Source organism: Vigna unguiculata, chromosome 8 (assembly GCF_004118075.2).
Source record: "Vigna unguiculata cultivar IT97K-499-35 chromosome 8, ASM411807v1, whole genome shotgun sequence".
Taxonomy (NCBI): domain Eukaryota; kingdom Viridiplantae; phylum Streptophyta; class Magnoliopsida; order Fabales; family Fabaceae; genus Vigna; species Vigna unguiculata.
This window is the reverse complement of record NC_040286.1, coordinates 33,067,037-33,139,125: the sequence shown is the minus strand read 5'-3', so window position 1 is coordinate 33,139,125 and position 72,089 is coordinate 33,067,037. Positions and strand designations below refer to the sequence as shown.

The following is a 72,089-nucleotide window of genomic DNA, read 5'->3' as shown; positions in this document are numbered from 1 at the left end:
GCTCATATTCGTAGTACCCTTAAAGTAACGAAATATATGTTTTACTCCAAACCATTTTCTTCTTGTAGTTGAAAAATTATATCTTGCTTAACAAATTTATAGCAAATACAATATTAGATCGAGTATAATTAGTAAGATACATCAGTGTTTCTATGACACTAAGATATGGTGCTTCTGCACCAAGAAGATCTTAATCATTTTCTTGGGGTCTAAGAAGAGTCTTTATCAACATCTAACGACCTCATAACTATTGGAGTGCATAATGGACATGACTTGTCCATTTAGAACATTTTAAGCACCTTAAGTATATAAGTCTCTTGACGTATAAAAACACATTTATTTAAATACTCAATTTCTAATTTCAAATAAGACTTTTGCCCTTCAAAGATCATTCATCTCAAATTATTTCTTTGAGTAATCAATTGCCTTTGTGATGTTTATGTCATCTACATAAACAATAATTATGGCAAATTTATTTTTGGATATTTTCATATAAATACAAGAACAAATAGGATAATTTCTATATCCTTCTTTTAATAAGTACTCAATAAGACGGTTATCTCACACACGTCCTGATTGCTTTAATCAATAAAAGAGCATGTTCAATTTTATTGAATAACCCTCTTTAGAATTTGTCTTGTTGAGCAAATAAAATCCTTCAGGGATTTTCATATAAATATGATTCTCATTCTCAAAAGAACCGTACGAATAGGTTGTAACATCATCCATAAGATGTAAACGCAAACCTTGTTGTGCAACCAGGATAATCGAATATTGCAATGTTGTTGCATCCAATACTAGTGAATATGTTTTTTTTTTCACAAATCAATACAAGGTTTTGTGAACAACCTTGAGCAACCAATTGTGCTTTGTATCTAACAACTTCATCATTCTTAATTTGATTTTTGCGCAAAAATCCATATGTACCCAACGAGTTTCATAACTTCAGGTGTGCAAACTATATGTCCAAAAATCTTTCGTTTAGCAAGCAAATATAATTATGTTTTTTTGCATATTTTCATTTTGGCCAATCTTTTCTTTGCCGACAATCTTCAATGATCATTGCTTATTGATCCTCATTGTCATTCATAACATTCATCGTTATGTTATAAGTAAAAGTTTTGTCAATGTTAACTTCATTTTGGTTCCATATTATATGATTCATGACATAATTTATTGAGATCTCATCATTTTCAACCATTTCAGGTACCTGAGGTTCTTCTGGAACTGAACAATTAATTATGTCAAATGAATCTTTTTGGGATTTCAACCTTTTCGATTAGGTCATTTTGCATATCAGCTCCTTTTCACATTCAAGAGTTTTTATCTTTGGAACCAATAGGTCTACCACGCTTCAAACGTGTCCACATGAGTTTTTCAACCTTTTTTTTTGCATCATAATAACTGATCATGTCAAGCAAGACAATCATTTTGATTTGTAAACTTCTGGTTTACCATGACATGCATTTCAATTGTACTAATAAACTTGTAGTACAAATTATAAGAGAATGTTGATAATTTCTCCAATACACATTCTTTTTCAACTCAATCATAGAGATATAAAAATATTTCGTATCTTTTTCATTGTTTGTCTCAATTTAATATCCATTTAGACAAATATCATTGAAACTTAATAAGTTTCTATTCAACTTCTTAGTAGAAGTATAATAGCTCTTCTAGAGTCTTCAAATATATTTGTAGTACTATAAATAATACTAACATCGATGTCTCACATTATCAAACGAGAGAAAAATTTATTACTCTTGAGAATTGTATAAGTTGTTGCACTATCAATAAGACACATATCTTTTGGTACTGGTGCAAACATTCGTTTTTCATATAAACGTAAATATCAATATGAGATTTTTTTTAACACTCTCATAATCAATGAGGTGATCAATGCTTCCATTTGCTTTAGGAAAGAAAATAACAATATCAAGATGAGTAGCATCCATATGGCCATAATCAGAATCACCATCTTCATAAGCAAAGTGTGTTTTCTATGTTCTTCTCATTATTTGTAAGATGCTTTGGTGTACAATAAGTACAACTCAAATGGCCTTTACCACCGTAATGATAATATATACTTTCATCTTTTTGTCAATATTTTCACATTTTCCTTTTCCTTTTTTTTCACATTATTATGCCACTTCTGGTGACAAAATGTGTCTTTGAAATTTTCTTTATAACCATGTCCATAATCAAAATCACGATCACGATCATGAAAATATAAATCAAATGTTGATGCATTTATTTCTAGGAATAGAGCATAACCAATTTGGACAAGTTTCATGATTTTCTATCAAAAGCTCATTGCTTGTTCAGCCATACAAATGCATGAAATAAATTCATAATATTGATTGCTGCATTCACTTTTGGGAATGGAGCTGATTAGGCGGATCTCATGATTTTTCATCAAAAGCTTTATTGCTTTGTCCAACCAGCCATACATAGGCATAGAATAAATTCCATAATATTTGTGAATCCTTTTTCACAATATTTTTGTCGCATGAACAAATTAGTTGCTTAGATGCTTTATTTCTTTATTTAATGGTATCCCAATATCCATTGCATCTAAATGTATTTCAACATTTAAAATTCAATATAAGGAATTCTTCCTTGCAATATCAAGGGTCACAAATCCAAATTTTGCAACGTTTCGCGTGTTTAGAACTAACACATAAAATAATAATATTAATAATAATAATAATCATCATCAAAATAATAATATTAACAATAATCACCGTCATAATAAAAATAAATAATAAGACGGAGATGAAAATTGATAAAGTCAAACAATTCTTATCACAAGAGAAAAAATATAAGGTAAAATTATAATTTGTGAAAGGATTTGAAAGATCCTGGATTGAGACACGCAGAGCACTGTCGTTAGAGAGAAACAACTTCCACTAGTCCTCAATTGGTTGGAACATCTTGCTGATAACGTGTTATGAAATAAAGCGAATAACAGAGAGAATATTAGATAATAGAGAAAAGAAGAAACAATAGAGAATAGAGGATGAGAGAATATGAAGCAACTCATCTGTGTATTATTATTATTGATAGGAAGAGTCCTATTTATAGATACAACATGTAATCTATAAAGGAAACAAATCAACTTAGTTAATACAAATATTTACATAAAGAATAATCAATCATATGAGTAAATAGATTAAATCAATAGACAATCATTAATTCATAATAAAAAGTTATTAATTATTACTTTGCCAACTTAATGGTTTTAAGAAGGAATTATCTATGCATTTTTAGAATTATAATAATAACTTAACACTAGAATTTTTTGATGGAGCTAAAGTTGAACGGTTCTTTGTTTTTACTAATTTAGAAATTTTTTATCTAGATAACGTTGTAGGATTCTATTAATTTTTTATTTATCGGAAACCTTTTTCGGTTGAAATGATGAATAAAACAATTGTTATAGTACACGAATAAGATATTATATCGATACATTTATTTTAAAAATAATAACATATCATATGTGATATATATTATTATTATTATTATTATTATTATTATTAGATATCTGTATAAGAAAAAGTATATAATTTTTTTAAAAAAATATGATAAATATATGTTTATTAATTTAGACAATTGACAAAAATTCTGTTATCCAAAATATGTAAAAAGTGATTTCTTTTTCCCTAACATCAATAGTCTTTTATTCAAGTTTTCTCCTTATCTTTATTATTTCCTAGCGTCCTATTTAATTCCATTACGCACTTTTAAAGACTATTCTTTATTATTCATTTCTCATAAATGCTTACCAAATCAGTATTTTACCAATCTGAACTCTAATGAAATTGGACATTATAAAGGTAAAATACTGATATGATATGTATTCATAAGGTGTTACGGTAGAAATATGAAAGTTGAATAATAAAATACTCATATTATTCATTATTATTTTTATGAATTTCTTGTGTAAATTCATTTCTTTTTTCTTTATTAATTTATTATTGTCCTTTAAGAATCACATTTATGATGTGTTTGATTTTGCATATGAAAAGTTTGTAAGCGCAGGAATGTAAAAAAAAAAAATTGAGTTAATAAATTACGGAAAAAATAAGATAAAATTCTTCATTCAACTCTCATAGGAAGATTTGAGGGGAAAATGGTTTTTTTTTTCTAACTTTTATATTAAAAACCAATTTTATAATAGTTAAATAAATAAATCTAATTGATTAAAATCAAATAGATTATACTAAATGAAATAATAATAATGTAATAATAATTAAATAATTATAAAAAATAGAAAAAGTATTTTTTTAGTCTCTCAGGTTTGACCTAAATTTAGAAATAGTCCCTTGATAAAAATATAATAAATAATATAATAATAATAATAAAATAAATATAAATAATAATTTTTATTTTTATGATTAAAATATTTATTAAATTTATTAAATTTATCACATAATTTACTAATTTTTATGAATTTTTATTCTAAATCTCTTAATCCAAATAACTTCATTCGCACCCCTTCTTCTCAGTGATGAATCTTGATCAAAATTTTTGGGAGCCAAAATAATATATTTAACATTTTTGTCACTAATTCAGTGAAAATTAATACACAATTTAGTATAACTATATAAAAGAAATTACAGATATCTAAATGATTGTCATTCTTTTTTCATATTCTTGAACTTATCAAATAATTGAATCATAATTAAATTTTTCAGATTTTTTTTTTCAATGTAAATAACCAAAATATTAATTTTCCATTTTACTAATGTACACATATTGATTCAAAAGTCATCACAAGCTTTCATTTAATCATCCTTATGCTTATGCGATGAGTAACCTTATCGTCTTGTATTCATATTCCCTTTTTTTTTATCAATTTCAAAAAATGAATTTATTCTTTTGTTTTTTTATCAATATACGTATCTATCAAACAAGTTTAAGACTAAAATATAATTTATCATAATCTAATAAAAAATTGAGAGACATAATTACTAAAAAAAGTATGATAATCAAATCACAATTAAAAATCCTATATAAAAAATCACATAATACATTACTTGCTTTTCTATATTCATAAAAAATGAATATACAAAAAGGTAATGAGATAAAAAAAACATGGCTAAATATTAAACAAGAATTTCATTATCAAATGAGACAAGAAAACATTATTTTTTTTTCCTTTAAGAGCAGAAAAGAAGATATGAAAAAATGAGGACAAAAATAATAAGTTTATGTTTAATTTTATTTTTCAGTAACAAAAGAGATAAGATAAGGACAAGAGATGAATACAATACCTGAAAAACTGAAAAAACAATGAAAAGAAAAAATAAAAATTATTTTAACAATTTTTTTCTTTATAAAATTTAATTTTATATTATACTATTTATTAACATTAAATTTTGCGTTTTATAAAAGAAATAAAAAAATATCTAATTTAATTTTCGGTATATTACTATCTAATTTAAAATAATACAAATAATTTTAAAATTTTAAAATTAAATATAATTTAAAATGTTTTAAATACATATAATTTTGAAAAAGCTGAAAAAGTGGGGACCGTGTCCCCCGCTCCTCTGTAGCTCCGCCACTGCTTCTTCTCATGAAATTCACTCTTCTATCAACACAAACTTATTATTTGATCGTTCTTGTTGTTTTAATAATTTAGCATTCCTTTTACATAAATTTATTTTACAAAACTTCAAAAGTTTTTCCGTTTTTCATAGTTTATTACTTTACTTTCCCTTAACTATTTTTCAATTGTTGTCCTTTTAATGTAATATATATGACTATTAGATTCTACATTTTATGCATTTAAAGAATGAGTTATATTGTATACAAAAATATAAGAATGTTTTCATGAGTGTAGCATTATAATTTTTTTTTTTTTGTTTTTGATATATAACTTTGAATCAATGTGTAACATCCAATTTTAACAACTTAAAACTAATAAAATAGGATATTCCACCTGCGTTCAAAATAGATAAACAAATGTATAAAGTATATTAATACAGTCTTACAAATGATCGGACTATATAAATATATTAATTATATATACCAAACATTTTTAACTCTAAACACAAGCTAATCACTTACAACAACTTTCCATGGAAACTTCCTTCCGACCTAAAATATGGCTCCTCAACTTTCAGAGGTGTCTCTAAAACTGTAACCACCACTGTTCCCACTGAATAGGTGATCATCGCAAAAGGAAAACATACAACACAAGACAGAAACACAGAAGAAGGGTAAGCTAATGACTTTTAAAGAATTTTCTTAAACTATATAATATTGATATATCTAACAACTACATACAAGCAGATATTCACATACATATATATTTATAAACTACGACTCAACTAATCCGGATACATGCATTGAGGTCGGATCCAGTCAATTATGCACTTGTAGTGGCATCTCATGCTCTATAGAGGGATAGATTAAGACTAAAAACTCTATCACATACAAGGTAAGTCCGTTAATACCTATGGTCAAGAAAAAAACTCCTAGGCTAGGACCTCCTGCTCCTCTCACCACATACCCCCATTCCTCTCTACTTGAGAATTTGAATGGTTATTAGAGCGTCAGGATAACTGCCAAGACAATCCCTACCTCAATGCATACACTACCACAACCACTGTTAATCCTCCTTGGGGTAGCGCCAACTAATATCAACTCAGTCTCATATAAACAATCTCATATCATATACTCATCATTCATAATAATTACAAAGCTTCTATGATAACTAAAATACCACCCAATTTAACTCAAAAATACAAGTTTCAAGCTCTGACTCACTCGCCCAGCTAGTAGCACTCGCCCAGCCACTAGCCCATGCTCGCCTAACTAGTACTACTCGCCCAACCACTGGTCCAGATCTAGAAGTTCCTCACTTGAAAATTATTTATTGGAAAATACTAGTTGTTGTACATTAATATTATGATCCAAATAACATTATTATGATCCATTATAAAATTTGTTTTGATTCTTTATCCATTATAAATTTATTATGATCCAAATTATAGTTTGTTTAATGAATCTTTACTATATATAAGATACTTTTTTAAGGAAAAAAACATACATCCAATATCATGAGTAATGCATGTGTTGTTTTTCAATCATATTTGAAATTTCACTAAAGTAAGACTCTAAAATTGGTTTGTTCTCTTTTTCTTTTAGCTCTTTATGTTTAGTGAATACAGTTATATTATTCACTTATATTTATAATATACACATTTAATTATTTTCTTTGTAATTTTTTAATAAACTTTTAGGGTATAATTGACATTCTTGGGTCCATTTTAACACCCCGTCTTCCACTGCCTCCAATCCCCACTCAAGAGATAATGAATCATTCAAGTTGGCACTTTCCATAAGGCAGGGCAATGCCAATATGAATGTCAAAAGATTGATGTCAAACAATAGAATAAAGACATGTTGTACATTAACGGGACAAAATTCATCAATTTTTTTTTTGGTGTTTCTCACTATGACAGAATCCACTTAGAAATTTTTTAGTCTAGTTACAAATACAAATTCTATATCATCTTCAATTACACCTTTTAACACAAGTAAAACTAAAACATTTCTTCATGCGTCTTTTAATTATTTGTAAACATAGCTGCATTGAATTTGAATTTGTCGGGAATAGTCAAAGTGTGAGCCAAAGTCTCACACTAGATAGAATAGACAAAGTTAAACACTATATAAAAATAAAGATTCATACTACCGTTGTCTTAACTCAACAGTCCATTATCTTAAGGTTTTGGGGTTAAAACCATGTCAAAGACTTTATATGTGTAAGACTATAATGTCATACACAATCTTTCAATCTTTCAATGACTATAATTTCAATGACTACAAACCTATAACCCATGTCACATCAATATATAAACCCAACAGAATTTACTGACATGGCATCTTAAAAATAATGATGGAACTGAATTTACTTAAGTAATTCGACATGAGTCATCTCAAAAGTCAAAGTAAACTTAGCAAATCTACCGTTAAGTTTCTACAATTACAGTCATTGATTGTCCAGGGGAGACAAATTCAACCAATGTGTAAGTCTTAAGTCCAGGTTATGTGTAATGGCTGACTGATTTGAAGGGTGGTTTTGGAAGCACGCCCAGTACTATAAGAAACCGCGTCCATCTTTTGGATGATGCAAAAGCAATGGTCCCCCAGTAGCTTTCATCCAAACATTACTACTACTTCAACATCCAACGTAAGACCACATCCTAATTTGTGCAAAACAATGGCTGTTATTCTATTAATGTTTCTTCTCAGTGTTGTTTCACACAACTTAGTGCACATGATGCCACGTACACTTGCTCTCTCTTTGAGTTCAGAGAGTGACAAACAGGCTTTACTTGCTTTGAAGCTTAAGCTTACCAATGGAGTCGCCAATGCTCTTCCATCATGGAACAGCTCTTTGCATGTCTGTGAATGGAAGGGTGTTGCATGCGGACAACGCCACATAAGAGTCTCCGTCTTGCACTTGGAAAATCAAACATGGGGTGGCACTCTTGGACCATCTTTGGGAAATCTAAGCTTCCTCACAACCCTCATTCTTTACAACATCAACTTGTATGGGGAAATTCCCACACAAATTGGACAACTAAAGAGGTTGCAGCTTCTTGATTTGAGCCTCAACAACCTAAATGGTCAGATTCCTATACACCTTACCAACTGCTCTAAACTTGAGGTCATTAGCTTGTTGGAAAATAAACTCACTGGAAAAGTTCCCTCCTGGTTTGGAAGTGGATCCATGACACGGCTAAAAACGTTGTTTCTTGGTGCCAATGATCTAGTTGGTACCATCCCACCTTCCTTGGGGAATCTTTCATCCCTTCAATATATCTCAGTTAAAGGAAATCATTTGGTGGGAAGTATACCACATGTTTTGGGTCAATTATCAAATTTGAAAAGACTGGATCTTGGTTTAAACAGTTTGTCAGGAGTAGTCCCTTATTCTCTTTATAATCTTTCCAGTATTCAAAGTTTTGCTCTCGATGCAAACCAGTTATCTGGGACTTTTCCGTCAAAAATGCAACTTGTTTTTCCAAACCTTAGAGCATTCTTGGTTGGAGGGAACCAGTTCAATGGAACTTTCCCGTCTTCAGTATTCAACATCACTGGATTGGAAAGGTTTGATATCTCCTCGAATGGTTTTAGTGGGTCAATTCCTCCCACTCTGGGAACCTTAAATAAACTTCAGGTGTTTCACATTGCTTACAATAGTTTTGGAAGTGGGAGAGCTCGTGATTTGGATTTCCTTTCATCATTAACAAATTGTACTCATTTGCGCATACTTATTTTGGATGGCAATGGATTTGGTGGTGAGGTGCCACGTCTTATCGGCAATTTTTCTACCAACCTGAATATTCTTAGTATGGGGTTGAATCAAATATCTGGAACGATACCTGAAGGAATTTGGCAGCTAATCGGTTTGGCCGATATCAGCATGCAAACTAATTATCTAGTGGGAACTGTTCCAGATTCAATTGTAAGGCTTAAAAATCTAGTACGATTAAACCTAGGAGAAAACAAATTGTCTGGTAATATTCCTACTGCCATTGGCAATCTTACTATGTTGTCTGAACTTTATCTGTACAGAAACAGATTCGTTGGAGACATTCCATTAAGCCTTAAATACTGCATGCGAATGCAGTCAATTGGTGTTTCCACCAACAACTTGAATGGGGATATCCCTAATCAAACCTTTGGCAATTTGGAAGGTTTGGTAAATCTTGACTTATCATACAATTCTTTCACTGGTTCCATCCCTTCAGAGTTTGGAAACTTGAAGCACCTTTCCGTATTATATCTTCAAGGAAACAAATTTTCTGGTGAAATGCCCAAAGAGCTTGGCGCATGTTCCGGGTTAACAGAGCTTGTGTTGCAGAGTAACTTCTTCTGCGGAAGCATTCCTTCGTTCTTGGGCTCTTTAGGATCCCTTGAATTCCTAGATCTTTCTAACAACAACTTCTCAAGCACAATCCCTGTTGAACTACAAAAGTTGAGTTATTTGAATACTTTGAACTTGTCTTTTAACCATCTTTATGGTGAGGTTCCCACCGAAGGTGTCTTTAATAATGTTACAGCAATTTCACTCATCGGAAATAAGGATCTCTGTGGCGGAATACCTCAACTGAAGCTTCCTGAATGTTCTCAGTTGTCCTCAAAGAAACACAAGTGGTCTTTTAGAAAGAAACTCATCCTCATCACTGCAATTGTCGTTGGAGTGGGTTTGGTTTCTTCAACACTGTTTATCAGCATCTATTTGTTCAGGAAAAGGCCCAAAACACCATCGACCTCATGGTCTCCTAAAAACAAGTACGTGAAGGTTTCATATGGAGAGCTGCATAAAGCAACCAATGGATTTTCTTCATCCAATTTGGTAGGGTCTGGAGGCTTTGGTTCTGTATATAGTGGATCTCTTCTCCCTTTCAAGACACCTATAGCTGTGAAAGTATTGAATCTTGAGACAGGAGGGGAATCAAAGAGTTTCGCAGCTGAGTGCAAGGCTCTAGGAAGGATCGTGCATCGGAATCTTCTCAACATCTTGACTTGTTGTTCAAGTATTGATTATAACGGTAAAGATTTCAAGGCTATAGTTTTCGAGTTCATGCCTAATGGCAGTCTAGAAAGTTTGCTGCACGACAACGTTGAGCCCGAGTCGAGAAATTTCAGTCTCAACCTTCATGTTGTGGTAAATATTGCTCTTGATGTTGCCAATGCGTTGGATTATCTTCATCATGGTTCTGAGGAAGCTGTGGTTCACTGTGATATTAAGCCGAGCAACGTTCTTCTTGATGATGACATGGTTGCTCACTTGGGTGATTTTGGGTTAGCAAGACTCGTTCATGTGGCAACGGGACATTCCAGCAGAGATCAAGTTAGTTCCTCTGCAATTAGAGGAACCCTTGGATATGTTCCACCAGGTACAGTTGTTCTCTATCCTTTAAAATGACTACCTCTGCTTTTTGAATTACCCGGAGGCAGCATCAGTATATATGTATTTTAATTTGTTGTGATAAAAATGGTGGTGGAAACAGAGTACGGAACAGGTTGTGGAGTATCAACTAAAGGAGATATGTACAGCTACGGAATTCTTGTGTTAGAGATGGTGACAGGGAGGAGACCAACAGATGCAATGTTTTGGTGAAGGTGTAAGTCTACACAAATTCTGCCAAATGGCAATTCCAGAAGGGATCACTGAGATAGCAGATTCACGTTTGCTTGTACCAGTTGTTGAAGAAGGAAGAAGGATGATGGAAATAAAAATTAGGGAGTGTTTGGTGGGCTTAGCAAGGATTGGAGTTGAATGTTCTGCTGAATTACCTGTTGATCGAATGGACATAAAAGATGTGGTACTGGAGCTGCACTCAATCAAACAGAGGCTCTGTAACTGAGTATCTTTTCTAGACTGCCATTAGGCATGAACTCGAGAACTATAGCCTTGAAATCTTTACCGTTATAATCAATGCTTGAACAACAAGTCAAGATGTTGACAAGATTCCGATGCATGATCCTTCCTAGAGCCTTGCACTCAGCTGCGAAGCTCTTTGACGCCCCAACTGTTTCAAGATTCAATACCTTCACAGCAACAGGTGTTTCGAAAGGGAGAAGATATCCATTATATACAGAACCAAAGCCTCCAGACCCTACCAAATTGGATGAAGAAAATCCATTGGTTGCTTTATGCAGATCTCCATAAGAAACCTTTACGTACTCATTTTTAGGAGAACATGAAGTCGATGGTGTTTTGGGCCTTTTCCTGAACAAATAGATGCTGATAAACACTGTCAAAGCAACCAAATACACTCCAACTTCAATTGCAATGATGAGGATGAGTTTCTTTCTACACGTCCACTTGCGTTTCTTTGAGGGCAACTTAGAGCATGCAGGAAGGTTCAATTGAGGTATCCCACCACAGAGATCCTTATTTCCAATGAGTGAAATTACTGTAACATTATTAAAGACTCCTCCTATAGGAACCTCACCATAAAGATGGTTAAAAGACAAGTTCAAAGTATACAAAAAAGTCAGATTTTGTAGTTCAGCAGGGATTACACTTGAGAAGTTGTTGTTAGAAAGGTCTAGGATTTCCAGGGATCCTAAAGAGCCAAAGAACGAAGGTATGCTTCCTCGGAAAAAGTTTATCTGCAACATGAGTTCTGTTAATGCGGAACAAGCAGCAAGTTTGGCAGGAATTTCACCAGACAACTTGTTTTCGTTTAGATATAGTACGGAAAGGTGCGTCAAGTTTCCAATCTCTAAAGGAATGGAACCGGTGAAAGAGTTGTTTGATAAGTCAAGATTTATCAAACCTTTTAGATTGCCAAATATTTGATCAGGGATATCTCCACTCAAGTTGTTGGTGGAAACACCAAATGACTGCATGCGTGTGCAGTGTTTGAGGCTTAATGGAATGCTTCCTTCGAATTTATTGGTGTGCAGATAAAGTTCAGACAACATAGTAAGATTGCCAATGGCGGTAGGAATATGACCAGACAGTTTATTGTTTTGCAGGGCCAATCGTACTAGAATTTTAAGCGTTCCAATCGAATCTGGAACGCTCCCCTCAAGATAATTATTAATCAGGACGAGGTTAGTTAAACCGATTAGCCGTCCAATTCCTTCAGGTATCATTCCAGTTATTTGATTACACTCCATACTGAGCGAAGTGAGATTGGTAGAAAAATTGCCAATAAGATCTGGCAACACACCGCCAAATTCATTCCAACCCAAAAGAAGTATCTTCAATTGAGTACAATTGGTTAAAGAGGAAAGGAAATCTAAATCTTGAGCGCTCCCACTTCCAAATCTATTATCAAAAATGCTAAACGTCTCGAGTTTGTTTAAGCTTCCCAAAGTGGGAGGAATTGGCCCACTGAAACCATTTAAGGAGATATCAAACGCTTGCAATCCGGTGATGTTGGATATTGAAGACGGGAAAGCTCCATTCAACTGGTTATCTCCAACAAAGAATGCTCTAAGGTTTGGAAAAGCAAGTTGCATTTTTGATGGAAGAGTACCAGATAACCGGTTTACCCCGAGAACAAAAGTTTGAATATTGGAAAGGTTATAAAGAGAATCAGGCACTACTCCTGACAAATTATTTAAACCAAGATTCAGCTCCTTCAAATTTGATAATCGGCCCAAAACATGTGGTATACTTCCCACCAAATGATTTCTTGCCACTGTGATATTTTGGAGCGATGAAAGATTTCCCAAGGAAGGTGGGACAGTACCGACTAGATCATTGGCACCAAGAAGCAACTTATTAAGCCGTGTCATGGATCCAAGTCCGAACCAGGAGGGAAGTTTTCCATTGAGTTTGTTGTACAACAAGTTAATGACCTCAAGTTTAGAGCAGTTAGAAAGGTGTACAGGAATCTGACCATTTAGACTGTTGTGGCTCAAGTCAAGAACCTGCAACCTCTTTAATCGACCAATTTGTGCGGGAATTTCCCCATACAAGTTGATGTTGGAAAGAATGAGGGTTGTGAGGAAGGTTAGATTTCCCAAAGATGGTCCAAGAGTGCCACCCCAGTTTTGATTTTGCAAGTGCAAGACAGAGACTCTCATATGGCGATGTCCGCATGTAACACCCTGCCACTCACAGAAATGCAGAGAGTTGTTCCATGATGGAAGAGCATTGGCGACTCCATTGGTAAGCTTATGCTTCAAAGCAAGTAAAGCCAGCTTGTCACTCTCTGAACTCAAAGAGAGACCAACTGTAGGTGGCATCATGTACACTAAGCTCTGTGAAACAACACTGAGAAGAAACATGAATAGAATTACAGCCATTGTTTTGCATAAAGGATTACGTTTTTTATCTGCATCGTTAAAATCATGTTTAAGAAATCTATAGCGTATGTTGGATGTTGAAGCACTTGTAATTTTATATGAAAGCTACTTGGGATACAATTGATTTTGCATCTTCCAAAAGATGGACGCGGTTTCCTATATTATTGGGTGTGCTTCCAGAAGCAATGTTCAAATCAGTCGCAGTCACTACATAACTTGAACTATAGACTTATTGAAACTTAACGGTAGATTTGCTAAATTTACTTTGACTTTTGAGATGACTGATGTCGAACTACTTAAGTAAATTCAATTCCATTATTGTTTTTAAGATGCCATGTAAGTAAATTCAATGTAGCTATGTTTACAAATAATGAAAAGACGCAGAAAGAAATGTTTTAGTTTTACTTGCGTTAAAAGGTGTAATTGAAGATGAAATAGAATTTGTATTTGTAACTAGACTCAAAAATTTCTAAGTGGATTCTGTCATAGTGAGAAACACCAAAGAAAAATTGATGCATTTTGTCCCGTTAATGTAAAATATGGCTTTATTCTATTGTTCGACATCAATCTTTGTCGTTCATATTGACATTGCCCTGCCTTATGGAAAGTGCCAACTTGAATGATTCTTTATCTCTTGAGTGGGGATTGGAGGCAGTGGAAGACGGGGTGATATAATGGACCCAGGAATGTCAATTATACCCTAAAAGTTTATTAGAAAATTACACAGAAAAGAGTTAAATGTGTATATTATAAATATAAGTGAATGATAACTGTATTCACTAAACATAAAGAGCTAAAAGAAAAAGAGAACAAAACAATTTTAGTTTTACTTCAGTGAAATTTCAAATATGATTGAAAAACAATACATGCATTAGTCATGATATTGAATGCATTTTTTTTTCCTAAAATGGTATCTTATATATAGTAAAGATTCATTAAACAAACTATTATTTGGATCATAATAATTTTATAACGGATAAAGAATCAAAACAAATTTTATAACGGATCATAATATTACTGTACAACAACTAGTATTTTTCAATAAATAATTTTAATCACAAAATAATATTATATTTAAATATATAAATTTATGTTAATTAAAGTTTACTATGATAAATATTTTTAATATGCGATTTTGTTTTCAATGAAAATATTTATGATTGATGTATAATATTTTAAATAAAACAAATAAATTTATTTGTAGTGTTTTTTATTTAGGTTAGGGTTTATGATTTTTCAGTTTAAATGCATTGATTCAAAGTTATATATAAAAAACAAAAACATTTGTAATGCTACACTCATTACAAATTAGGTGAGTGTATGAGATTTAAACGAAAATTCTATTAACTTTATTAAATAATAATCCTCTAACATTACAATTTAAATATAATGAATAGTAGATTTGAGGAAGTGAAAATGAGTGGATTGGAGAAGAAAAAAAAATGTAAGAATAAAGTTGTTTAGATTAAAAGATTTGGAATGAAAGTAAGATTATAGAAGTTACCGAATGTGATAGATTTAATAAATTAAAAAATATATTTTAATTGATAAAAATAAAATTATTATTATTTATATATACTATTATTATATTTTATTTAATTATTACATTTTATTTATTATGGCTACTATTATTTATTTTTTCAATATTATTATTATTATTATTATTATTTGATTTAGTATGTTTTATTTGATTTTAATATTTTACCAATCTTTATCACAAGGTGTTACTCCCAATTTCATTGAGGTCCATATTCATGAAATATATTTGCATGTCGATGCATAATAAAATCGGGTCTGATAATAGAAAATATTCTCTTCAATTAAAATCAGCATACCCTCTTCTCTGTAAGAGTCTTGCTTAATTGTTGAAAAAAAGAAACATTTAATTATAAATTATAATATGACAGTTAAAATAAAGTCATATATCTGCATGCCAAATAAAAACTTCAAGTCACATGCTCCCATAATCCATTTTTTTATGGAGAATTCCCTTAAACTATTTATGGTAGGCACTTATGAGGTGTTATAATGGAGAGATAAGGGGTTGAATAATAAAGAAGGAAAATCATATTTTGGCTCACATTTTGTATCATGTGATTTAGTGTGGAACATTGATTAATGTAAATACTAAGTCACCTCAAGAATTACAGAATGAGAGTCAGAATATCATTATCCAATTAAGAATAAACTTTAAAGGCGAATAACAAAATTAGATAGAACGTTAGGAAACAATAAAAATAAAGAAGAAACTTAGATGTTAGAAAAAAAAAACAAGGATAAAGGAGCTACTAATGTTAAGAGAAGGAAAATGACTGATGTTTTGGTTAATAATCATAAATTTATCATGTTTTTAAGAGTTTTTATATATTTTTTCTTATATAAATATCACGAATAGTATACTATTATTTATAAAATAAATATATAAATGTAACATATACATATCTTATTTGATCTACATATCCTATCCATACAACATAACAATTATTTTATTCATCATTTCAACTCAAAAAGATATCCTATCATTAAGAAAGTAAGTTAAATAAAAAAAATTAAATTAGTAAAAAGAAGGAACCCTTCAACTTTAGCTTCATCAAAAAATTCTAGTGTTAAGTTATTATAATTTAAAAAATGCATGATGATTCCTTCTTAAAACCAACTAAGTTAGCTAATAATAATTAACAATTTTCTTGTTTAATTTAAAAATAGAATTGTTCTTCTTTTGTTTTAGTTATTTCTAAACATTTATTATCTATTTATATATATATATATATATATATATATATATATATATATATAAATAAATAAATAAAGAAGATTTCCTCTTTTCTTATAATTAGACATAAAGATGATTCATTTTTTGTCCACAATTACTTATTTCTAATTTATCATTTACAATATAATTATTTATTTATTTTTTAAAAATTAACAATTATTTTTACATATTTTCTACAAAACTATTCTAACAGTTATATTTTATTTTTTACCTTCATTAACAGTTAATTTCATTTTTTTTCTCTATTATTTCACTTTATTATTAATAAATATAAATTTATTAATATAATATTATATATATATATATATATATATATAGGATAATAATATTTTAACCTTTTTTTTTATTCACTCTTAATACATTACTTCAATCATCATTAAATAATCTATTTTTGATTCTTTTTAGTGATTTTTAATGATGTAATATGATGATATAATGGTGATTAAAGTACTGAGCTAGAAGTGGTAAAAATAATTGATTAAAGTATCACTATCCATATATATTTAAAAAAGGTGTAACCAGTGGCAGAACTTTGACAAAAAATGTAGGGGAGCCAAATAGATTTGTTATATATAATTTTTTTTAGTTAGAAAAAAAATTCTTCATCTTTTCTCTTCATTTTCTCTGCTTAAAATAAGCACACATAATAGTAGAATTCAAAAAAAAAATTATTATCATTCACTATTATATCATGCTATTATTTTATGATACCAAACCATGAATACCATTTTAGATAAACCATTCGTACCTTATCAATTTGATTTTGTGGTATTGTCAAATTTGAGACCGTTTTTCTCGCGTTGTAATGAATTTTTAAATTCATTATATTATAACTCTAAGAACTTTAGATATTTATTTTTTATTGTCTTGAATTCTTGGTTCTCATAAAATTTCTCCTCAAGTTTAGTCAACGTAAATGCATCTTTTTCATCTTTATCACAAACCTACCTCTTAAAAAAAGAATCAATTTTTTTACTTTTTATCATAATCTTTCTAATATAAATTTATCATCTCTCGCCTATCTGAAAAAAATAAAATTTATATTCACAAATCACAATCATCACAATACAAAACATAACAAAACTCATACCACTTTAATTAAATAAGCAACACCGTATGAATTCAAAACTTTTAAAAAAAATTACCATAGGCAGCAAAAAACACAAAATCCCTAAATTTCACAATTAAGGATTATAATAATATGGGGAAAATTATAACTAGGGTTCATACCAATTTCATAAAAGAATCCCTAAAATCATAATTAGGGTTTTATTAATTTGGGATCAACTTAATTTGGGATAAACATTCTAAAAAAAAATCATAAATTTAACATAGATAAATCATAATAAAATATTAACCTTGATATGAGAGATCATGCAATAATGTATACTTCAATATCAATTTATGTGTTTTTCAACATCTATTTCCCAATCTATCTCTTTGTATTTATTTCTCTTCACACACTTTCATCATAATTTACATGGTGAAAAGATCTTATGACGAAAAAAAAATCCTAATCTCTTTTATAAATCAATGTCTCCATTAAATTTTTTTATTTTGTCTTTTATTATAATTTTTCATAATATAAACTTAATATAAATAATATATAAATATAATTAAAAATATATATAAATATATATTAAAAAAATCAAAAAAAAAAATGGGGGAGCCATGGCTCCCCTGTCGCCACATAGGTCCGCCGGTGGGTGTAACCCGTGTTTACCTAGTTTACATAATGTTGATGATAATAATCCCCATGTTCCTTTGGTGTTCAGGATTGAGCTCTCATAGACCGACCATACCTATTATTGGTAACTTTATCTCACATATTTTTCTTTATGATCTTTTATTTGTTGAGTTACATTGATATTCAACCGTTATATTATTCCATTTTCAAATAGATCAAATCAAGATATGAGAAGTTGCACACTCTTATTTCTTTTATCTTCATCGAGTAACAAATGTCCTTAAAATTAAAAGGATTTACATTTTATTTTCTTTAATATTAAATAAAAATGTGCACATTATAATTATATCATTTCAAAATAAAATAACAAATAAACCGTGTTTGAATAATTCAAAATTCAACCATGGCAAATAAAAATATATAAATACAAATATAGGGCAGATACAAATTGAAAATAAATTGGACCATGGGCAACAAAATGAATTTGAAAGCATAGATTTCTTAGCTTTTAGGAAATACGTATAAATATGTTATATCTCAAGGTCTTTCTTTCAAAGCCTTTCTCATTATTGAACAACAAATTACACCACCAAGCAGAAGAGGAAGTTGCAAGGACATTAACATGTGGAAGAGAAAAGATACAAGTGATGGAGGTAAGACTTCAAAAAAAAATGTAACTAGTGACTCAGTGACAGAGCCTCTGTTTGATTGAGTGCAGCTCCAGTACCACATCTTTTATGTCCATTCGATCCACAGCTCCAGTACCACATCCTTCTTCCCTCTTCAACAGGTGCCACAAGCAAACGTGAATCTACTATCTCAGTGATTCCTTCTGGAATTGCCATTTCGCAGAATGTGTGTAGGCTTAAACCCTCACCAAACATTGCATCTGTTGGTCTCCTCCCTGTCACCATCTCTAGCACAAGAATTCCGTAGCTGTAGATATCTCCTTTAGTTGATACTCCACAACCTGTTCCGTACTCTGTTTCCACCATCATTTTTTATCACAAGTTAAATACATATATGCTGATGTTGCCACTGGGTAATTCAAAAAGCAGAGGTAGTCATTTTAAGGGATAGAGAAGAACTGTACCTGGTGGAACATATCCAATGGTTCCTCTAATTGCTGACGAACTAATTTGATCTCTGCTAGAATGTCCCGTCGCCACATGAAGGAGTCTTGCTAACCCAAAATCTCCCAAGTGAGCAACCATGTCATCATCAAGAAGAACGTTGTTTGGCTTAATATCACAGTGAACTATAGCTTCCTCAGAACCATGATGAAGATAATCCAATGCATTGGCAACGTCAAGAGCAATATTTAGCACAGGAGGAAGGTTGACACTGAAATTTCTAGACTCCAGCACTACGTTGTCGTGCAGCAAACCTTCTAGACTGCCATTAGGCATGAAGTCATAAACTATGGCCTTGAAATCTTTACCATTATAATCGATACTTGAACAACAAGTCAAGATGTTGAGAAGATTCCGATGCATGATCCTTCCTAGAGCCTTGCACTCAGCTGCGAAACTCTTTGATGCCCCTCCTGTCTCAAGATTCAATACCTTCACAGCAATGGTGTTTTGAAAGGGAGAAGAGATCCACTATATACAGAACCAAAGCCTCCAGACCCTACCAAATTGGACGAAGAAAATCCATTGGTTGCTTTATGCAGATCTCCATACGAAACCTTTACGTACTTATTTTCAGGAGACCATGAAGTCGATGGTGTTTTGGGCCTTTTCCTGAATAAATAAATGCTGATAAACAGTGTTGAAGTAACCAAACCCACTCCAACGACAATTGCAATGATGAGGATAAGTTTCGTTTTAAAAGACCACTTGTGTTTCTTTGAGGACAACTTAGAGCATGCAGGAAGCTTCAGTTGAGGTATGCCACCACAGAGATCCTTATTTCCAATGAGTGAAATTTCTGTAACATTATTAAAGACACCTCCTGTGGGAACCTCACCATAAAGATGGTTAAAAGACAAGTTCAAAGTATTCAAATAACTCAACTTTTGTAGTTCAACAGGGATTGTGCTTGAGAAGTTATTGTTATAAAGGTCTAGGAATTCAAGGGATCCTAAAGAGCCCAAGAACGAAGGAATGCTTCCGCGGAAGAAGTTACTCTGCAACACAAGCTCTGTTAATGCCGAACAAGCTCCAAGTTCTATGGGAATTTCACCAGACAACTTGTTTTCGTATAGATATAATACGGAAAGGTGCTTCAAGTTTCCGAACTCTAAAGGAATGGAACCGGTGAAAGAGTTGTTGGATAAGTCAAGATTTATCAAACCTTCTAGATTGCCAAATGTTTGGCTAGGAATATCTCCACTTAAGTTATTTTCGGAAACTCCAAATGACTGCATGCGTGTGCAGTGTTTGAGGCTTAATGGAATGCTTCCTTTCAATTTATTGGTGTGCAGATAAAGTTCAGACAACGCAGTAAGATTGCCAATGGCTGTAGGAACATTACCAGACAATTTGTTTTCTTGCAGGACAAGTCTTCCTAGGTTTTTAAGCCTTCCAATCGAATCTGGAATAGTTCCCTCCAGATAATTATCTGCCACGACGAAGTCGATTAAACCGATTAGCTGTCCAATTTCATCAGGTATCATTCCAGATATTCGATTCAACCCCATCCGAAGAGTTGTCAGGTGGGTAGAAAAATTGCCTATGAGATTTGGAATCACGCCACCAAATCCATTACCATCCAACAGAAGTATGCGCAATTGAGTACAATTGGTTAATGATGAAAGAAAATCCAAATCATTGGCTCTCCCTGTTCCAAAACTATTGTTAGCAATGTTAAACTTCTGAAGTTTATTTGAGCTTCCCAAAGTGTGAGGAATTGGCCCACTAAAACCATTTCCGGAGATATCAAACGCTTGCAATCCGGTGATGTTGGATATTGAAGACGGAAAAGTTCCACTGAGCCGATTCTCTCCAACAAGGAATGCTCGAAGGTTTGGAAAAGCAAGTTGCATTTTTGGTGGAAAAGTACCAGATAAGCGATTTACCCCGAGAACAAAAATTTGAATATTGGAAAGGTTATAAAGAGAATCAGGCACTACTCCTTAAAAATCATTTAAACCAAGATTCAGCTCTTTCAAATTTGATAACCGACCCAAAACATATGGTATACTTCCCACCAATTGATTTCTTGCCACTGTGATATGTTGGAGGGATGAAAGATTGCCCAAGGAAGGTGGGATAGTACCAACTAGATCATTGGCACCGAGAAGCAACTTATTAAGGCGTGTCATGGATCCAAGTCCAAACCAGGAGGGAAGTTTTCCATTGAGTTTGTTGTACAACAAGTTAATGACCTCAAGTTTAGAGCAGTTGATAAGGTGCATAGGAATCTGACCATTTAGATTGTTGTGGCTCAAGTCAAGAAGCTGCAACCTCTTTAGCCGACCAATTTGTGTCGGAATTTCACCATGCATGTTGATGTTGGAAAGAATGAGGGCTCTGAGGAAGGTTAGATTTCCCAAGGATGGTCCAAGAGTACCATTCCAGTTCTGATTTTTCAAGTGCAAGACAGAGACTCTCTTGTGGCGGCGACTGCATGTTACACCCTGCCACTCACAGAAATGCAAAGAGTGGTTCCATAATGGAAGGGAATTAGGCACTCCATTGGTAAGCTTCTTCTTCAAGGCAAGTAAAGCCACCTTATCACTCTCCGAACTCAAAACAAGGGCAACCGTATCTGGTGTCATGTACACCAAGGTTTGTAAGACAACACTGAGAAGAAACATTACTACACTTAGAGCCATTGTTTTTCACAAAGTAAGATACGAGGAGGTGCAAACATGAAATGTCTATCTTGTTTTATATTATTTTCTCCATTGGGCTAAGGTCATTGTTACATAACTTATTTGTTGAGTAACTCATTAGTTGACTACACTTTTCTCCACTACATTGACTTTTGATTCTTTTTTTTTTCGAAAAATATTAATTTTTCATAATTTCATTTTGTTTTTTAAATGGAAATTGTCAAATATTGTTTATCAAGAAAATTAAATTGAATCGTTATGCTTATTGAAAAATAATTAAATGAAACTTCTTACTAGCAAAAATAATTTCATCAAAGTTGTGCTTTGATTTTAATTAATATTTAAAAAATATATATATTTATCAGAAGTAAAAGTAGAGATAAATTAATGAAGAAATAGAAGAATGTTTGGAATATAAATGTATTTCTTTGATCTGTACAAGAGAAAATAAGGTCTGTATACCCAAAGAAACAAGACGAATTGATAGTATTCATATTTGGAGTCCTGATTGAAGACATAATGAAGAAATGTTGTTTTCTATTTTGATATAATACGAAGAAATATTTTTGTTAACTAGTTATGATAAATAGATTCATAAGTTTGAGTTGCACATGTTTAAAAAATAATTAGAGAAAAGATTCCTTTACAAGTTCTCCTAAAGAGGTTATGATCTAGGAACTATTTTTATGAAAAGAAATTATTTTTTAATTTACTGGTATAGTTCACTTTTTTGAGGTTTCACTTTAAACTAATCTATTTTAATTATAAGATAAGTAAAATTTGATAAGAGAAAATCTTTTTAAAGGATTGGAGTTTTACAATGAAGAACAATTCAATTTGTGTTGAACTATCTTTGACAATTAAACCAATTCAACCTTCCATGCTTATATTAATTTATTTAGAAAATTATTATTATTATTATTATTATTATTCAAAAATAAAAAAGTACATATAGGGTTAGATGAAGTTTAGATAGTGTTGTGCATTTAAAATGAAAAATAATATAAGTAAATTTTGTTTGTGTGTGAGAGGATGTATATCATCCAAAAAAAACATACTCAATATAAAATCAAAATCAAAATAACAGCGCATGTAGATTTTGTTTCAAGAAGTGGTAAAAACAACTAGAATTGAAAAGGATTCAAATCCATGTTTCGTATTTGTCGCCATTTCAAAAATATATATTTGTGTGAGTAATCCATATATTTAAAGGTTAAATTTAGTTTTATTTTTATTTCTATATTACTTAATTTTTAAAATTTTGATGATTATTTCAATTGCCAATTTTGTTTATTTTGATCTAATTAAACCTTAGACCTGTCATCTTTATATAAGATATAATAAAAGAACAATTAAAATAATTAAAATATTATATATATATATATATATATATATATTATTGATTAAAATTTTAATTTTTTTAAATTTTAGATGTTAAAATGAAAAAGAAAATCACTAATAAAAACTAAATAAAAAAAAATCTTATTAGAAAAATCATGAGGCATCCTGGCTGTCCTAATTAGGGCATTACAAATAATGAAGAAAGTGGAATTAAAAATCTTGGCATAATTTTATTGAATGGTTTTGTTAAAAGATAGGAATGGAGTGGGAATAAAGAAGGATCTTGAATTCTTTGGTGAGACTTGGAAATTAGGAGTGTTTTTGACGTTGTAAAAGAAGTGGCTATAAATGGTTTTATTCCGATAAAAGACCATTACCAAATTCTTCTTTCATACTTCTTTTCCAATCAATTCTCCTATTGCATTAATAATTGTCATTAATTTGGATCATTCTCTCATCTACCCACTAATCTGGTTTCACACATTGATAAAATTCGTAACGGATAGTTACTACCCACGGATATTTATTACCCGCGGGTAGCGGGTAGCGGGTATTTTAATACCCGCTTATAAACGGGTCGGGTACGGGTATCATACTATCCGTACCCGCAGGTACCCGTAACCCGCAAAAAATTAAAATTAAAATTTAATTTATATTTTATTAAGTTAAATTTAATTAAAATTAGAAGTAACAGTATATTTTATTATGTCAAATTTAATTATAATTATAATTATAATTATAATTTAATTTAATTTATATTTTATTTTTATAATCTTATATTAAAAAATTTATAAAATATATATTATTTTAAATATTTGCGGGTATCGGGTATCCACGGGTACCCGCGGGTTTTAAAAATATCCGCGGATATTTTTTGAGCGGATACCCAGTGGGTAAACGGGCGGGTAACGGGCGGATTTTTTTGTAGCGGGTCGGGTACAGGTATCATACTATCCGTGCCCGATCCGACCCGTTGCCATCCCTATTCTTGACCACGCAAACTTTAATTTCTCGGATGCAAAAGAAACACATCTCATTTGTCAACCCCATTCTAACCCCTTCATTACTTATGAAAAATGAAATTAAGTTACATCTCATTTGATTTGATAATTTTGCTTTATCAATTAACTTATTAACTTATTATTCTTTCCTTTTCCATAAATTATAAATATCTAAAGGAAAAAAAAAACACTATTTCATCTAGAGGTGACAAAATGTTAAGGATATTGAAATCGAGATCATAGAGGATACAAAGATAAATACAAAGATAAATACAATGATAAATGAGATGAGTATATTGAAATGTGAAGATATTGAGGACAAGATTAAGAAAAGGATAGTCACTATGAATCGAAATATAAAATAAAAATACTGCTAGCACAGGAGTGGAAATAGAAGGAAGATCAAGAACTAAAAAAAATGTATCGAGAAAGGCGTTCACTAGACATAATAAAAAGATAGACTACGAGAGAGATTGAAATAGGGTTTGAGGTATATGACAACTACTACAAAACATGAACTTAATAGGCATAACTATGAGTGTCAAAGTGGGTCTAGTCTGCCAGTCCACTAAGAAAAATACAAGTCAGAGTTGGAGTTTTTAATCTGTCAACATGTTTTGGCTCGCTTGTCCACAAAGAAAAAGCAAGTTGAGTTGGAGTTTTCAATTTATCAACCTGTTTTGGTCCGACCCACTTAGCTCATCAAATTAGCGAACCAAACCATTTTTTTATTTTTAAAATTTTAAAATTTTAAAATAAAAATAATTAAAAAAATAAAATTTTCTATATTATATTTTTGTATAAATGTAAATATGCAATACTATTATAATTTAAATCATTGACACTTACAAATTAAGTTTCAATTATTAGTTATAATACAGTAATTTAACATGTAAATATAATAATTATTTTAATTTATCCAATTAAAGATAGTAATTGATCAATTAAAAGCTTAGAAAATATTTATATGATTAAATATGCTCTAATATTTATTTATAAGTATATATATATATATATATATATATATAGATATAAACAAAATTTACAAATAAATTATTTTAACAAATTTAAAATTTAAAAAAAAAAGTGGCAGGACGGGGTGTAACTTCTAGTCCGTTTTCAATAACGAGCCAGTCTGGCCCAACTTATTTTTTGATCCGGACTAACCATTTTTCCACTCCTAGGCATAACTGACCCAACATGGACAATTTTTTGACATTTATTGAATTATGTAAATTTTTTGTTAATTTATTTTTGCTTAACTATAAAAAAAAAGGAGGAAATATATAAATAGGTTGTTCATATGAAAAAAATAAGGTTACAAATTATATTTACAACACAAATACTCTAAAAATGTTGTGAACAAGATAATAATGAATCCAATGATTGACATTCAAAGAGTTTTCTCAGATGTCTAAAATATTTTTTATCTTATCGTAACCTTAATTATACATTTATATTCATTTATGTGATTTCATTTGTACCAAATTATTTCTAAAACACACATTAAATCATTTTGACTTAATTTTAATATTTTTTTATTGTTTTTTATTTTAATCATGTAGAGTACTATTTTAATGATTCTATATATAATTATTTTTATTTTCTAACTCATTATCATAAGTAAAATTTTATTATCGCTACTAATAATGATATTTCATTTAGTATAGTATAATAATTTAATGTCATTACCAAGAATTTTTTATCATTATATAAAATTTAAAATAGAATACTAAATAATAAAATTGCAATAAGAGAAAGAAACTCACTTTAAAAAAATCAAATATCATAATAATGTAACAAAACATTGAAAGGAATTTTAAAAGTGTCTACTACTTGTTGGGTTGACAAAAATAATAAGTCTTAAAAAATGTCACATCACTTAAGACTCTAAATTCATGATATTACTTGCGCTAGTCAAAAACCTTTTAAAGCTTGTATTTTACTTTTTTTATATATTTTTTGTAGTATAGTGTTGTAAGATAAGTTAAATTTTAGTTTTAGAAAGTATTGAAAAACATCCGAAAATGATTTATGTGTTGTGCAATATTTCACATAGTATTATTTTGTAGTTATCAAATCTTGATTTTGTTATATCTTTGTGTATTTTATTTTCATTTTATTTATTAGTAAGGTAATTTTTGGGAATGAAGATAGTAATGGTGATGCGTTTTTCCAAACACTCGTAAGACATATTTATTTGTACCTACTAGATTGGGATCAGAGATTTATTTTATAGGCTTTTAGAAAGACGGATATTGAAATTTTTGGCCCAGATATATTTATTTCCAAATCCATTTTCATTATTGACCAACAAATTACACCACTTAGTAGAAGCTGAAGGAGTTCAAAGGACATTAACATAAAGGAAACATACTAGTGATCCAAGTAACACTTAAAAAATGGTAACGGGTGACTTAGTGACACAGCCTCTGTTTGATTGTGTGCAGCTCCATTACCAAATCTTTTATGTCCATTCGATCAACAGCTAATTCTGCAGAACATTCAACTCCAATCCTAGCTAAAGCAACCACACACTCCCTAATTTTGCTTTCCATAACGTTTCTTCCTTCTGCAGCATTTGGCTCAAGCAAACGTGAATCCACGATCTCGGTGATTCCTTCTGGAATTGCCGTTTGGCAGAATTTGTGTAGGCTTAGACCCTCACCAAACATTGCATCTGTTGGTTTCCTTCCTGTCACCATCTCCAGCACAAGAATTCCGTAACTGTACATATCTCCTTTAGCTGATACTCGACAACCTGTTCCGTACTCTGTTTTCACCACCATTCTTTTGTTATAGCAACAAATTAAACACATCAAACAAAAATCTACACTAATTCCTTCTACGTCAACCAACTCAACTATATAAACTATACCCCTTAACAACATTATACATAAAAATATAGTCAAACATAGGTAACCATTTTAAAGGATAGAGAAGCACTTTACCTGGTGGAACATATCCAATGGTTCCTCTAATACCAGAGGAACTAACTTGATCTCTACTGGAATTTCCCGTCGCAACATGAAGGAGTCTTGCTAACCCAAAATCACCCAAGTGAGCAACCATGTCATCATCAAGAAGAACATTGCTCGGCTTAATATCACAGTGAACTATAGCTTCCTCAGAACCATGATGAAGATAATCCAATGCATTAGCAACGTCAAGAGCAATATTTACCACAAGATCAAGGTTGAGACTCAAATTTCTCGACTCGGGCTCAACGTTGTCGTGCAGCAAACTTTCTAGACTGCCATTAGGCATGAACTCGAAAACTATAGCCTTGAAATCTTTACCGTTATAATCAATACTTGAGCAACAAGTCAAGATGTTGAGAAGATTCCGATGCATGATCCTTCCTAGAGCCTTGCACTCAGCTGCGAAACTCTTTGATGCACCACCTATTTCAAGACTCAATACCTTCACAGCAATAGGTGTTTCGAAAGGGAGAAGAGATCCACTATATACAGAACCAAAGCTTCCCGAACCTACCAAATTGGATGAAGAAAATCCATTGGTTGCTTTATGCAGATCTCCATAAGAAACCTTCACGTACTTGTTTTTAAGAGAACATGAAGTCGATGGTGTTTTGGGTGTTATGGTCCTTTTTCTGAACAAATAGATGCTGATAAACAGTGTTGAAGTAACCAAACCCACTCCAACGACAATTGCAATGATGAGGATGAGTTTCGTTTTAAAAGACCACTTGTGTTTCTTTGAGGACAACTTAGAGCATGCAGGAAGCTTCAGTTGAGGTATCCCGCCACAGAGATCCTTATTTCCAATGAGTGAAATTTCTGTAACATTATTAAAGACACCTCCTGTGGGAACCTCACCATAAAGATGGTTAAAAGACAAGTTCAAAGCATTCAAATAACTCAACTTTTGTAGTTCAACAGGGATTGTGCTTGAGAAGTTATTGTTAGAAAGGTCTAGGAATTCAAGGGATCCTAAAGAGCCCAAGAACGACGGTATGCTTCCGCGGAAGAAGTTACTCTCCAATGCAAGCTCTGTTAACCCGTAACAAGCGCCGAGCTCTTGGGGTAATTCACCAGACAATTTGTTTCCACGAAGATACAAACCGAAAAGGTGCTTCAAGTTTCCAAAGTCTGAAGGGATGGAACCAGTGAAAGAATTGTAGGATAAGTCAAGCTTTGTCAAACCTTCCAAATTGCCAAAGGTTTGATTAGGGATATCCCCATTCAAGTTGTTGGTGGAAACACCAATTGACTGCATTCGCATGCAGTATTTAAGGCTTAATGGAATGTCTCCAACGAATCTGTTTCTGTACAGATAAAGTTCAGACAACATAGTAAGATTGCCAATGGCAGTAGGAATATTACCAGACAATTTGTTTTCTCCTAGGTTTAATCGTACTAGATTTTTAAGCCTTACAATTGAATCTGGAACAGTTCCCACTAGATAATTAGTTTGCATGATGATATCGGCCAAACCGATTAGCTGCCAAATTCCTTCAGGTATCGTTCCAGATATTTGATTCAACCCCATACTAAGAATATTCAGGTTGGTAGAAAAATTGCCGATAAGACGTGGCACCTCACCACCAAATCCATTGCCATCCAAAATAAGTATGCGCAAATGAGTACAATTTGTTAATGATGAAAGGAAATCCAAATCACGAGCTCTCCCACTTCCAAAACTATTGTAAGCAATGTGAAACAGCTGAAGTTTATTTAAGGTTCCCAGAGTGGGAGGAATTGACCCACTAAAACCATTCGAGGAGACATCAAACCTTTCCAATCCAGTGATGTTGAATACTGAAGACGGGAATGTTCCACTGAACTGGTTCGCTCCAAACAAAAAGGCTTGAAGGTTTGGAAAACCAAGTTGCATTTTTGATGGAAGAATACCTGATAACTGGTTGTTCGCGAGAGCAAGAATTTGAATATTAGAAAGATTATAAAGAGAATCAGGGACTACTCCTGACAAACTATTTAAAGCCAGATTCACGATTTTTAAATTTGATAACCGACCCAAAACATGTGGTATACTTCCCACCAAATGATTTCTTGCAAGGAAAATATTTTGAAGGGATGATAGATTCCCCAAGGAAGGTGGGATAGTACCAACTAGATCGTTGACACCAAGAAGCAACTTATTTAGCCGTGTCATGGATCCACTTCCAAACCAGGAGGGAACTTTTCCTGTGAGTTTATTGTACAACAAGTTAATCATCTCAAGTTTAGTGCAGTTAGAAAGGTGTACAGGAATCTGACCATTTAGACCGTTGTGGCTCAAGTCAAGAACCTGCAATCTCTTTAGTCGACCAATTTGTGTGGGAATTTCCCCATGCAAGTTGATGTTGGAAAGAATGAGGGTTGTGAGGAAGCTTAGATTTCCCAAAGATGGTCCAAGAGTGCCACCCCAGTTTTCATTTTCCAAGTGCAAGACAGAGACTCTCATGTGGCGGTGTCCGCATGTAACACCCTGCCACTCACAGAAATGTAAAGAGTTATTCCACGATGGAAGAGCATTGGCGACTCCATTGGTAAGCTCATGCTTCAAAGCAAGTAAAGCCAGCTTGTCACTCTCTGAACTCAAAGAGAGAGCAACTGTAGGTGGCATCATGTACACTAAGTTCTGTGAAACAACACTGAGAATGAACATGAATAGAATTACAGCCATTGTTTTGCACATAGTAGGATGTGGTCTTACGTTTTTTTATGAGCATCCTTAAAATCATGTTGAAGTAATCCATAGTGTATGTTAGTTGTTGAAGCACTAAGGTTAGATGAAAGGTAGTGGTGATACTATTGCTTTTGTTTCTTCCACAAAGAACAGGTCAGATCAATCATTACATAACTTAAAACTTAACGTGTAGACTAAATATTGACTGAATTTTTTCCACACTGTACTGTACTTGTAGAAACTTAATAGTAAATTTGCCAAGTGCACTTTGACTTTGTAAGTGGATTCTGTCATAATGAGAACACCAAAATTTCTTGAGTGCATTTTACTCCTGTTAATATAACCTATATATGCATTTATTCTATCGTTCACAACTATTGCATCAATTTTTGTCATTGCCCTGCTTTATGGGAATGGCCTAACTAATATGATTGTTGACCTCTTGCGTGGGGAGTGGGGGCAGTGGGCTCAGGGTCTTCAAATGGGCCTAGGACTGTCAAATATAACCTAAAAAAACTTCAACTATTGAAAAATTACACTGAAAAGAGTTAAATGTGAATATCATAAATATAATATAATATTCACATGTGAAATGTGAAATGATAACTGTATTTACTAAACCTAAAAGAACTAAAGAAAAAAAAGGAACAACCACTTTAGAGTACTACTTCAGTGAAATTTTAAACATAATTGAAAAGCAACACAACACATGCAATACTCAGGACATTGGATATAAGTTTTTTTTTTTCCTAAACAAGTATTTTATCTATAGTAAAGATTCATTAAACAAACTGGGATACAATAACTTTGTAAGGAATAAGGAATCAAAACAAATTTTATCATAGAAAAAAAATATTAAAAATATATGGACTAATTTCCAAGTTGCAACTTTTATTAAAATATCCATTTAAAATTTGGTTTAATCTCACAAAATTGATTCATTAATGTGAATATTTATAGAATGCATGTTTTTTTTAAGATGATATCATAGTCATCAATTATCTATTTTATATAAAGTTGAATCATAAGTATTACTTTGTTGGTAGAGTTACTTTCCTAAAAGCGTATTGTGTACCATTCCTGTATACTACTTATTTTTGTTCAAGATACCGGTTAATATAGAAAAAAAATTAAAAATTAAATACAAAGGGACTTTTTATGGAGTAGGGTCAAGAAAAATTACATAGGTGAAGAGAGACTCCATTAATAAAACCAATATCAATGAAGGGGATTATCTTGGAGTAAAGAATTTCAAAATGTTTAATATGAATTTATTGAGAAAATGGAAGTTGAGACTTGAAAAGAGGATACCAAGTTATGAAAAAAATATTCTAAAAAACCTTGGATGAGGTAAAAAAATTCAACGAGTTTTAGTGGTGGAGAGATATTGGAGAGAACAAAATGATAACTTATTTGTTAATAAGTTGAAATTGAGCATTAAAAAAGACAATAAAATAAGATTTTGAAAAGACATTTTATTATTTACAAGATTAAAATAAAGAAAGACAAACTTGTTCAACAAATTGTCTTATTAATAGAGGCAATTTCTCCGATGAACGAAGTCCCTTACTAACATTTCATTTGTCGATCCTGTTGCGATCTCTTTAGTGGTTATAAACAAATAAATCATTGTCCTTTCAAGTCATATGAGTTTGAATTTCATTTAATTAATTTTATTAACTCATTATTTTCATCTTTTTCAAAGATTATAAATATCAAAGGAAAAGAAACACCAGTTCACATTGAGGTGATAAACCTCGGTGATTTATCCTCGCAAAGTGAGGAAGACAACATTAATACATTTTAAGGATACTATTTCTACCAACATCTCAAGTAATTTTGATTTAATTATTGAAACAACAGGGATCATTATCGTTAAAGTCGATAAAGTAATAACGAATAACTTTCTTATTTTGCTTTAAAAGTAGAATTGTTCTTCTTTTGCTTTAACTATTTTTAAACATGCATCATTTACATAATGTTGATGATAATAATTCCCATGTTCCTTAGGTGTCGAGGTTTCCTCTCATGAACGCATCACACGTATTCTTGGTAACTTTATCTCACAATTTTTTTTTATGTATTATTTATTTGCCGAGTTACATTGATATTCACACAATTATACTATTTCACTTCTAATAAGATCAAACAAAGATGTGAAGTTGCACATTTTTATGCTTATTTTCATTTCCTATGTCAAATTTTATATGTATTTTTATTTTCGGTGCTTGATAAATATTAAATTTGAATCTTACTTTTTTATTCAGCAAGTAATAAGTATATTTCAAATGAAAAAGATACATATTTTTATTCAGCATGATTTTTGGCTTTTAGGAAGCACATACATAAATATTTTCGAGAATGATACACTAACTAGTATTTCTTACCACTTCTCTTATCACATTACGTGTCATTTGTTATTGAATTTTAATTTATTTTTTTCCTTAACTTAAAAGTTGCAGGAGAAAGTAAAAAACCATTGTGCCAAACATACACACACACACACTCTCTTACCATTACACCATTCTTTCAAACAGAACCCATTTCCTCTCCACCCTAAAAAATTCCCAAATCACATAAGCTTCCATTGAAGAACCCCAGCCCCATTCTTTTCCACCCACTATGGCTTGTGTTAGGCATTGTCGAAGGTGGCATTTTCGGGCTCCACTTTCTTCTCCTCGGAACCCCACAACAATTGCGAAACTCCGTCCTCCCTTTCATTTCCGGTAGGCGTCGTCGAGAATGAAAATCAAGTATGCATTTTGTAACCCTTCCATTTTCTTTCTTCGTTTCCACCCACGAAAAATCAGTATTCATCTTCTCCTTTCATCTTGACTTCCACGGTTGTGCTTGGTCACCACAGATTAGGGGTTTTGGACGCTTTCTATTTGAATTTGAAAAGAATCCCATTAGTGAAAAAGATTAATTATTTCTCCATTTTCCCTTAGGGTTTTTGTGTGAACCCATTGATTGATTACAAATAAATGGTCATTGTGTGGATTTTATGGTTTTAAGATAGATAAATTGTGATTTTTTGCATCTTCATTGATGGATTGCAAGGAAATGAGTCATTCCTTGGTTTTTAGGTTTTTTAGCATTTCAAATTTTTGAGTTGTGGTTTTAAGCATTTTTGATCATTTGTGATTGTGTGGTGTCTGGGGAAGTTCGTATGGTTGTGTATTAAGTGTATGCATATTTAATGGCACTATCGTTGTGGTTAAGTCAAACGGTAATAATTGGATGTGGTGTTGGCTGTTATGTTATTTGAATACTTGTGTTATGTTAATTGTTTACCTTAATTAACTATTTTGGACATCGAAACATTATATTGAAACCATTTTCATTACAATGATTTCCATCTCCATAGTTTATGAGAATTTTTGCATTAAAGTTGTTGTAGGTCCATGCAGATGGGCAGTGTATATATTTTGAAATTGAAACATATAAATGGTATACCATTGTGACTAAACATTCGATACTCATTCATTCAGGTCTCATGTCAATCCACCACCAACCAAACAAGTCATGTTTTCCATTTCATACTCAACATAACAAGATTTCATTTAATCTCATACTTTATAAATGCATACCATGACATACATATATCACAAAATAGTATTCATCCTAAATAAATGAGTGCCAACATTTAAGTACATGCAATTCCATACAATCAAGTACAACACACAACCATAATTCTTACACCAAAATCCCTAAAAAACTTTATTATCAAAAAACCAAAATCACTGCAGTAATGCGTGACACATTTCTCAAGCTACAGACATCTAATTGACAATCCAACCGGTCAAAATACAAAATAGCATGTTATGAACCACGTGTCCAAATTTGAGTTCAATCCAACGGTTAATGAGTCAGAAAAGTCAATTTTACTAAAACTGCGCATATGAGAAAAATACACGTCACCCAACGACTGCGCGACGCATTCAGAATAAGAGAAATAAGGTCAAATATCACAATTTCATGAATATTTGAACCCCTAACTCAGAAATATACCAAAAACTAACATTTTCCACAATCTTTTCTCATATTTCACAAAACATTAATCGCATAAAATAGAAATAACGTGACAGCCTAGCTTCGCTTACCTTAATGAGACTTAGCTAAACGAAACTGAACTTTAAGGAAGAGCACCATAGCTCCAGGAACACATTAAGGAGTTGAAATATATCGACACCTGAATCAAAACAGAGTTACAAGTACAAGAACGAATCCTAAGCAGGACCACCACAACACAACTGGAAAAACGAAGGTTGAGATCTACTTATACGGAGATATGAGCTCAGGCAGCTCCGAATAGGGATGACTCACTAGCTACGGGAGGCAAAAGCTGGTGCCCTAGCAGAGCTCTTGCAACACTACAAGGGAGGGGGAGAAACTGTTCTCTGTAAAAAGTGGTAGAATGAAGAGTAAGTGACTCTGAGAAGGTCTTGGAGTTTCCAAAGTGGGTTAAACTTGGACTCTTAAAAAAGTCAGGTCCAATCCTTCCTTAGGACAGAGTGTAAAATAGAAAAAAAAAGGGTCTCACATGATCATGAGTATTATTTTGTTGGTAGAGTTACTTTTCAAAAAGCGTATCATCTACATTCCTCTGTACTACTTATCTTTGTTCAAGATACATGTTAATATAGAAAAAAAAATTAAAAAACAAATAGAAAGGGACTTTTTTATGAAGTAGGGTCAAGAAAAATTACATAGGTAAAGTGAGACTCCGTTAATAAAACCAATACCAATGAAGGGGATTATCTTGGAGTAAAGAATTTCAAAATGTTTAATATGAATTTATTGAGAAAATGGAAGTTGAGACTTGGAAAGAAAAGAGGATACCAAGTTATGAAAAAAATATTCTAAAAAGTCTTGGATGAGGTAAAAAATTCAAATAACGATTTTAGTAGTGGAAAGATATTAGGAGAGAACAAAATGATAAGTGATTTGTTAATAAGTTGAAATTGAGTATAAAAAAAATAATAAAATAAGATTTTGAAAAGACATTTTATTATATACAAGATTAAAATAAAGAAAGACAAACTTGTTCAACAAATTGTCTTATTAATAGAGGTCATTTCTCCTATGAACGAAGTCCCTTATTAGCATTTCATTTGTCGATCCTGTTGCGATCTCTTTAGTGGTTATAAACAAATAAATCATTGTCCATTCAAGTCATATGAGTTTAAATTTCATTTAATTAATTTTATTAACTCATTATTTTCCTCTTTTTCAAAGATTATAAATATCAAAGGAAAAGAAACACCAGTTGTTCACATTGAGGTAATAAACCTCGGTGATTTATCCTCACAAAGTGAGGAAGACAATATTAATACATTTTAAGGATATTATTTCTACCAACATCTCAAGTAATTTTGATTTAATTATTGAAACAACAGGGATACTTATCGTTAAAGTCGACAAAGTAATAATTAATAACTTTCTTATTTTGGTTTAAAAGTAGAATCGTTCTTCTTTTGCTTTAACTATTTTTAGACATGCATCATTTACATAATGTTGATGATAATAATTCCCATGTTCCTTAGGTATCGAGGTTTCCTCTCATGAACGCATCACACGTATTCTTGGTAACTTTATCTCACAATTTTTTTTTATGTATTCTTTATTTGCCGAGTTACATTGATATTCACAATTATACTATTTCACTTTTAATAAGATCAAACAAAGATGTGAAGTTGCACATTTTATTATGCTTATTTTCATTTCCTATGTCAAATTTTATATATATTTTTATTTTCGGTGCTTGATAAATATGAAATTTGAATCTTACTTTTTTATTCCGCAAGTAATAAGTATATTTCAAATGAAAAAGATACATATTTTTATTCAGCATGATTTTTGGCTTTTAGGAAGCACATACATAAATATTTTCGGTGCCAGGGTCTTTTTTCCCAAACCTTTCCCATTTTTGAGCAGCAATTTACACCACTAAGTAGAAACTGAAAAAGTTGAAAAGACAGTAACATGTGAAAGAAAACATAGTAGTGATTGACTTAAGACTTAAAAACTTGCAACTAATGACTCAGTGACAGACTCTGTTTGATTGTGTGCAGCTCCAATACCACATCTTTTATGTCCATTCGCTCAACAGGTAATTCTGCAGAACATCCAACTCCAATCCTAGCTAAAGCAACCAAACACTTTCTAATTTTGCTTTCCATAACCTTTCTTCCTTCTGCAGCATTTGGCACAAGCAAACGTGAATCTACTATCTCAGTGATTCCTTCTGGAATTGCCATTTCGCAGAATTTGTGTAGGCTTAGACCCTCACCAAACATTGAATCTGTTGGTTTCCTTCCTGTCACCATCTCCAGCACAAGAATTCCGTAACTGTACATATCTCCTTTAGCTGATACTCGACAACCTGTTCCGTACTCTGTTTTCACCACCATTCTTTTGTTATCGCAACAAATTAAATACATATAACAAAATCTACGCCAAACTATATAAACTATACCCTTTAACAACATTATACATAAAAATATAGTCAAACATAGGTAACCATTTTAAAGGATAGAGAAGCACTTTACCTGGTGGAATATATCCAAAGGTTCCTCTAATTGCAGAGGAACTAACCTCATCTCTGCTGGAATGTCCCGTCGCCACATGAAGGAGCCTTGCTAACCCAAAATCACCCAAGTGAGCAACCATTTCATCATCAAGAAGAACGTTGCTTGGCTTAATATCACAGTGAACCACAGCTTCCTCAAAATCATGATGAAGATAATCCAATGCATTAGCAACGTCAAGAGCAATATTTACCACAAGATCAAGGTTGAGACTCAAATTTTTAGATTTGGGCTCTACTTTGTCGTGCAGCAAACTTTCTAGAGTGCCATTAGGCATGAACTCGAAAACTATAGCCTTGAAATCTTTACCGTTATAATCAATACTTGAACAACAAGTCAAGATGTTGACAAGATTCCGATGCATGATCCTTCCTAGAGCCTTGCACTCAGCTGCGAAACTCTTTGATGCACCACCTATTTCAAGATTCAATACCTTCACAGCAATAGGTGTTTCGAAAGGGAGAAGAGATCCACTATATACAGAACCAAAGCTTCCCGAACCTACCAAATTGGATGAAGAAAATCCATTGGTTGCTTTATGCAGATCTCCATAAGAAACCTTCACGTACTTGTTTTTATGAGAACATGAAGTCGATGGTGTTTTGGGTGTTATGGGCCTTTTTCTGAACAAATAGATGCTGATAAACAGTGTTGAAGTAACCAAACCCACTCCAACGACAATTGCAATGATGAGGATGAGTTTCGTTTTAAAAGACCACTTGTGTTTCTTTGAGGACAACTTAGAGCATGCAGGAAGCTTCAGTTGAGGTATCCCGCCACAAAGATCCTTATTTCCAATGAGTGAAATTTCTGTAACATTATTAAAGACACCTCCTGTGGGAACCTCACCATAAAGATGGTTAAAAGACAAGTTCAAAGCATTCAAATAACTCAACTTTTGTAGTTCAACAGGGATTGTGCTTGAGAAGTTATTGTTAGAAAGGTCTAGGAATTCAAGGGATCCTAAAGAGCCCAAGAACGACGGTATGCTTCCGCGGAAGAAGTTACTCTCCAATGCAAGCTCTGTTAACCCGTAACAAGCGCCAAGCTCTTGGGGTAATTCACCAGACAATTTGTTTCCACGAAGATACAAACCGAAAAGGTGCTTCAAGTTTCCAATGTCTGAAGGGATGGAACCAGTGAAAGAATTGTAGGATAAGTCAAGCTTTGTCAAACCTTCAAAATTGCCAAAGGTTTGATTAGGGATATCCCCATTCAAGTTGTTGGTGGAAACACCAATTGTCTGCATTCGCATGCAGTATTTAAGGGTTAATGGAATGTCTCCAACGAATCTGTTTCTGTACAGATAAAGTTCAGACAACATAGTAAGATTGCCAATGGCAGTAGGAATATTACCAGACAATTTGTTTTCTGCTAGGTCCAATCGTACTAGATTTTTAAGCCTTACAATTGAATCTGGAACAGTTCCCACTAGATAATTAGTTTGCATGGTGATATCGGCCAAACCGATTAGCTGCCAAATTCCTTCAGGTATCGTTCCAGATATTTGATTCGACCCCATACTAAGAATATTCAGGTTGGTAGAAAAATTTCCGATAAGACGTGGCAAGTCACCACCAAATCCATTGCCATCCAAAATAAGTATGCGCAAATGAGTACAATTTGTTAATGATGAAAGGAAATCCAAATCACGAGCTCTCCCACTTCCAAAACTATTGTAAGCAATGTGAAACAGCTGAAGTTTATTTAAGGTTCCCAGAGTGGGAGGAATTGACCCACTAAAACCATTTGAGGAGATATCAAACTTTTCCAATCCAGTGATGTTGAATACTGAAGACGGGAAAGTTCCATTGAACTGGTTCCCTCCAACCAAGAATGCTCTAAGGTTTGGAAAAACAAGTTGCATTTTTGACGGAAAAGTCCCAGATAACTGGTTTTCATCGAGAGCAAGACTTTGAATACCGGAAAGATTATAAAGAGAATAAGGGACTACTCCTGACAAACTATTTGAACCAAGATCCAGTTTTTTCAAATTTGATAATTGACCCAAAACATGTGGTATACTTCCCACCAAATGATTTCCTTTAACTGAGATATTTTGAAGGGATGAAAGATTCCCCAAGGAAGGTGGGATGGTACCAACTAGATCATTGGCACCAAGAAACAACTGTTTTAGCCGTGTCATGGATCCACTTCCAAACCAGGAGGGAATTTTTCCAGTGAGTTTATTTTCCAACAAGCTAATGACCTCAAGTTTAGAGCAGTTGGTAAGGTGTGTAGGAATCTGACCATTTAGGTTGTTGTGGCTCAAATCAAGAAGCTGCAACCTCTTTAGTTGTCCAATTTGTGTGGGAATTTCCCCATACAAGTCGATGTTGTAAAGAATGAGGGTTGTGAGGAAGCTTAGATTTCCCAAAGATGGTCCAAGAGTGCCACCCCATGTTTGATTTTCCAAGTGCAAGACGGAGACTCTCATGTGGCGTTGTCCGCATGCAACACCCTTCCATTCACAGACATGCAAAGAGCTGTTCCACGATGGAAGAGCATTAGGCACTCCTTTGGTAAGCTTAAGCTTCAAAGCAAGTAAAGCCAGCTTGTCACTCTCTGAACTCAAAGAGAGAGCAACTGTACGTGGCATCATGTGCACTAAGTTCTGTGAAACAACACTGAGAATGAACATGAATAGAATTACAGCCATTGTTTTGAACATAGTAGGATGTGGTCTTACGTTTTTTTATGAGCATCCTTAAAATCATGTTGAAGTAATCCATAGTGTATGTTAGTTGTTGAAGCACTAAGGTTAGATGAAAGGTAGTGGTGATACTATTGCTTTTGTTTCTTCCACAAGAACAGGTCAGATCAATCATTACATAACTTAAAACTTAACGTGTAGACTAAATATTGACTGAATTTTTTCCACACTGTACTTGTAGAAACTTAATAGTAAATTTGCCAAGTGCTCTTTGACTTTGTAAGTGGAGTCTGTCACAATGAGAGCACCAAAATTTCTTGAGTGCATTTACTCCTGTTAATGTAACCTATATATGCATTTATTCTATCGTTACCAACTCTTGCGTGGGTAGTGAGGGCAGTAGGCACAAGGTCTTCAAACGGGCCTAGGACTGTCAAATATAACCTAAAAAAACATCAATTATTGAAAAATTACAGTGAAAAGAGTTAAATGTGAATATCATAAATATAATATAATATTCACATGTGAAATGATATCTGTATTTACTAAACCTAAAAGAACTAAAGAAATAAAAGGAACAACCACTTTAGAGTACTACTTCAGTGAAATTTTAAACGTAATTGAAAAGCAACACATGCAATACTCAGGACATTGGATATAAGTTTTTTTTTTCCTAAAAAAGTATTTTATCTATAGTAAAGATTCATTAAACAAACTATTATTGGGATAAAATAATTTTGTAAGGAATAAGGAATCAAAACAAATTTTATCATAGAAAAAATATATTAAAAATATATGGACTAATTTCCAAGTTGCAACATTTATTAACATGATCCATTTAAAATTTGATTTAATTTCACAAAATTGATTCATTAATGTAAATGTTTATAGAGTGTATTTTTTTAAGATGGTATTATAGTCATTAATTATCTATCTATATAGAGTTGAATCATAATTATTATCCGCTCATAATTTGTGGGTAGAGTTATTCTCATCTACCATTCCTCCATACTAATTAATTTTGTTCAAGATGCCGTTAATGTAGAAAAAATAAGTAAAAAAAAAAAATACAAAGGGACTTGTTATGACATGAGGTCAAGAAAGAAGGAAAATTGCATAGGTAAAGTTAGACATCAGTAAAATCAATACCAATAGAAATGGAATGAAGAATTTGAAAGTTTTTAACATGATTTTGTTGGAAAAATGGAAGTTGAGACTTGTAAAGGAGGATATTAGAGTTATAAAAAGATATTCCAAATTTAAGTTAGGGATCCTGAAGAGTCTTGAATGAAATAAATGATTCAAATAACGAGTTTTAGTGGTAGAGATATATAAGAAAAATATATGGAGAAGTAATAATTTAAAATGGAACATAAGAAAAGACAATAAAATAAGATTTTGGAAAGACATTTTATTATTTGGAAGATTAAAATAAAGAAAGACAAACTTGTTCAACAAATTGTCTCTTTAACAGAGGTTGTTTCTCCAATGAATAAGTCTCCTTTATTAACATTTCATTTGTCCATCCTATTGTGATCCCTTTAGTGGTTATAAACAAATAAATCATTCTCCTTTCAAGTCATATGAGTTTGAATTTCATTTAATCATTCGACTTTCAATTGAATTAATTTCATTAACTCATTATTTTCTTCTTTTACAAAGACTATAAGTATCAAAGGGAAACAAACAGCAGTTCACATTGAGGTGATTAATGCATTTTAAGGATATTATTTCTACCAACATCTCAAGTAATTTTGATTTGATTATTGAGACAACAGGGATACTTATCGTTAAAGTCGACAAAGTAATAATTAATAACTTTCCTATTTGCTTTAAAAGTAGAATTGTTCTTCATTTGCTTTAACTATTTTTGGACATGCATCATTTACATAATGTTGATGATAATAATTCCCATGTTCCTTAAATTAAATTTAGATTCTATCATTTTTGAGGTATCAAAATTATTTCTAAACATGATATCATAATAACTAAGTATCACTAAATTATGAAGAGGAAAAACTAGATTGTTCGAATTAAAAACACGAAAAAGAACAAAATAAAATGAGTGATAATTATTATCATTAATGAATGTATGATGTATCCATACTTCAATTTGGGTTGGATACTTTAAAATAATTTATTGATACTTCCAATGAAGTATTTAATCTATAAAACATTAGTATTTTTATTATGATAATAATTTATAAATTTTTATTTTGATAACGTTTAATATATAATTTTAATTTGGATTCATAATAATAACAATAATATATTTATCATGTTTTTTAGAATTTTTGTACACTTTTCAATATGCATATATCATATACCCTCTGTATTTTCTTATTCTTAAAATAAACATATCAACATATCATATATGTGTTGTATCTGATACACATATCGTATCCATGCATCATAAATGATAACATATACACTTGATTTTTTGTGTAAAAGGAAGTTGTTGAGTTTGCGAGAGGATATACTCCACGAGTATTTTTCAATAAATAATTTTTAATCACAACTATTAATAATATTATATTTAAATGTATAAATTTATGAATTAAAGTTTTTGAGGATAAATATTTTTAGGTTTAAATATGTTTTTAGTTCTTAAACTTCGACATGAAATTGAGATTTAACTGTGTTACAAATTTTGATACAGTTTGATATATAGTCTTTCTAATTTAATTGAGTTAAATGTTTTTGACTCAAATGAGGATGAGGTTCCACCTCAAATGTCAATTGTCAATCTGAAACGTTGTTTAATACATACAAAAGAAATTAATGTCGTTGGATTAAAATGATTATATCAATTCATTTTTAAAGTGTAAAGTCAAATTGTATTAAAGTTTGAAACATTGACAAATTCTAATTTTTGATCAAAATTTTAAAACTATAAGCATATTTGACTTTATTTTTAACATATAATTTTATTTTCAATAAAAATATTTATGATTGATGTATAATATTTTCGATAAAACAAATACCTTTTTAGAGATTGTTAGTATTTGATAATGGAGGGAGTTGAACTCAAAAACTCTCTCACATTTCTTTCCAAACCCATTAAACTAACCTTATCACCAGTGCAGAAAGGGCCTTTGGCAGCGGTTGTTTTCAATATTCTGCACCGATTCGGGAACCGAAGCATATTGGGGCGAGGCCAAAAGGTCATAGCTTTTTGCCTCGGTTAAGAACCGAAGCCATAGAGTCCCCTTCTGCCTCGGTTTTACGTTCCACCCGAGGCCATATGAGCTTCTTTTTTTTTTTTTTTAATTTGATACCCCTTTGGCCTCGGTTTTGGGTACACCCGAGGCCATATGGGCTTCTTTTTTTTAAATCTGGCCAATCATACATTGCCACATCATCATCTCCTCCATCCTTCTCGCCGGCAGCCACCACTAGTCACGACCACCACGCACCTGCACAAGCCACATCGCCGGACCACCATTTCAGCGCCTCCCACTGCCATCAGCCTCGCACTACAGCGTCAACGTCGCAAGCAGCCACCGTTCGTGAGCAGCACCTCCATCTTCTCTCCACGCACCACTACACTACAACAGCGCCTCTATACTCGCGCACTAGCAGCCACCAGAGGAGAAGAGAAGCTCCGCCACCATAGCCACCGCACCTGCAACGCACAACAGCGACGAGCAACACCATGAACGAACCTCCACAAATCAGCACCAAGCACCAGCATCTTCGTTGCCGCAACGCCATCCCTGCAGCACCAAATTCATTGCAGCACCAGATTTGAACCTGCATGACGTTCCTGCATCAAATCAAAATGGAACACCCTTGCCGGAAGTCCCAACGATAGAAACCACAATAGAGAGAGAGAGAGCACGCGAGAGAGAGAGCGCGCGAGAGAGAGAGAGACACAAAATGGTGGCCGGAGGAGGAGGTCGCGTGGTGGTTGTACTGGCCGGAAGGTGTGGTGCAGCGGAGAGAGGCAGCAGAGAGAGAGAGAGAGTTGCAGAGGCTGGCGCGGTGAGGAAGAAGAGGGTTCGCGATTTTCGAACCCTAAATAAACCCTATGGCTTCGGTTGTTAGAAGAACCGAAGCCATTGACCCCTTTTGGCACCGGTTCTCCTTGGACCGAGGCCTATACCCTGACTTCCAGCCACTTTTTGGCTTCGGGTCCTGATGGACCGAGGCCTAAACACCTCTTTGGCACCGGTTTTGAGCGAACCGCGGCCTATACCCCTCTTTGGCTTCGGGTATTTGGAGAACCGAGGCCTAAAACTTGGCTGTAATTGCAAAAATGCCACCGCGCCATTATATGCTTCGGTTCCTAGCCAACCGAGGCATATAAGGCGAGGTAAAATGGGAATTCTGCACTAGTGTATATTTCCAAATTGTTAGTAGAGAGAGTTGAACCAACAACTTCTTCTATCTTTCCTTCCAATTTTATCACTAAATCATCATTTTCTTATAAAGTTTAGTATAATACAAATTTTGTTATTTTAATTATATATGAACAGTACTTTACATTTAGTTTGACTTAGGAATACTTTTAAGAAAACCTCAATCTCTCCTTCAAACCATGCATTAGAGGTCCAATAATGTTAACATCAAAGTTTACAACACAAATGTCTAATTTGGATATTTTGGTGGCAAGATTTCACGGAATGAATATTAAGTTTTTCTCCTACCATCCATAATACTTCTTGAGTCTATTCAGTATGAGCTAACTAAACTCTTACTCTTGATTTTGTAATTTCTATAGTGAATTAGGTGTAACATAAAACACTCTTCACAACTCAAAAAGACATTACCGAAGAATAAAATGAAATTTTTTCCTAACCCTTAAAAGCCCAATAATATTTGTACCTACAACTTCTCTCGTTGGTAATGGGTTTGAGATTTCATCATATTTCCCATGACTTAAAAGTTTCACCAAAAAAAGAACTCAATAACTTTATCCAAATTATCTTATAAATACCTCAAACTGAGCATTTACTCTTAACCTTCATTCCTTGAGACAAGATATCTCCGTCATCTCTTTCGATTTACTTTAAATAATCAAAATATCATTATAAAATTTTATTTGTACTTGCTTTATTCATCACTTCAACCTAAAAAGATTTCCAATCAAAAAGAAATTGAGAACCTACAACTTTATCCGAACCAAAAATTTCTAAATTAGTACAAAGGAAGAACCTTCAACTTTAGCTGCATCAAATAACTCTAGAGTTAAGTAGTTATTATAATTCTAAAAATACATCAATGATTCCTTCTTAAAACCAAAATCTCGTATTTTATCATTTGAAATATCACAATAAAAGTTGTTTGACAAACTATCTCAACAGTAGAAGTTTCTTTTATTCATATTTCATTTTATGAATGACAGATGTTCAGAAAATATTTTGGAGCATTAAATACATAAAGTATACTAAAATTATAAAAAAAACTTTTATTTATATACTAATTTATATATGCATAGGAAAAAAAATTGAGAAGACCAAGACTCCTCTATAGACCTTTTAAGATCCATATCGACCTTATTAATCTTTTCCGTAATTATAAACAAATAAATTATTGTACTTTCAAGCTCTATGAGTTTGAATTTTAATTTAATTAATTTGTTAACTGATTATTCTCTTCTTTTCCATATATTATAAATATCAAAGGAAAAGAAACGCAAGTTCACGTTGAGGTAATAAATCTTGATTATTTATCCGCACAAAGTCAAGGAAGACAACATTAACTCATCTTTTAAGGATATTTTTTCTATCAACATCTCAAAAAGTTTTGATTTACTTATTAAAATAACTGGGACATTTATTGTTAAAGTCGAGGAATTTTTTTTTTTCTATGCCTTCTTTTAAGACGATCACTGATGAATAAGTTGGCAAAGTAATAATTAATAACTTTCCCATTTTGTTTTCAGTTGAGGTATGCCACCACAGAGATCCTTATTTCCAATGAGTGAAATTACTGTAACATTATTAAAGACACCTCCTGTGGGAACCTCACCATAAAGATGGTTAAAAGACAAGTTCAAAGCATTCAAATAACTCAACTTTTGTAGTTCAACAGGGATTGTGCTTGAGAAGTTATTGTTAGAAAGGTCTAGGAATTCAAGGGTTCCTAAAGAGCCCAAGAACGACGGTATGCTTCCTCGGAAAAAGTTTATCTGCAACATGAGTTCTGTTAATTCGGAACAAGCAGCAAGTTTGGCAGGAATTTCACCAGACAACTTGTTTTCGTTTAGATATAGTATGGAAAGGTGCGTCAAGTTTCCAATCTCTAAAGGGATGGAACCAGTGAAAGAGTTGTTTGATAAGTCAAGATTTATCAAACCTTCTAGACTGCCAAATGTTTGGCTAGGAATATCTCCACTCAAGTTGTTGGTGGAAACACCAAATGACTGCATTCGCGTGCAGTGTTTGAGGCTTAATGGAATGCTTCCTTGTAATTTATTGGTGTGCAGATAAAGTTCAGACAACATAGTAAGATTGCCAATGGCTGTAGGAATATTACCAGACAGTTTGTTTTCTTGAAGGGCCAATCTCACTAGATTTTTAAGCTTTCCAATTGAATCTGGAATGCTTCCCTCAAGATAATTATTAATCACGACGAAGTTAGTTAAACCGATTAGCTGTCCAATTCGTTCAGGTATCGTTCCAGTTATTTGATTACACTCCATACTGAGCGAAGTGAGATTGGTAGAAAAATTGCCAATAAGATCTGGCAACACACCACCAAATTCATTCCAACCCAAAAGAAGTATCTTTAATTGAGTACAATTGGTTAAAGAGGAAAGGAAATCTAAATCTTGAGCGCTCCCACTTCCAAATCTATTATCAAAAATGCTAAACGTCTTGAGTTTGTTTAAGCTTCCGAAAGTGGGAGGAATTGGACCACTAAAACCATTTAAGGAGATATCAAACGCTTGCAATCCGGTGATGTTGGATATTGAAGACGGGAAAGCTCCATTCAACTGGTTCTCTCCAACAAAGAATGCTCTAAGGTTTGGAAAAGCAAGTTGCATTTTTGATGGAAGAGTACCAGATAACTGGTTTCCCCCTAGAACAAGAACTTGAATATTGGAAAGATTATAAAGAGAATCAGGCACTTCTCCTGAAAAATTATTTAAACCAGTATTCAGCTCTTTCAAATTTGATAACCGACCCAAAACATGCGGTATACTTCCCATCAAATGATTTCTAGCAATTGTGATACTTTGGAGGGACGAAAGATTCCCCATGGAAGGTGGGATAGTACCAACAAGATCATTGGCACCAAGAAGCAACTTATTTAGCCGTGTCATGGATCCAAGTCCGAACCAGGAGGGAACTTTTCCATTGAGTTTATTGTACAACAAGTTAATGACCTCAAGTTTAGAGCAGTTAGAAAGGTGTACAGGAATCTGACCATTTAGACTGTTGTGGCTCAAGTGAAGAACCTGCAACCTCTTTAGTCGACCAATTTGTGTGGGAATTTCCCCATGCATGTTGATGTTGGAAAGAATGAGGGTTGTGAGGAAGCTTAGATTTCCCAAAGATGGTCCAAGAGTGCCACCCCAGTTTTGATTTTGCAAGTGCAAGACAGAGACTCTCATGTGGCGATGTCCGCATGTAACACCCTGCCACTCACAGAAATGCACAGAGTTGTTCCATAATAATCTTCTAACATTACAATTTAAATATAATGAATAGTAGATTTGAGGAAGTTAAAATGAGTGGATTTGAGAAGAAAAAAGAAAATGTAAGAATAAAGTTGTTTAGATTAAAAGATTTGGAATGAAAGTAAGATTATAGAAGTTACCGAATGATGTGATAAATTTAATAAATTAAAAAATATATTTTAATTGATAAAAATAAAATTATTATTATTTATATTTACTACTATTATATTTTATTTATTATGGCTACTATTATTTATTTTTTCAATATTATTATTATTATTATTATTTGATTTAGTGTGTTTTATTTGATTTTAATATTTTACCAATCTTTACTGTAAGGCCCCTTTTATTTCTGCCATCTTAATCTTTAGGGCTGCCCTGCAGCAGTGGGCCTAAAAGGTTGACCCATGATATAAGAACTCTTCGTGTTGCCCTAATTCCACATTTCATTCACTTTCAGAAAAGAACCAGCCGTCATCCCCTTGCTGTCACGGGACGCTCTACTAGGGTTAGGGTTCTGCCGTCTTCGAGCTAGTTCGAAGTTGTTTTCCTACTCCATGTAAGTGTTGTGGCAAGCCCATACTTGTTTCTATTGCTCATTTCGTTCTTTTCCCAGCTAGGGTTCCTAGTGACCATATCGTGCTTCTGTTCAGCCATCTTTTCAGCTCTTACGTTCGCTCTTTGAGTTGTTGTGCTCGTGTGTTCGGTATAAAGGGCGCGTCGAGTCGTTTTGCTAGCTATTCCTAGGTAAGGGAAGCTAGAACCCTACTGTCTGATACCATGTTGTTAGTTTTGATGGTGTTCTGTAATTTTTCGAGTGTATGTGCGACTGTGAGTGTATGGCATGATTTGGGTTGTTGTTTGGACATGAACTGTGTTGAGTACAGCGAAGATCAGTGGCGAGACCTGTTAATCTCGCCCAAGCGAGTCAGTCTCGCCTAAGCGAGATGAACAGGGAGCTCACCTAAGACTTTTGCGTGAAAGGCCGCCCAGGTGACCAGCTCAACGTTTTGAGCGAACGAGCACCTCGCCCAGGCGAGAGGGATCTCGCTTAAGCGAGATCCCGTGCGTGCTCCTGCCCCCTTTTTGAGCCCTCGCCTAGGCAAAGAGGGACTCGCCTGAGCGAGCACGTCTCGCTTGAGCGAGACCCTTCAGCCCTGAGCGAGGGGCTGGGCGAGGCAGTGTGCTGTTTGGATGTTTGGTTGTTCCTGGATGGTTAGTATTGGTTTGGAAATGAATGGGATAACGAGAAATATGTATATAATGGGATGTTATGTATGCTTGGCATGATTTGTAACATCCCTAGGGAATATTACTTAAAAATAAATATTAAAATAAATAATTGCATTAATAGCCATCTCGATAAAAATCCCAACGCGGGAAAATTTCAATTTATTAGGATAACGCGCCAAAACTCATAACTGAATTCATAAAATGTTACAAGTTCCCAAAATTTGCATTTAAAATATAAAATACATATAAGTAAAACTCTAGCTCTAATCCCATGCTAGCCCTCACTCCGCCATCTGAACATCCTCAGCACCACCTGTATCAACATCTGCTCCCGTGTAACGAATTACACGATCATCGCCAAACACAAACAAAAAGGGTGAGTTGAGAAAATAAAATAACAAGCATATAAACACAAGATAGATCATTTACCCATCTTATTCATTATCTATAATTCTTGGCCAAGACCCTAACCCCAAGACTTATCAGTCTCCAAATCACACAATTTGTTAGCCTTGGACTCGGGAACATGATGCTCACACGAACCTGCCCGCTCGTGGTCCTGCCTCTACGAACCTCCCCGCTCGTAGTCCTGCCTCTACGAACCTCCCCGCTCGTAGTCCTGCTCTACGGACCTACCCGCCCGTAGTCCAACACATGTGACCCACCAGCCCCCGTACCTCCCCGCACGTGGCATCTCTCAACGTGAGCACGGAACATACGAACCTACCTCGCTCGTATCCCCACGTGAGAGTAACTTGATATGAACCTCCCCGCTCTTATCATCACATGTCACACCATCCATGAACCTACCCGCTCATGGCACAGCATCTCCCGATCCAAGCAAAGCATCATTGTCAGTTAAAAACAACACACCAGAAAGCAAAGAACAACAGCGTTTCCGCCTGGCTCGGCCCACACGCTGCCAGGCGAAATTGTTCCAGACCGCCTGGCGGTATTCACTCACCGCCAGGCGCCAGCGTCCTCCCAGGCCCACTGTTTTCTCGTCACCGCCTGGCGGATCTCACCGTGCCGCCAGGCGCCTCTCAGTGCAGGGTTCACTCACGCTGTGTCTATCGCCTGGCGGTGATCAACAAGCCGCCAGGCGCCATATCAGAGGCATTCTGCAGCTGATATTTGGCACTCCATTTTGGTCAATTCTACAGCCTAAGTTACTCGAAGGGCAACTCACCTTTTGGACTCAGTACCCCATTCTGATTTATTGCCAATTCCCATCCTATTTTAATGTCGTTATAGCCCAACCTCATCCTTCACACATTCCAACTAGAGATTTATTTATTCTTAAGTCATCCTATTTTATTTATTATGGCTACTATTATTTATTTTTTCAATATTATTATTATTATTTGATTTAGTGTGTTTTATTTGATTTTAATATTTTACCGATCTTTACGACAAGGTGTTACTCCCAATTTCATTGAGGTCCATATTTATAAAATATATTTGCATGTTGATGCATAATAAAATCGGGTCTGATAATAGATAATATTCTCTTCAAGTAAAATTAATATACCCTCTTTGTAAGAGTCTTGCTTAATTGTTGAAAAAAAGAAACATTTAATTATAAATTATAATGTGACAGATAAAATAAAGTCATATATCTGCATGCTAAATAAAAACTTCAAGTCACATACTCCCATAATCCATTTTTTAAGGAGAATTCCCTTCAACTATTTATGGTAGGCATTTATGAGGTGTTATAATGGAGAGATAAGGGGTTGAATAATAAAGAAGGAAAATCATATTTTGACTCACATTTTGTATCATGTGACTTAGTGTGGAGTATTGATTAATGTAAATGCTAAGTCACCTAAGGAAGTACAAAATGAGAGTCAAAATATCGTTGTCCAATCAAGAATAAACTTTAAAGACGAATAACGAAATTAAATAGAACATTAGGAAACAATAAAAATAAAGGAGAAACTTAGATGTTAGAAAAAAAACAAGGATAAAGGGTCTACTAATGCTAAGAGAAGGAAAATTACTGATGCTTTGGTTAATAATCATAGATTTATCATGTTTTTAAGAGTTTTTATATATTTTTTCTTATGCAAATATCATGAATAATATACTATTATTTTTAAAATAAATATATAAATGTAACATATGCATATCTTATTTGATATACATATCCTATCCATACAACATAACAATTATTTTATTCATCATTTCAACTCAAAAAGATATCCTATCATTAAGAAATTCAGTTAAATAAAAAATTTTAAATTAGTAAAAAGAAGGAACCCTTCAACTTTAGCTTCATCAAAAATTCTAGTGTTAAGTTATTATAATTTAAAAAATGCATGATGATTCCTTCTTAAAACCAACTAAGTTAGCAAAGTAATAATTAATAATTTTCCTGTTTATTTTAAAAATAGAATTGTTCTTGTTTTATTTATTTTTAAACATTTATTATCTATCACTATATATAAAGATGATTTCCTCTTTTTTTATAATTAGACATAAAGATGATTCATTTTTTGTCCACAATTACTTATTTCTAATTTATCCTTTACGATATAATTATTTATTTATTTTTTAAAAATTAACAATTATTTTTACATATTTTCTACAAAATTATTCTAACAGTTATATTTTATTTTTTACATTCATTAACGGTTATTTTCATTTCTTCTCTTTATTATTTCACTTTATTATTAATAAATATAAATTTATTAATATAATATCTTATATATATATATATATATATATATATATATATATATATATATATATATATATATAGGATAATGATATTTTAACCTTTTTTGTTACTCACTTTTAATACACTACTTCAATTACCATTAAATAATCTATTTTGATTCTTTTTAGTGATTTTTAATCATGTAATATGATGATATAATGGTGATTAAAGTACTAAGCTAGAAGAAGTAGGTCAAAAATAATTGGTTAAAGTATCGCTATCCATATATATTTAAAAAAAGTGTAACCCGCAATTAGGGATGTCAAAAATATCCGTACCCATGGGTATCCGCGGATAAAATCTGCAATGGGTAGGAAATAGATATTAAAAATGGGTACCCGCTACCTGTGGGTACGGGTATTTTTGATACCTGCATGTTAACGGGGCAGGTACGGGTATCATAGTATCCGTACCTGTGGATACCCGTACCCGCTAAACTTTAATTTACAAAAATACCCTTATATATATATATATATATATATATATATATATATATATATATATATATATATATATATATATATATTAGTAAAAAACATTTTGTCCTAATTTTTTATAAGCTGCACATCTTGTCTTCTGTCTTCATTCTTTCAACTTCAAGTATTGGTACGTTGTCTTCTTCCAAGTACATCACTTGACATTTTTCTCTTTTCCTTCTTTGAAATTGGCATATACATCAAATCATATATAGATAATGACGTTTATGGTATGCTTGTTGTCAAATGATGGAATCAAAATAAGAATACTTGGCATGAGAAAAATAGACGGGTACCCGTATAACGGATACTGCCCCGTTGACATCCCTACCCGCAACTGTGTTTACCTAGTTTAGACAGATTGTGGTTCCATATGGTTATAATCAATGGGTTATGGTCATTGAGAGATTATGGTCGGCATATATATGGTTATATGACATTAGTCTTACACATATTAGACTTTAAACACCACTTTAACCCCAAAACCTTAAGGCAATGTTGTTATGGGTCTTTATTCTTATATAGTGTTTAACTTTGTCTTTTCTATCAAATGTGGAACTTTGACTGACTATTTTTAAGTGTTCAGGATTGAGCTCTCATGGACCAACCATACCTATTATTGGTAATTTTATCTCACATATTTTTCTTTATGATCTTTTATTTGTTTAGTTACATTAATATTCAACCGTTATATTATTCCATTTTCAAATAAAGATACGAGAAGTTGCACACTCTTTTTTTTTTTCTTAATCAAGTAACAAATGTCCTTACAATTAAAAGGATTTACATTTTATTTTCTTTAACATTAAATAAAAATGTGCACATTATAATTATATCATTTCAAAATAAAATAACAAATAAACCGTGTTTGAATAATTCAAAATTGAACCATGGCAAATAAAAATATATAAATACAAATATAGGGCAGATACAAATCGGAAATAAATTGGACCATGGGCAACAAAATGAATTTGAAAGCATAGATTTCTTAGCTTTTAGGAAATACGTAAAAATGTGTTCTATCTCAAGGTCTTTCTTTCAAAGCCTTTCTCATTATTGAACAACAAATTACACCACGAAGCAGAACAGGAAGTTGAAAGGAGATTAACATGTGGAAGAGAAAAGATACAAGTGATGGAGGTAAGACTTAAGAAAAAATGTAACTAGTGACTCAGTGACACAGCCTCTGTTTGATTGAGTGCAGTTCCAGTACCACATCTTTTATGTCCATTCGATCAACAGCTAATTCTGCAGAACATTCAACTCCAATCCTTGCTAAGCCCACCAAACACTCCCTAATTTTTATTTCCATCATCCTTCTTCCTTCTTCAACAACTGGTACAAGCAAACGTGAATCTGCTATCTCAGTGACCCCTTCTGGAATTGCCATTTCGCAGAATTTGTGTAGACTTGCACCTTCACCAAACATTGCATCTGTTGGTCTCCTCCCTGTCACCATCTCTAACACAAGAATTCCGTAGCTGTACATATCTCCTTTAATTGATACTCGACAACCTGTTCCGTACTCTGTTTCCACCACCATTTTTATCACAACAAATTAAAATACATATATACTGATGTTGCCTCCGGGTAATTCAAAAAGCAGAGGTAGTCATTTTAAAGGATAGAGAAGAACTGTACCTGGTGGAACATATCCAATGGTTCCTCTAATTGCAGAGGAACTAACTTGATCTCTGCTGGAATTTCCCGTTGCCACATGAAGGAGTCTTGCTAACCCAAAATCACCCAAGTGAGCAACCATGTCATCATCAAGAAGAACATTGCTTGGCTTAATATCACAGTGAACTACAGCTTCCTCAGAACCATGATGAAGATAATCCAATGCATTGGCAACATCAAGAGCAATATTTACCACAAGATCAAGGTTGAGACTGAAATTTCTCGACTCGGGCTCAACGTTGTCGTGCAGCAAACTTTCTAGACTGCCATTAGGCATGAATTCAAAAACTATAGCCTTGAAATCTTTACCGTTATAATCAATACTTGAACAACAAGTCAAGATGTTGAGAAGATTCCGATGCACGATCCTTCCTAGAGCCTTGCACTCAGCTGCGAAACTCTTTGATGCCCCAACTGTTTCAAGATTCAATACTTTCACAGCTATAGGTGTCTTGAAAGGGAGAAGAGATCCACTATATACAGAACCAAAGCCTCCAGACCCTACCAAATTGGATGAAGAAAATCCATTGGTTGCTTTATGCAGCTCTCCATATGAAACCTTTACGTACTTGTTTTTAGGAGAACATGAAGTCGATGGTGTTTTGGGCCTTTTCCTGAACAAATAGATGCTGATAAACAGCGTTGAAGAAACCAAACCCACTCCAACGACAATTGCAGTGATGAGGATGAGTTTCTTTCTGAAAGACCTCTTGTGTTTCTTTGAGGGCAACTGAGAACATTCAGGAAGCTTCAGTTGAGGTATTCCGCCACAGAGATCCTTATTTCCGATGAGTGAAATTGCTGTAACATTATTAAAGACACCTTCGGTGGGAACCTCACCATAAAGATGGTTAAAAGACAAGTTCAAAGTATTCAAATAACTCAACTTTTGTAATTCTACAGGGATTGTGCTTGAGAAGTTGTTGTTAGAAAGATCTAGGAATTCAAGGGATCCTAAAGAGCCCAAGAACGAAGGAATGCTTCCGCAGAAGAAGTTACTCTGCAACACAAGCTCTGTTAACCCGGAACAAGCGCCAAGCTCTTTGGGCATTTCACCAGAAAATTTGTTTCCTTGAAGATATAATACGGAAAGGTGCTTCAAGTTTCCAAACTCTGAAGGGATGGAACCAGTGAAAGAATTGTATAAGTCAAGATTTACCAAACCCTCCAAATTGCCAAATGTTTGATTAGGGATATCTCCATTCAAGTTGTTGGTGGAAACACCAAATGACTGCATTCGTATGCAGTATTTAAGGCTAAATGGAATGTCTCCAACGAATCTATTTGTGTGCAGATAAAGTTCAGACAACATAGTAAGATTGCCGATGGCAGTAGGAATATTACCAGACAATTTGTTTTCTTGCAGGGCCAATCTTACTAGATTTTTAAGCCTTCCAATCGAATCTGGGACAGTTCCCTCCAGATAATTATCTGCCACCACGAAGTCGATTAAACCGATTAGCTGTCCAATTTCATCAGGTATCATTCCAGATATTCGATTCAACCCCATACTAAGAGTTGTCAGGTGGGTAGAAAAATTGCCTATGAGATCTGGAACCACGCCACCAAATCCATTACCATCCAAAAGAAGTAGGCGCAATTGAGTGCAATTGGTTAATGATGAAAGGAAATCCAAATCACTGGCTGTCCCTGTTCCAAAACTGTTGTACGCAATGTGAAACGTCTGAAGTCTCTTTAAGGTTCCCAAAGTGGGAGGAATTGGTCCACTTAAACCGTTTGAGGAGATCTCAAACGCTTGCAATCCGGTGATGTTGGATATTGAAGACGGGAAAGTTCCACTGAACTGGTTCCCTCCAACCAAGAATGCTCGAAGGTTTGGAAAAGCAAGTTGCATGTTTGGTGGAAAAGTACCAGATAACCGGTTTACCCCGAAAACAAAAATTTGAATATTGGAAAGGTTATAAAGAGAATCAGGCACTACTCCTGAAAAATCATTTAAACCAAAATTCAGCTCTTTCAAATTTGATAACCGACCCAAAACATGTGGTATACTTCCCACCAAATGATTTCTTGCCACTGTGATATTTTGGAGGGATGAAAGATTCCCCAAGGAAGGTGGGATAGTACCAACTAGATCATTGGCACCAAGAAGCAACTTATTAAGCCGTGTCATGGATCCAAGTCCAAACCAGGAGGGAATTTTTCCATTGAGTTTGTTGTACAACAAGTTAATGACCTCAAGTTTAGAGCAGTTGGTAAGGTACATAGGAATCTCACCATTTATATTGTTGTTGCTCAAGTCAAGAAGCTGCAACCTCTTTAGTCGACCAATTTGTGTCGGAATTTCACCATGCATGTTGATGTTGGAAAGAATGAGGGCTCTGAGGAACGTTAGATTTCCCAAGGATGGTCCAAGAGTACCATTCCAGTTCTGATTTTTCAAGTGCAAGACAGAGACTCTGATGTGGCCGCGACTGCATGTTACACCCTGCCACTCACATAAATGCAAAGAGTGGTTCCATGATGGAAGAGAATTAGGCACTCCATTGATAAGCTTCTTCTTCAAGGCAAGCAAAGCTACCTTATCACTCTCTGAACTCAAAACAAGAGCAACCGTAGCTGGTGTCGTGTACACCAAGGTTTGTGAAACAACACTGAGAAGAAACAGTACTACTGTTAGAGCCATTGTTTTGCATAGAGTAAGATACGAAGTGCATACATGAAATGTTTATCTTAGGTAACTTATTTCTGGACTAAACTTTTCTCCACTACATCACTCTTGATTTAAAAAAGAAAAAAAAGGACATTAATTTATTGACTAAACTTTTTTAATGACTAAAATCCAATGGGCTAAACTTATTTATTGACTAAACTTTTTTCCACTGCATTCACTGTTGATTTTAAAAAAAAATAGATATTAATTTTTCATATTTTCATAATTGGAGTCCTGGTAAAAGACAGTTGAAGAAGTGCTCTTTTTATTTTGATATATTATAAAAATATTGTTGTTAACTAGTATGATAAATAGATCGATTCATAAGTTTTAAAAAGCTATACATGTTTAAGAACATTTTTTTTTCAAGAAAAGATTACTTTACAAATTTTTCAAAACAGGTTATAACAAGGTACTATTTTTATAAAAAAGAGATTACTTTTTAATTTACAGATATAGTTCATTTTTTTGAGGTTTCACTTTAAACTAATCTATTTTTTATTTTTTACAATGAAGAACAATTCAATTTGTGTTGATCTATTTCTTACAATTAAACCAATTCAACCGTGTACGCTTATATTAATTTATTTAGAAAAATATTATTATTATTATTATTATTATTATTATTATTATTTTAAACAACTTTCAAAAATAAGATGTACATATAGATTTAGATGAAGTTTAGATAGTGTTTGTGCATCTAAAAAACATGTAGTTCAATTTTTGCATGTGGGTCAGAGGATATATATTATCGATGAATTTATTCTATAACTAGGTTTATTTTTCAACAAAAAAATAGCAGTGAATATAAAAGCAAAATAAAAATAACATTGCAAGTTGATTTTGTCTCAAAAAGTAGCAAGAACGAGAGTTGAGAAGGATTAAAGTCCTGGTTTCTTATTTGTCGTAATTCCAAAAATTATATTTGTAAGTAATTCGTATATTTAAATGGTTAAATTATACTTTTTGGTTTTATTTTTACATTACTAAATTTTTAAAAATTTTATGTTCATTTCAATTACCAATTCTGTTTGGATTTATTTTGGTCTAATTAAACCTTAGACGTATCATATTTATATAAGGTATAATAAAAGAATAATTTAACTGATTAAAATATAATATATATATATATATATATATAAAAGACTAAAAAATTGATTAAAATTCTATTCTTTCAAATTTCAGATATTAAAATTAAAAAAAAAACTAATAGAAATTAAATAAAAAATATTTTAAAAAAAATAACGCATCCTGGCTATTCTAAGTAGGGCATTATTAAATAATGAAGAAAGTGGAATTAAAAGCATTGGCATAATTTTATTCAATGATTTTGTTAAAAGATAGGAATGAGTTGGCAACAAAGAAGGATCTTAAAATTTTTTTAGTGAGACTTGGAAATTAGGAGTCTTCAGCTTTGTAAGACAAGGGGCTGTGAATGATTAGATAGTAAAAAAGTGAGGCCTGTAAGAGAGCATGGCCATATTTTAATAAAAAGTTGTACGAAAAGTTTGTAACATTTACATCTCTATTGCATCAGTAATTGTCATTAATTTGGGTCATTAATCTGGTTTCACACATTAATTGTCCACCCAAACTTTAATTTTTTGATGCAAAAGAAAAACTACTTCAATATGACAAGAAGTCAAGATTGGGTTCATAAAACAAATATCTCAGTGATGTAATTAGTGAAAGTTAATCAAAACACCATGATCATGGCAAGATTCTACAAACCCACTTACACCAACAAGAGTCCACCACTCATGTTAAAGATGCATTACAACCTCATATTCGTTAAAATAAGATGATTAGATTTAATTATATGTAATATACTTATCTCTTTTGAAATCTGATAATTTTAGTTTAATTTTATCAGTAAAAGTGTTGTGATGGATTAGAAGAAGAAATGTCTATAATCTGAAGTAGATTATCTTGTGATATGAATTTTTTAATGTATTGAATTTGATATTTTTATTATAATTTTGTCATTAAAAGATGTTGTGATGTTTAAGAAAAATAAGTATTTATAATATGATATATACTGTTGGAGGTAAATTAGCTGATATATCAATACATTAGAGTTAAATAAAAAAGGAATCAAATCTTTTTAAAAAAAATTAGAGTAAAAATATTTTAGAAGAAATTATGAGTGTCATTTTAAGTTAGCTTCTAACTTTTATTAACAAACAAACCTGTTTAGTCAATTAGTAGTATTTATTAAAATAATTGATTTAATAACTTGTAATATTTTTAAGATGCTTCTTTAAATAACATTTTAACTTCTAGTTTCTTAATCATTATTTACTGTCCTTAAAACATTTATTAAACTTACTATTTTTTTCCCAAGGAGGAATTTTATTATTCAATTATAATTTTTATTATATGCTCTAATTTTTTTTTATACATTTTACTTTAGCTATTCACTATTTACGTATTTATTTTATTAGTTAACACTACATTTATGATATTAATATACAGTCATATTACCATATTAAGCAACATATATTATTGTGCTTATTTATAATGTCTATCATGTTATTTTCATTTTAAATTTAATTGAAACATTTAAAATATAAGACTGAGAAATAAGAAGAAGAAAATGAAACCAAAAAATTAATTACAACAATTTTAAATATAAATAAAAATTAAAAAATTTTAAGATTAATTCAAAACTAAGCTTGTAATTGCTCAAAAATATTTTTATTATAAAATAAATTTATAAAAGCATTTATCTATTATTTAAATTGATAAATTTAATACGTCATTTTTAACCACTTTCCTTATTCAACTATAAAACTACATCTGAAACAGAGTTGACCTTTTCAACTTTAAACTGGCTCATTACTTTTGCCGAACAAAATGTAAAACATCCTTAAACTTTAAAAACATGATACATATCTTGCTTTCAAAATTTCAAGTATTTTTTGTGTTTTCCATCCATTATACGCTGTGAGAAGTTGGAATTTAAAATTAAAAAAAATGTTCATTGTTAATGAATCAGGAATAACTAAACTATGATGTTTGCAGCCTAAAAATTTGACGTGTGATTATTCACCCGGAATGAGCCAACGTTGAAAGTATTATTCACCAAAAATCCTACCTTCTAATCTGTTATAAAATTTTCTAGCAGTCTAAAGGGACACTGCCAGAGTTCAATGAGGCAACTATGTCTAGAAACTTGTGAGGGTTTCGTCTGTAAATGGGAAAGGATATGGGAGGCATACCAACAAGCCTAAGAGCAAAACTGTTATTCCAATGGCAACATATTTCTCATCAGGATCAGTTATTTCCTCAGAGAGTGGTGCAATTGGACCTCTTTGCAAGAAGAAAATGAGAACTACCCAGTAGAAAGCTACATCATTAACCAGTGACGAGAGTCCCAGTAACGCAATTGAAACTCCTGTGAAGCGTAATGAAGCCTGTGGAATAGACTGAAGTCAGTATCTTCACGTAAAGGAAACAAAGGAAGCAACTATGTGATGTAATTAGTCAAATATTATCATGATACTCACAAATCAAGTTTTGCTTATAAGAGTTTGCTTGTTCAAAAATATTACTAAATCTTGTACCTTTCTTCCCCATAGGGCAAAAGAAATTCGCCCTCCATCAAGCTCTCCGGCTGGAATGCTGTTAATGGCATTGATAAGGAGTCCTGCCCAAGCCCAAATCACAAGAGGGTTGATAGAAATTGCGGTTCCTTCCTTGAGAACGTTACCAAGAAGCAGCTTTGCTAAAAAAGTAAATAAAAATGGTCACTACATATTGATAAAAGTATTAAGTACTACATCGGGCAGCCACTGGATTTAATTTGTTGCTCTTCTGTGGTAGTAATAATAGCAAATAAATGCTCATTTTAAATTATTTTGATAAACCCATAAATGAATGCAGACACAGTCTATCTAAATTTCTTTATGCTTACTATAGTGAGTAGCTTACCAATACCGCCGGCAAGAAACGACTCGTGAAACACAGAAGCATCAACAACAACACCAAGACCATCACTGGGAGGCAAGACAAAACCAATAAGCAGAAGCAAAAGACCCAAGAAATAGCCAGCTAATGGTCCGGCAGCTGCAACCTTGAGCAGATCTTCACGATTGGGTACTATGTTTCTTATCCTCGTAATGGCACCAAAGGAGCCTATCTGCCGACCAAATTACGCATCAGATTTCTGTATCTCGTATTAAGATGCTAGAAATTCTATATAACAAGAGAAAATTTGGCCATTGGCCAATATCTAATTGTACATATCAGCAAAATGTCCGTTTGAATATCGACACCAAATTATACCATATTAAATTAGTTGGCAATAAACATGAGAAGAAAAGACATCACTCCATCTCTACAGCACCACAATATTAACCAATCCAGGAGAATTAAGATGAATGCCACCATTTTCAGACACCAATTACAGTCATGCAATTCCGAAGGCAAGATTTGACTTTGTAGAAAAGCAACAGAAGCAATTCCCAAATGACAATGTAACAAAAGGTCTCACGCAATTTAATACCAACCACCAGTTATAATGTGCAAGACAAGCACAGATGGAATGCTTCAAATTGTCATGCATCAACAAGGATAAAAAATAATCCAACATAAAAATAAATGCATGCTCTATGCAAGTATACATACTCCGAATGATTTAAGTAATACATACCAGATGAAAAACATGATACCCTCCATTATTGTCATTTAATTGAAGAAATATCTTTACCAAAAAAATATGATAGAAGATAAATAATTTTATCTTATAACCTGCCAGCTAGGAACAAAGTACGGGACCCCAAGTTTAACTCCAGTGTCTTTGGCAGCTAAAAAGTGACCAAGCTCATGTACCCCCAGAATAAGTGCAGTAACAAGGGCTCCAGGTAGGCCATCCTTTAACAAGTTCAGATTATCGAAAGATGATCTGGAACATTAATAATAGTAATTTGGTGAAACATAAAAAATGTGTAGTAAACTAACAAATATCTTCTTATATGTAGAATAATTATTCATAAACATTTAAGAAATAAATCTTTAACTGATAATCAAGTGCTAAAGCCTATGCACACCAATCTAAACTTATGCTGTAATTAGAACCTACAATATATGGAAAATACTTTCACTAGCATTTGGTTCAAAAAAAAGTTCTATTTTTTTTTTCACTTTTAATTACAAGAAAAATCACTTTATTTTCACTTTTCTCATTTGCAAAAAGTTTGCATGACATGTCTTTGTTTCACACAAAAAAAAAAATGTTCAGTTTTCTTTTTAAAACTTTCACTTTTACTTGAAAATTCTCCTTATTTTCACTTTCGTTATCTTCAAAAAGGTTTGAATGAAAACAGTGAAATTAAAAGACATGTTGTAATTAAAGTGAAAACAGAATAACTTAACTAAACCAAGTGATTTCTAAATTTTATTGAATAATTATAAATGCATACCAAATTGAAGCATAATGGAACAACTAATCAACCAAGATAATACAAAAAGACCAATGAATTATTCCTATGAAAGCTGGACCAGAATTCATCACTAGTTGAAGTAATTATTGAACCAAATGACACCTAAATTTCCCTTTGTAGTTATAGGTGCATACGAAATTGAAGCATCTATAATACGAAACAATCAGTCAACCAGGAAAATGACAACAAGAAATAAAGATTTATTCCTATGAAAAAGACAACAATTCATCACTAATTAAATTATTTTATGAGACCATCCTATTTAAGAATATACAGCCTGGAAGATAGACATGTATTTACCTAAACAATGTATTTGTAATACTTTTGAACTTATTACTCAAGCGAAGGAGTATACACGATTGTATCAGTATAGTAAATAAAACACATGAAATAGTTTTGTGTGACAGAACACTCTTGCCTAAGACATATCAACGTATGAAGTGACAATTTAAGGCATAAGAAAACAGCTCACAATAAATCGGATTGCAAAGCAGGAACATTGCGAATAAGTAAGGTAAAAACCGTAACCAGTCCAAAAGCTCCAGCAGCAAACCACTCAGGTACGGCTGCCATTATAAGTAACACCAGAATTACAAATGATGAGCTTTACGAAAAACAATTTTTGATCCACAATGTTGCAAAAGCTAAAACAAGTACCAGTTGTCTCTGGTTGTAAGGTTGTTCTTGGAACTACAACAGCCACTGGCTTGTCATCCTCTGGATTTACTAAAAGAAAAAGCTTGTACTCGTCTCCAAAATTATCCTACAATAATAACCATGCATAAATATAGTTCAGACATTGATTTAGACTAGAATCGCTCACAAAATCACTTAAGCAGAGAAATAGAAAATACTACACACTTTCAATCTCTTAGAAATTTTATCATAACTTTTAGCAGCTTGCCCTCGCAAGTTCCCTTTGAACAACACTCCACCCTGGCAGAAAAGAAGGACCCAAACTTCATACAAGACCTATTCACGTTAGGAAAAATACATTATAGGAAAGATAGGCTCACACCTCATAAGGATCTTGGCTTGTTACAAAAAAGGTATCGAAGCCAAAAACTTGGTTCCTTAAAATTTCGATTGTTTCCTTAGGAATTTTTATTGCTTCATCCAATTTCTGAGGCTGTAAAAACACATAAATAACAGAAACATGGAAAAATTAAAAACAAAAACAGAAAAGAGAATGGCTCTTCTAAAGGAGGAAATACTTGATACAGAGTAATCACCTTCACACCTGGCAGAGGTGACCCACTGGCAACTTCATCGCTATCCAAACTCTGTTCTAACCATAAGGCCGTAGAATGAGAGATAATAAAAGTATCACATAATGTTCCTAACTTCAAATGACAATTTTATTTTCATCTTTTCTCTTTTTGAGTACTCAAACTGATATTGAATCCATGAAAGAATAGTTATAATATTTATTAAGGAGATTATAGCAGCATACAAAATTGATGGAATCAGAGTGGCAAAACTAGGTATCATTTTAAGGATTTAGTTCTGACAAATGGTGGTGACGCAGACTTATTAAAAACATTTTATCGCAGCCTAAAAAATTCTTTACACATTATAAGTAAATAAGAAATGAAATCAATTGCATAAGATAAATTCTTGAGTACATTATGTCCGTGAGTAACAGGTTTTATAGAAGTCTTCAACAATAAGATAATAAACAATGAGAAGAGAGTGCATGTGTGTGTGTATACTGAACAACCTTTGCCAACATATTTGTATCTAATCAAACTTATAATGGAAATTCACCAAGTCAAACATTACCTGCACATCATTTTGATCCTTATTTGCATCACTAAATTCATTTAGTTGTTCTCCATCTACAGGAGCAGAGGTACTTTGCACAGAGGAATCTTCCGAAGGTAGTGTTTCTCCATTTTTATATGCTTCTTTCTCCTAGGTAAATTAAAAATTGCATATTGTCAGGGTAAAAGCATGTCTAAATTGTGTTTGAGTGCAAACAATATAAGGAAAAAAAATATTTATTTTTATCCTAATAACTAAAACACAACCCATTAAATTATGTTGAATTAAAATTTGCTGAAAGGTCCACATTCCAACTGACAACTTTTGCCTTTTTGATCCCCTCTCTATCTCTATTCAACGTATAAGCTGTTTTCAAGGCAAGAAGTTTGTTCATTTGAATTGATTTTTTGTCTAAATCCATCCATGTGATCCACTAAAGTAAGCACAGCTCTCTAACACATTTTGTTTTTCATTTAGGAGACTCAAAAGATTGTCTTATCTGAAGAAAACCTAACTCCTTGGCTTCTTGCACCAAAAGTTATTCGTTATGTATTCCAATTTGGCTTAACGATGTTTTAAGTACCTAGTAAATTTAGGTGTTTTGATTGAGTCTGTTAAAAGATTTTACTTTCTATTGAGGTAATAAAACTTAATTAAGGCTCCAATTTATCCACCATTTTCATAAATTGAAATGAGAGAGAGCATTAATAGAACGTAACGGTAGTATAATTCATCCTCATACTTCTCCTTCACAATCAAATATCATTTGGGAGTTGAGACCTCAAACTAGCCAGCTGCAAGCGTTAACAAACGAGTTCAATAAAAAATCCAACTCTCATCAAATTGTGCTGAAATACGGCAAGCCTGTAAGGAAGCCTTTGGCTTAGTTGATGAAGATAAGTAAACGTTCAAGAGTGTCATACATTGAATGATAAATTTAAAATATTTAACGAAAAATATTTATTAAATTAAAAGCACAAACACTATATTAAAAGTATTAAATACTACTTAAGCATTGTCTTATTATCATTCGTTAGCAGACCCGAAAAGAAAACATGCAAGAAATTTCGAGCAATTATGGAAAGTTAAATTAAATTCAAGTCAGAAGTCATCATGATATCACACTTCAACTTCTGAAGCCTAATGTCAGTGAAAACGAACATGCTGACTCCTGAAGAAAAATCCAGCAACAAAAGGAGTTAAAAAAAATGCAAAAACAGGCAGCAAACTGAAAGTACCGTCTCGTCGCCGCCGTTTTGTGGCTCAGTAACACTACAAGCAATCCCTCGCCTCCGGCTCGATCTATTCCAGTTGAAAACCCAACGGCATTTGAAGCCAAATCAGCAACAATCGGAAAACAGAACGATATCCGGTACATAGAAAAAGAAACTCGTACCTACCTCGGGTTCCGGAACAACTTGAACGAAGTAAACCGACAACGCGAATGAGGAAAGCCGTGGGAGCGGTGAAAACGGAGATCAAATTCGAAGCAAGAGGTGCAGCGGGACAGAGGAGGGAGGAGATTCCCGCGAAAAGCTGATGGAGCTGCTAGCGAGAGACTCATGGTTCCGTTTGGAGCGAGCAGTGCCTCTAATTGAGATGAAACCCTAGCGCCATTGAAACGAATGAAGATTGAAGAAATCGGTGGAGAAGATGAAGCAGTGGCAACAAGGAGGAATCAATTATCCGCTATAATTTTTCTTAAATACCCGCGCAATGATATTTTCCGCAGGGACGAATATGAAGCGGGCGGAGTTCCGAAGGCCAATCAGCGCTTGACACCTAAGTGGATTAAACGACTAGATAGAATCCTTTTGTTTTTCTTTATTAATTTTTTTTATTGAATTTGCAACGTGGAATATAAACAGGACACGCGTTTGTTATGGGAATTTCTTGTCCTATTATGCAAACTTAATGATAAACATAACTACTGTAAAAGTCATGTTTATTGCAATATATTACAAACCGCAACTTTTCATATTAATAAAAAATAAAATCTTTATTTGTCATCACTTTGTTATTATTATCTATTTTTTTTAAATAAATCAAGATATTTAATATTGTAATCTTCCTTAAACTTCAAATCTTTTAAGATCCCTATTAATAGTTCTTCTTAGAACATAATCACAAGACAAAACGATCAAAACATATACATCACTAAAGTTGGTTTTACCTCTTTTGACAAAACATAGAAGTTAAACTTTAGTCAATATACTTTAAAATCATCTATCTATTGACAACCGTGTTGAATATTTTTTATGGTTTAGATTAAAGTCCTGCTTCTTAGTTTAGATTTCAAATTCATTGGCCCTGGACAGAACAGAACATGGCAAATTTTAACTATTAGTGGGAGAACAATTTAATTGCACCTTTGTTTAGGATCTCATGTTAATGTTAGACAATGTAACAAAAATAAATCAATTGAGACATCTTCAGTGTCTCATGGATAACAAGTGGATACGTATGAGCCTAGCCTACTTGCAATGGCAAAACAATGGTCAATAGATTCATTTACTTGCATTCTGGTTTTTCATCCCATCTACACCTGCGCCTTCTACTACTGCCACTTCGAGGAGCTTCATACTGCCCAATCATCTTTTCAATTTGTTCAGATAATGGTGGAATTGGAAAGTGGACATATTCTTTATCCTCATCACCACCATTACCAATCCATCCATAGTAACCTTCACGCTTGTGACTCGGAAGAGGATTAAATGCTTTTGAAGATTGAATCATAAGAGCCTTGTCAGAAGGGCTCTTAACTTTGTTCACAATGGTGCTATTGTCATTGATTCCTTTGACATGATCTGAAGACTTTTGCTCATTTTTTGACTTGTTCGTGCCTTGTTCAGGTCCTCCTACTGCAGCCTGCAAGGCCAGATCCCCAACATCTACAAATTGACAGGTTTAGCATAAGCAGAATAATAGTCAGAGTAAGTGTTACTTTACTCTTCTGGGAAATCAGACATTTTTCTCAAATGTGATGCAGTTAAGCAGCAATTATCATGTCTTTGAATTCAGAATCAGAACTATTGTTTTGAATTACAGAAAAAACTTCAACTTCTATCTTAGTTTTGGTTCAGTTTAATGAATTATAAATACTAGATAATAAGTCTAGTGAATAAATAATTGTGAATGTCATCCAAAGAGATATACCAATTATCAATTATCAACCTTGATAATTGAAGTTCAGAACGCTAAAACTCTTGATGGCAGTGAAGGGTTATGCTAACATATTTCAAATGGGTGCAATTGAGAGGATGTAATAAAATTACCAATTTCTAGATTGTCGAGTAATGCATCTCCTTGATCACTGGATTGAGTAGTTAAGTCAAAAGCATCACTACCAGTATGCAATACAGTGATTTCAGACACCAGTCCAGAAGAACCAACATCAGAAATCCCAGCACATGAAGGACCAACATCAGAAATCCCAGCACATGGTGTCACATTATTAACACCATCTCCTCTTTCACCATCCTGCAAATAAAGTACACATTACTTTGCCTAAAACAAATAAGTAACATTCAAGAGAATTCTTTCAAAAAAATCATTTGATTGTACATTCTGCAGATGCTAAACATTTCACCTTATCTTTTTCTGCAGCAACTTCTTGTTTGCTAAGTAAGGTCTCGATTAAGAGCTTGTAAGAGGTCTCTTCAATAAAGGGCCATCCTTGAGTTCCACCATACACCTGAAAAACCCCACAGGTTAAAATGAAAACCAAAACTCTAAAAACGAAACATTTAGCATTTTTCTTCCTTTAGATCTTCAGAGAAGAGAAAACCAACATCGAGAAGCTCTTCAACCGTTTCTCGAGTCAGTCTTGTCCCAAATCCAAATTGACGCATTGCGTCCAGGGCAGCATCCATGCGCGTGGTACCCGTCGTCCTCTGCAGACAAAAGAAAGAGGAACACTCGAAAACACGTTAAAACGAAAGAGGAAGAAAAAATTAAAACTTGATAAACATAACATGAAAAAATTCAGAGGTTTTAGAAAAAAAAAATTAAGGAAGGTGAGAAATAAGGGGGAATGAACAAGAAAGCTTGAAATGAAGGACCTTTCTGGGTTTTCGTTCCCTTGACGCCATTTCCAAGCCTCCTTTCAGCGCAAGAAAAAAAAAACTTTCTTTCCTTCTAGTTGAGTTGGTGAGGAAGAGAATACGGTGAATAAAATGAAAGGGAAAAAATACACTTCAAAATTGAAATGTGTAACTGGTTCGGTATCCTCTGCGAGCTTCACTAAGAGAAGGTTCCATGAGAGTGTATATTACAACTTATGTAAATATTAACAAAGGTGAACAAAAACAACATTTTCATTTGGGGAAATGTTTCTTTGACACTCAACTTATAAGGGGAATATAGTCGAGAAAATGGAACCCTTTCATTTATTACATTTTTGTGCGGTTGCGAGAAAACAAACAGAGGATGGAAAGAGAATAAAAAAGAAAGAAAGAATTAAAAAAGTATGGGAGGAACAAGAAGTTTGATATTTTTACCTAGAACACGGTATATGAATTAAAAAATTACTTAGATAAATAAATATGTGTATAGCATAATTGTTTTAGGTCAAATTTCGATTTTTGAGAACATCTGATTAAAAGAAAATTAGTTAAAAAATAAATCACAACTCGATTCTCAAGAATAAAATTTTAAATTATAACTTAAAGGAAATGGATTAAAAAAAAGTTAGAATTTTTTTTTTTTCATGGTTCAATTTTTCGGAAACCAAATTCTAATCGGAAAAAAAAAACACGCTTGATTTTTGAAGAGGAGTAAAAGAAAATATTTGTATAATAGGTTATTATCATTATATGTCGGAATATTTTTATGTTAATTGTAGTGTTTTTTTAACCTTTCTCCTCTTCCAAACCATATTTTTTTCTCCTTCTCTTCCGACCAAACTTTACGTTATATTGTTGAGATCAATCCATTAAATTTAATTAAACAAATATTAGTATTAATTAATTTGACAAATAAATATATATATTTTGATAAAAAATGATTGTGAAATATTGTCACGATATGTAAATGCTAAAATTTTTTATATACTATATTATTATTGGATTATATATTTTTCATATATGAATTGCTGTGAAATAATGTAATTATATATATATATAACATTAATCTTATATATATAAACTATTTAATATTGTATTTTTGTTTAAAATTTTAAGATAATACGGTTATGGTGTTAGAATTAATTGACGAATTAATTTTAATAGTGACTCATTTGAAATATTATGATGGATCCAATTGTGATTTAATAAAATATAAAGATTTATTGGTTATTATTATGGGAAGTGATAATAAAAAAAATAAAGATAAAATAAAATAAAAACCAACTTGATGGACGTTGGTATAAAAAGGAATTGGAGTTCTGTCTCTGGACATAAGGTTCTTTTCACATTAACCCATCAAGAGAAAGAAAGGCAAAGAGATCGAAGAGCATACAAGATTACAAATTTGAACAACGCATATTCACAGGATCTCTCATTGATCAAGGTTAGTGCTCTATTATGTTTTATCCTGTGAGAATCATAAATCTTAAATATTCTTAATTAGTTTTTACATGTGATATCAGAGTAAGGTTATAGGATTTATGATTCTCCTATTATATAATGTTTCTCTTATGTTTTCTCCTAATGTTATAAACCCTAATTTAATTTTATAAACGATGTTGCTGCCATTAAAATATTGTATTCACTGTTGCCATTAATCAGAATTTATGCGTGCGCGTGCTTTACTGTAATGGTGTTTTGTTTTTAATTGGCAATTGAATGAAGATATAATAATACTGTTATGTGCGAAAATGTTATTATTATTATTATTTTATTTTATTTTAATTTAGAATAAAGTAATGTGTGAATGGCTTAAAAACGGTTAGTGTGTGAATGGCAAAGTGAATGGCATTGAAAGTTTAAAAAACCCACCTGTGAACGTGTTTTTTGAAATGAGGTAGTGAATGGAATAAAACTACCCATGTCTGAACGTGCTTAGGGAAAATAGGTAATGTTTTGATTGGTTTACGTCACCAATAAAATTAATATTAATTATTTTATTTATATAAATAATTAATTATTTTATTTTAATTTATAATAATATTTATGGTTGTTATTGTTAAATTAAAATTAATGAGGATGTTATATAAATTTTATAGCAATTAAATGTATGTGTATTTATTTATTTGAAATTAAGTATGATAAATTTTGTTAGTCACCAAATGACCAAAATTTTAAAGTTTATATGATTTCAAATTATTAATGTTTTTTATTTTAATTACCCATAGTATGGATGCTAAATTATGAATAATTAAATTTATGGGTTAATTGAAATTCATTAATTATAAGACATTTAAGAATCGCCCAAAGGTTGATTAATTGTTCTCATAATTAATGAACATGATTGTAGATAATTTTGTATGCGTCACTAGTTTTATTTATATACCCAAAGGTAGTAGGTGATTCTAGTTTATGCATATTTTAATTATCAATAATGTTATAATATGATTAGCATCATTATGTTTATGTTTGTATATTATTGGATCTCCCAAAGGAGAACATTAGTATGCATAGAATGATTGTTTATATCTGAATCTGTTTTTACGTTTAGTTTTATGACTCAAAGCATTGATGTTAGGCATGTGTTAATTGTAGTCTCTATTCCGATATCTTTACACTCGCATGCTTCGTCTGTTCCAGTCTTTAATGGGTTGAATTTCCCTGACTGGAGTGAGCAAGTCCAATTTCACTTAGGTGTGTTGGATCTTGATCTAGCTTTTCAAGTTGAAAAGTCGGCTGCTATCACGGATGCTAGTAGTAATGAAGAGAAAGCCCATTACAAAGCTTGGGCAAGATCAACCAGACTTAACTTAATGTTTATGAGAATGAGCATAGCAAGCAATATAAAGTCAGCTCTTCCCAAAACTGATGATGCAAAAGAATGAAATTTGTGGAAGAACGCTCCCAAACTGCTGATAAGTCTCTCGCAGGGACACTGATGAGTACGTTGACCACTATGAAGTTTGACGGTTCGCGTACTATGCATGAGCATGTGATCGAGATGACAAATATCGCAGCAAGACTTAAGTCTTTAGGAATGGCAGTGGATGAAGGTTTTCTCGTGCAGTTCATTCTGAACTCATTACTGTTTGAGTATGGCCCGTTCCAGATGAACTACAACACCATGAAGGACAAGTGGAATGTGCATGAATTGCACAGTATGCTAGTTCAGGAGGAGACCCGACTGAAGAACTTAGAAAGCCACTCTATTCAGTATGTGAAGAATCAAGGAGCTGTTGGAAAGAAAGTTTCTAAGAAACATGGAAAGGGTAAAGGACCACTGAAGATTGACAAGTCCTCAACCAAAATCCAGAAGAAAAATGACAAATGTCATTTCTGCGGGAAGTCTGGACATTTCCAGAAGGACTGCATAAAGCGTAGAGCTTGGTTCGAAATGAAAGGTGAGCATAATGCTTACGTATGTTTTGAATCAAACTTAACTGAAGTTCCCCATAATACGTGGTAGATTGATTCTGGATGTACGACTCATGTTTCTAATGTGATGCAGAGATTTCTTACAACCCGAACCATAAACCCAAATGAGAAGTTTGTCTTCATGGGCAATAAAGAGAAAGTTTGAGTGGAAGCGGTCGGGACTTATCGTCTAATCCTCGACACTGGATATCACTTAGACCTTATGGATACTTTTTATGTACCTAGTATCACTAGGAATTTAATTTTTTTGTCTAAGCTTGATGTTGCTGGATACTCTTTTAAGTTTGGGAATGGTTGTTTCAGTTTGTTTAAGCGTACTTTTATGATTGGATCTGGTACACTTTATGATGATTTATATAAATTGAATTTGGATAATTTATATGCTGAAACTCTTATGACTTTGCATCACAATGTTGGCACTAAACGTAGTTTAGTGGATGAACGATCTGCTTATTTGTGGCATAAACGTTTGGGACATATTTCCAAAGAAAGGATGCAAAGATTAGTAAAGAATGAAATCCTTCCTGATTTAGATTTTACTGATCTGAATGTGTGTGTGGATTGTATTAAAGGCAAACAAACTAAACACACAAAGAAAGGAGCCACGAGAAGACTCAACTTCTTGAAATCATACACACTGATATATGTGGTCCGTTTGATGTAAATTCTTTCAATAAAGAGAAGTACTTCATCACCTTTATTGATGATTTTTCGCGTTATGGACATGTCTATCTACTACATGAGAAATCTCAGTCAGTAGATGCCTTGGAAGTTTATATAAATGAAGTGGAAAGGCAATTAGACAAAAAGGTGAAAATCGTAAGGTCTGATAGAGGTGGTGAGTATTATGGAAGATATGATGAAAGTGGACAACACCCCGGTCCGTTCGCTAAGTTCCTTGAGAAACGTGATATGTGTGCTCAATACACAATGTCAGGCACACCACAACAAAATGGTGTATCAGAAAGGCGTAATCGAACCTTAATGGATATGGTTAGGAGTATGTTAAGTAATTCATGTTTACCTGTATCATTGTGGATGTATGCTTTAAAAACTGTCATGTATTTGTTGAACAGGGTTCCTAGTAAAGCTGTTCAAAAGACTCCTTTTGAGTTATGGACGAATAGGAAACCCAATTTGAGACACCTGCATGTTTGGGGTTGTCAGGCAGAAGTAAGAATATACAATCCGCAAGAAAAGAAACTGGATGAAAGAACAATCAGTGAATTTTTCATTGGTTATCCAGAAAAATCAAAAGGGTATATGTTTTACTGTCCTACCCATAGTACAAGAATCGTTGAAACTGGAAATGTTCGATTCATTGAAAATGGTGAAACCAGTGGGAGTAAAGCTTCATGAAATGTGGAGATTAAGGAAGTTAGAGTACAAGTTCTTATAACTAGTACTTTTTTATCAAGAGTTGTTGTTCCACATGTTGTAGAAACTCACAACAATCAAGAAGAACAACAAATTAATGATCCCGAGGTTAATAATGAACCCATAATAGAACAACCACAAGAAATAGTATTAAGAAGATCTCACAGAAATAGAAAGTTTGCTATTTCGAATGACTGTGGTTTATCTACAAGAGTCAGAAAATGACTTAAGTATTGATAATGATCCAATTTCTTTTTCAAAAGCCATTAATGGTGATAATTCTGATAAGTGGTTAAATGCCATGAAAGATGAGCTTAA

The 72,089-nt window shown here is 32.8% G+C and overlaps 7 protein-coding genes and 2 pseudogenes across 8 annotated transcripts; 1 reads left to right on the top strand and 8 right to left on the bottom strand.

Annotated features, from left to right (window-relative positions):
• The first annotated feature begins 8,296 nt into the window (after positions 1-8,296).
• LOC114195517 lies at positions 8,297-11,396 on the top strand (annotated as a pseudogene).
• Positions 11,397-11,400: 4 nt separating this feature from the next.
• On the bottom strand, positions 11,401-13,796 carry LOC114195518 (receptor kinase-like protein Xa21; the record flags this gene model as incomplete). Its single annotated transcript, XM_028086017.1, has 1 exon — positions 11,401-13,796. A coding segment is annotated over exon 1 (2,379 nt), but the record flags the coding sequence as incomplete, so codon positions are not given.
• A 5,138-nt stretch (positions 13,797-18,934) lies between these two features.
• On the bottom strand, positions 18,935-22,038 carry LOC114195134 (annotated as a pseudogene).
• Positions 22,039-26,682: 4,644 nt separating this feature from the next.
• LOC114194029 (probable LRR receptor-like serine/threonine-protein kinase At3g47570) lies at positions 26,683-30,076 on the bottom strand. Of its 2 annotated transcripts, XM_028084061.1 has the most exons (3): positions 29,621-30,076; positions 27,332-29,548; positions 26,683-27,153 (listed from the first exon to the last, which is right to left on the bottom strand). In XM_028084061.1, the coding sequence occupies exons 1-3, from the start codon at positions 30,039-30,041 to the stop codon at positions 26,798-26,800; spliced, it is 2,994 nt and encodes a 997-aa protein (XP_027939862.1). In that variant the 5' UTR covers positions 30,042-30,076; the 3' UTR covers positions 26,683-26,797. The 2 variants fall into 2 exon arrangements, with proteins under 2 accessions (XP_027939862.1, XP_027939861.1); XM_028084060.1 differs by having other exon boundaries at positions 27,332-30,076.
• A 5,781-nt stretch (positions 30,077-35,857) lies between these two features.
• On the bottom strand, positions 35,858-39,282 carry LOC114194039 (probable LRR receptor-like serine/threonine-protein kinase At3g47570). Its single transcript, XM_028084071.1, has 2 exons — positions 36,584-39,282; positions 35,858-36,429 (listed from the first exon to the last, which is right to left on the bottom strand). Exons 1-2 carry the CDS (start codon positions 39,279-39,281, stop codon positions 36,068-36,070), a joined length of 3,060 nt encoding a protein of 1,019 aa, XP_027939872.1. The 5' UTR covers position 39,282; the 3' UTR covers positions 35,858-36,067.
• A 5,853-nt stretch (positions 39,283-45,135) lies between these two features.
• On the bottom strand, positions 45,136-47,559 carry LOC114195133 (receptor kinase-like protein Xa21). Its single transcript, XM_028085524.1, has 2 exons — positions 47,486-47,559; positions 45,136-46,903 (listed from the first exon to the last, which is right to left on the bottom strand). Exons 1-2 carry the CDS (start codon positions 47,557-47,559, stop codon positions 45,136-45,138), a joined length of 1,842 nt encoding a protein of 613 aa, XP_027941325.1.
• A 4,945-nt stretch (positions 47,560-52,504) lies between these two features.
• LOC114195132 (probable LRR receptor-like serine/threonine-protein kinase At3g47570) lies at positions 52,505-55,660 on the bottom strand. The gene is made up of 2 exons (XM_028085523.1): positions 52,975-55,660; positions 52,505-52,860 (listed from the first exon to the last, which is right to left on the bottom strand). Exons 1-2 carry the CDS (start codon positions 55,658-55,660, stop codon positions 52,505-52,507), a joined length of 3,042 nt encoding a protein of 1,013 aa, XP_027941324.1.
• A 2,996-nt stretch (positions 55,661-58,656) lies between these two features.
• LOC114193051 (probable zinc metalloprotease EGY2, chloroplastic) lies at positions 58,657-64,591 on the bottom strand. Its single transcript, XM_028082752.1, has 12 exons — positions 64,296-64,591; positions 64,134-64,197; positions 62,914-63,045; positions 62,364-62,414; positions 62,150-62,260; positions 61,993-62,067; positions 61,789-61,894; positions 61,604-61,697; positions 60,440-60,593; positions 59,621-59,828; positions 59,254-59,414; positions 58,657-59,103 (listed from the first exon to the last, which is right to left on the bottom strand). The coding sequence occupies exons 1-12, from the start codon at positions 64,457-64,459 to the stop codon at positions 58,855-58,857; spliced, it is 1,569 nt and encodes a 522-aa protein (XP_027938553.1). The 5' UTR covers positions 64,460-64,591; the 3' UTR covers positions 58,657-58,854.
• Positions 64,592-65,218: 627 nt separating this feature from the next.
• Positions 65,219-67,253, bottom strand: LOC114193985. The gene is made up of 5 exons (XM_028084000.1): positions 66,957-67,253; positions 66,687-66,788; positions 66,485-66,589; positions 66,171-66,375; positions 65,219-65,786 (listed from the first exon to the last, which is right to left on the bottom strand). The coding sequence occupies exons 1-5, from the start codon at positions 66,984-66,986 to the stop codon at positions 65,407-65,409; spliced, it is 822 nt and encodes a 273-aa protein (XP_027939801.1). The 5' UTR covers positions 66,987-67,253; the 3' UTR covers positions 65,219-65,406.
• Positions 67,254-72,089: the final 4,836 nt, after the last annotated feature.

Excerpts from the sequence above, each read along its gene's own strand:
- LOC114194029 (XM_028084060.1), bottom strand. The coding sequence starts at position 30,041 with ATGTGCAAAACAATGGCTGTAATTCTATTCATGTTCATTCTCAGTGTT. Across the intron at positions 27,154-27,331 it reads CATTGGATATGTTCCACCAG|AGTACGGAACAGGTTGTCGA; the intron begins GTAAAGTGCTTC and ends TGGTGAAAACAG.
- LOC114194039 (XM_028084071.1), bottom strand. The coding sequence starts at position 39,281 with ATGGCTGTAATTCTATTCATGTTCATTCTCAGTGTTGTTTCACAGAAC. Across the intron at positions 36,430-36,583 it reads CTTTGGATATATTCCACCAG|AGTACGGAACAGGTTGTCGA; the intron begins GTAAAGTGCTTC and ends TGGTGAAAACAG.
- LOC114195133 (XM_028085524.1), bottom strand. The coding sequence starts at position 47,559 with ATGGCTGAACAGAAGCACGATATGGTCACTAGGAACCCTAGCTGGGAA. Across the intron at positions 46,904-47,485 it reads GAAATGAGCAATAGAAACAA|AAGATTATTATGGAACAACT; the intron begins GTATGGGCTTGC and ends TTGTAATGTTAG.
- LOC114195132 (XM_028085523.1), bottom strand. The coding sequence starts at position 55,660 with ATGGCTCTAACAGTAGTACTGTTTCTTCTCAGTGTTGTTTCACAAACC. Across the intron at positions 52,861-52,974 it reads CATTGGATATGTTCCACCAG|AGTACGGAACAGGTTGTCGA; the intron begins GTACAGTTCTTC and ends TGGTGGAAACAG.
- LOC114193051 (XM_028082752.1), bottom strand. The coding sequence starts at position 64,459 with ATGAGTCTCTCGCTAGCAGCTCCATCAGCTTTTCGCGGGAATCTCCTC. Across the intron at positions 61,895-61,992 it reads AAATTTCTAAGAGATTGAAA|GATAATTTTGGAGACGAGTA; the intron begins GTGTGTAGTATT and ends TTATTATTGTAG. Across the intron at positions 60,594-61,603 it reads GCTTTGCAATCCGATTTATT|ATCATCTTTCGATAATCTGA; the intron begins GTGAGCTGTTTT and ends TTAATGTTCCAG.
- LOC114193985 (XM_028084000.1), bottom strand. The coding sequence starts at position 66,986 with ATGGCGTCAAGGGAACGAAAACCCAGAAAG. Across the intron at positions 66,789-66,956 it reads GGGAACGAAAACCCAGAAAG|AGGACGACGGGTACCACGCG; the intron begins GTCCTTCATTTC and ends TTTTGTCTGCAG. Across the intron at positions 65,787-66,170 it reads ACTCGACAATCTAGAAATTG|ATGTTGGGGATCTGGCCTTG; the intron begins GTAATTTTATTA and ends GTCAATTTGTAG.